This window comes from Equus asinus, chromosome 29 (genome assembly GCF_041296235.1).
Source record: "Equus asinus isolate D_3611 breed Donkey chromosome 29, EquAss-T2T_v2, whole genome shotgun sequence".
Classification (NCBI taxonomy): domain Eukaryota; kingdom Metazoa; phylum Chordata; class Mammalia; order Perissodactyla; family Equidae; genus Equus; species Equus asinus.
Window position 1 is genome coordinate 30,261,245 of NC_091818.1, and position 61,908 is coordinate 30,323,152.

Genomic DNA, 61,908 nt, shown 5'->3' on the forward strand with positions numbered 1-61,908 from the left:
TGCAAAATAAAATGGCTTCAGCTGTATGTATTTAATGGTTTTTTTCATTTATTATGTACTACATCCTTCTCTGTGGAGTATAAGTAGCTATTTTAAGTCCTATTGCTTCTAAGTAGTATATTGTTCTTTTTGTACATTTAATTCTATATATATTTTTTTTTCAGGAAGAGTGAAATGGGGCCCAAATAAGAAAAACAGGACTATAACTTTCACACATTTTAATTTCAAACATCAACTTTTAGAAAGAAAAGGCACTAAAAGGTCTATTAAAGGTATTAGAATTTTATTAAAAATTATTAGGTGTTACAATAATAGGGTGAACATAGGTGAACTCTTTTAAATGCATCTTTCCTACAGCGAACTTTATTGAGCCTGACATTACATGAAGACAATTATCAGTTGGGCTCCAAATTTTACTGGGAATAAAATACCACATAGCCTATACATATCCTGCCATTTTTTGCATGTATACTTTCATACAGCAGAAAAGGAAACTTTTTATAAGGACTCAAATGCTATCTGGGCCTTAGTACCAACAACCATTAGAAGCTACAAAAATTGCAATCTAATTTTAATACTACAACTTTCAATCACACAGTGTAGGGTCATCCATGTTTCATTAGCATAATTTGCTGCAATGCCTATTAAATATCATAGACTTGAACTTTATAAACATGTGTACATTCTTAAAATAAAATATTAAATTAAGCTAGGTGCTCAATAATTTTCCTCCTACATGTGATCTTTTGTACGTGCCTTCATTATTTGTATAAAGTGTTGTGACTTCCCAAATTATCAGGCACATCCATATAGATACAGAATACATTCTAAACACAAATAAGTAATACTTTTCTGTTTATCTGAGCACCGTTTACTTATAAAACCCAACATGAAGATAAATATAAATGTGTGTAAAATACTTTCCTATTGCAGAATATTACAAATCAACTACTTGGTGACACGTTTTTCTTAATAAAAAAAGATTATCATGGCATTATTTGAAAGAAATTATTTGTATTATAAGTTTTTTAGAGTTATAAGTATTGTAAATTCCTGCTGGATTGACAGATGAAGAGAAAGATGCATTGTTAAACAAGATATGCTCAGGCCTTCCTTTAAGGAGTGTAAAGATTAACAGGGAACTCAGGAAAGTAAATGCAGAATGAAAGTCTTCATAAAGTGCTATGATTAAGGATCTCTGAGAACTCACAGGGAGACATTTGAATCCCTGATAAATAAATACCTCAACTCTAATCGGTGTATTCATTAGACTGCTCACTTTTGAACATGATACTACTTAATGAAAAATTATAGTCTGAGGTCACCTTAAGAGTTTACATATTATTTTTCACCAATGCACGGTTTAAATGATTATTCCCAGAGGGTCAGCAGGGACACAGAAAAGAATAAAACAGGAACATTAAAACAATGCATTTAGCTACTTGTTTCTCTGGGACTTGGTGCAATTAAAAGACTTGGCATTTATCAAGTTATAATTGTTTGCCAGACAAAGGGATGAGAACACTGCCCATCTCATTAAATCCTCTCAACCGCATTAAAGTGCAATTTAACCCTATGAAAATACTACTACTCTGCTCATCTCCTGGATGTGGAAACAAAGAACGTGCCCCAAGTCATAAAGGCAGAAGTCAAGCTTTTAACAATGCAAGTAGAGCTTCTCTTACAGTGCGAGGAAAAGCCGTCAAGCACAGGGGTGAACGATGTGGGCCGATCTGTGGACCGCAGGGTGGTGGGAAAGTTGGGTTATCCATTCTTAAGCTATTTGTTCCTGCAGATCATTGAAGAGACTGACTATATAAAAACATTACTCTGCACCCAATAAGCCTCTTACAAACCTATCCAGCATCTGAAAAATTCATATTTTCATATGAAGCCCCTCGTATGAATATCCGAGAATGTCCCAGCATAGCAAAGGCAAATTACATAATTAGGTACCTAATTATTTAACATCAAGATATCCATTATACATTATCACGTAAGACACTAAGGTATATGCTGTTATATTTGTAAGTGTAACTTCTAACTTTAAACTGGTTTTAAAATGATTATTCTTATGATGGTTTCAAATTCCACAAATAAAATAATCTTTTACTTTGAAATGCACAATTTCAATTCATGGCTTCTTATTATAAAACTGTATGTTGGGGCGGGGGGGCCAGCCCAGGGCATAGTGCTTAAGTTCATGCACTCCACTTAGGAGGCCGGGGGTTCACAGGTTCAGATCCTGGGTGCAGACCTACACACCATTCATCAAGCTGTGCTGTGGTGGCATCCCACATACAAAGTGGAGGAGGATTGGCATAGATGTTAGCTCAGCAATAATCTTCATCAAGGAAAAAGAGAAAGATTGGCAACAGATGTTAGCTCAGGGCCAATCTTCACCACCAAAAAAACAAAAAAAAGAACCCACATCTTTATCTAGGTTTTACTAATGTACCTTGACTTCATTATATTAAACAATATTTATGTTAATACTTCAGTACTGGCAAAAGAACTAAACCTTAAACTGAGCCAAATATCTGTTAAACTGACTTGTTCTTTATACTGAAATCAGTCAATTACATAAAGGTCATTTGCAACAGCGGAATTAAAAATATAATTCCATGTTTGAAGGAAACTCTAAAACTACAATTCAAATTTCCAAAAAGTCTAATCTAAAAATTATTCAATAATTTCAGGTGTATTTCCTAATAATTAATTTTAACTAATTCTTGTAATGCTCTTTAATTTATATAAATGATAAAAATCTCATTCTTGGACTAACTTAATGGGAAAACACATTCTCATTTCTTTTAAAGGCTTTTTTGAAGTGTTTTCAGAAAAAGTGCAGTATACATAACTAACTAAAATTAACTACTAACATTTTCTAGAGATCCAGCGAAGCCAACTTGTAAGAATATAATTGCTTAGATTTAGCACCATTTGTATACATTAAAAAAAGTAATATGCTACTAAAAACAGTAATTCTCTACAATCTATTCTTCATTTCTTTATATAATGCAAAAACTTATGCCCTAGAAACAATTAAAACGTGCGCACATGCATAATAAAGAGGTTTGCCTGTCTTACATTTTCCTTTTAAAATGAAGATACTTCAAAGGTAGAGAAAACCCTGAATTTGGTTAAGTAATTGAAATAAACATAAGAGAGAGTCACTAGTATGTTTTTACAAAGGCCCAATACGGGGGTGACAGTGCCCAGGGCAATGATTAAACTAAGTCGAACAAAAATAAAGGGTAAATCCTGGAGCAAGACGCCCAAGAAACCGAGAAGAGGGTTCTGGGGGGTGAGTATAAGTCGCAGGAGAGAAATATAGCTGAATATGTAGACCGGGTACAGCCAGCGTGACTTGTAGACGGCGGGGTGACCGGCCACGCGCACCATTTCTATGGTGTCAGACCACAGCAGAAAGGCCCACAGGAAGATGTCGGCACGGACGTCCCTGCGGGCCAGCATTCCCAGGACTCCAGAGTGAAAGGAGGGCTCCTGGGGTCCCGCCAGCCCAGGAGCAGCGCTCTGTGTCTCGGCTCCTGGTGACCAGGACGCCTCGGTCCTCCCGGCTGGCTGCGGAGGCACGGGGCTGTCTTCATTTTGCCTCCCTTGGTCTGTCACAGTTCTTATCTGTTGCAGAGTGGTCTTATGGTTATGCCTATCTTCGTTACCTGCAATAAATCGATTTATTGAAATTTTTAAAATTTTACTTAAATTTTAAATTTTTATTTAATTTTTTTACTCAAGTTAGATTTTATTTAAATTTTTTGCTAAGTTTTTATTTAAATTTTACTCAAATAAAAAATTTTTTAATTTTATTTAAATTTAAAAATAAAATTGCAAGTGTTCTCTATTTGAGGTCTGTTTTACACGTGGAACTTCAATGGAAATCACACTGAAAAAAATACACAAGCAAAGGAGGCTCTTTATGTCTTTCTATTTTCCTGAATACAGATCCTAAGTCATTTTTACCATTTCATAGAAATAGCCGTTATTGGTTACTGAGCTAAGCACTGTCACACATTATTGCATTTAACCCTCAGAAACAAGCTGGGAGATAGGGGTGACTATTCTGCTTTATAAATATGGAAACTGGGGCCCAAAGAGTAAATGACACCCAAATTCAAAAACACAGTTAGTAATGGGCAGAGCTGGAATTGACATCCAGATTTGTTTGACCCTAATTGACAATCTCTTAACTTTATGGCTGCTATTACCTGTCTAGAGGCAATATAACGTGGTAATTATAAAACATAGGAATACCATAAAATTAAATCAATCCAAGAGGTCAATGGTCCAATCTTGTCATTTTATGAGAAGCAGAGGCCCACAGGGATCACTACAACCCAGACCCCTAAGACTGGAGTTTGGTGCTAAGAAGGAATCTTTTGACCATGAGAGAGTCTTGGTGAAGGGTGACACACTGAACCCAAGATCTTTAAAATGTTCTTTCCCCAAAGTTTTTGAACTGGTCAATGCAATTGGTTAGCATCTTCTTTGTGGCCACGAGGCTATGCTTGGTCAACACGCCAGTCATCGGAATGAGTAGGGCATTTTCTTATCAACATGTTGTGTGTGTTTGTGTGTGTGTGTGTGTGTATGAGAAAGAGAGAGTATATGTGTGTGCCTCTCCATGTACGTTTGGGTGTTGAAGTTGGAAATGAGGAAGGAACCCTCAAATATCATGACTTACTAACAGTATTGATGGTATGGTTTTTACACATGAGAGGTTTAGCACATTATTTTTCAAACATTTATCCACTTAAGCACCATTTTGGTTGCTAAGAATTTATCAGACCTTAACAAAGTTTATGCAGCAAATGTGCTGAGCTGCCATATTACTTGATAAGACAAAATTTAAAGAAAGTCATTAGACTAAATAGCTCTAAAGGTTAAAAGTCAATAAAAATTTGCTGAATTGTATTGAGCTGAAGTGAAAACATTTTAAAATAAATGTTATTGTGATTAATGACTAATAAAATGATTACTATAAATAGAAGTTATTAAAAGATAAATAAACCTTGGTTTTCTTTTTATACAATTAACTATTTCAAAATCTTAAGTGTGAATTGAGTATATTTAGAAACTAAAAAGATAATCTAATTCTTGATGAAATATTACTTGCTTCTGGTATAAATCATTCATGAATAATTGGTAGGACCCATAACCCTTAGAAACTTCTTTACCAACTTTACATGCCACAATGGCATGAATGAGTATCATTTTAATAAACAATACTCAACCCAGCTCTGATGGCCTAGTGGTGAAAATTTGGTGCACTCCACTTTGGTGGCCCAGGTTCAGTTCCCGGGCACGGACCTATACCACCTGTCTGTCAATGACCATCCCGTGGTGGCTCACATAGAAGAACGAGACGGACTTACAACTGGAATATACAACTACGTACTATGCGCTTTGGGGGTAAAAAAAAAAAGAGGAAGATTGGCAACAGATGTTAGCTCAGGGCGAACCTTTAGCAGAACAAAAACCAAACCCACAAAGCTTAATAAATATTTTTTAAAAAACAATACTCAAGTAAAAGAGAAAATTATATACTAATTGCTATTATTTTAATACTGACAAAATCACCTCTCTTAAACTCAGATGCTCACTGGGTCAATTATATCTCTCATTTTACAAACAAAAATTCAATATAGAAAATATGTTTCTTAGTGTATGTTATGTCCTAGAAAACTCTCCTTCACCTCTCTTAGTAGATAAAGCTGCTTGAATGAAAACTCAAATTCCTTTGTCAACATGAAGAACACAGTGCATAATTTGGGCTTTCGGAGACATTTGCAAATTCAGCATTGTTGCCACGCCAGGAAGTAACAATCTAAGAAGTGACACATTAACATTTTTAAACAGTCAGTAAGAATCTTAGTATCTGTGGATTCGCACTGTGGGATGAACAATGAATTCTTAGCCAGAGTTTATTTTTAATCAAATACTAAGGCCTCAATCCATGTGCATCTGGTGAAATCAGGGCTGGTAGCTTCCCATTTCTTCACAGCTCAATAAAGACGAGTTTAGACTTGGGGGTACAGCGACTCTGCTGTCCTCTTTCCAAGTAAGAAGCACTAGAACTCTTAGCCGGAAGCCTCTGCTGACCTCTCAGAGGGCGAGATGGAGTTGAAGCTGTTTAGAAGTCATTCGGTCATTAGACGGGACCCGCAGATTCATCTCTGAGCAACGTAAACATCATGGATTCAATACTATTCTCTTTGTCTCCATGATCACTTTCTCTCCAAATTTATTTTTTAAATTTCCACTTGCAGCTGGAACTCTTTTTTGTTGTTGTTGGTGTTAGTCGTTAGTGTTCTCTTTGGGTAGAACGATACTTATTTGTGCAAAATCCATAAAAGATAGAAGCATGAAGAAAGAGATCCACTCACTTCCTTAGAGGTTCACATTGTGCTGTAAAGAGTAAAAATAGCAGCCGTTCTGTGCGTTTCCCCACAGCTGACGCCCGTTGCTGAAACAATTTTTTCCCTTCACTGTGCAAGCTAAATAATTAAGGAAATGTAATTTCCATCGCAGATAAATGTTTAAGTAGGTAACTCATACCTATTTTACTTTATTATTTCTTTATATTGATGTATTTCTCTCTCTAACTTGTTCCCCAAAAGTTTTAGTCAGCTTACATAAATCAGTACTGAGGAATTTTCTAGAGTGAGCACATATTCCTCTTGCAGAGAGAAAAAGAAAGCACTAAAAGTTATTCAAATGAAAAGAGAAAAAGAAAGAAGAATCACAAACAAAAGCACCTAAAAACAAGACTGAGTTGACACTAAAAATTCACTACTTAGGGTCCCAACTGTCTGTTATGAGCAGGCAAATTTTAGAGTGCTGTATCAGGCTTAGTCTGGACATTGAGAATGGTGCGGCCAATAAGGGGGAAATGGTCCCTGCCTTCACCGCTCTGTCTCCCTGACCACATCAATAAATACAGAAGAATCAATTGTGGCAGGGCTTTAAAAGGAAGGTAAGTTCTGCGATAAGAAACTGTCACAGGGGGTCTAAATTCGATTCGGAGTCAATTCGGGTCATCTGCGAAGTGACAGTTAAGCAGAAACCTGAAGAATCAGTAGGAGTGAATTAGGCAAAGAATGGAGAAAGGAACTTTCCAGGTAGTAGGAAGAGCATGTGGAAAGCTCCTTTAAAAATAAAGAACACGGAACAAAAAGACACCTGTGGCTCTGTCCTGACCCATTGGTTCATTCTTTACTGGACTTCTTCCACGAGATTTTACAAATCCTTTACTGGCAATGGATCATCACAGTGAAAACAATAAAAAGCTACCATTTATTTAGTGCTTTCTTTATGCCAGGCACTTTGCACATATGTGACTAAATTCACTCAATGCAATATAAGTGAAAGTGATTTTTGCAACTTAGGAAGCATTGGTAAAGGAAGGGGATGTGCTCTTTCTCTTTGCTCCTTTCATTTGACTGGAATGTGGGTGTAATGGCTGGAGCTTGAGCAGCCATTTCAGTTAATAAGGAGAAAGCCTCTGTTCAGAAGGTCAGTGCAACGAGACAGAAAAGGTCTGAGTCCTTGATGTTCAGAGTCATCATATCATCCTGAGCCACCATCCTGGACTTTACATGAGAGTGAAATAAACTTCTTTGTTTAACCCCCCCCCCACAAAAAAAAAGAGATCTTCAGCTACAGTGAATTGAAAGAAGGAGAGTTTGGTGAGGGGATGGGGCATCAGAGAGGGAAGAATAGGAGAGAAGGTAATATTTATTAAGTGCTTTCTGTATAGGAGACCCTGTTCTAAGCCATTTCTATGCATTAATTCACTTAATCCTTAGAAAAACACTATGATGTAGATACTAGTATTTTCCCATTTTAAAGATGAGTAAACTGAGGTACGGGGAGATGAACAATTCTTTCAAAAGTGACACAGCTAGCAAGGAGAGAGACTAGAACTTGAACCTCAAAGACTTAACCATTAGACACACTGTCTGTGGCAGGGTCAGGCTATGTAGAACCTATGGGCCATGATAAAGGTTTTGGACTTTATTCTAAGTTCAGTGGAAAGCACTGAGGGTGAGGAGAATGGAAGGCAGAGGAGCCAGCGAGGATGCAGAGACTCCAGCAAAGAGGCTCCTGAGGCCACAGGGCGCTGATACAGAACGAGATTGCTCCTCGATTCACAGCAGCCAGAAGATCAAATTAAAGAATTATTCAGAAACCGTAGGACTAGTCTTGATTAGCTGTCCTTGAAATCTGTTTTTCCCGACAGGAAAATATTCTAGAGAAAGCAAAATGCTAACGATTTAGACAAAACATTCTCAAAGAAAATCTGGAAAAGAAGAAAACTCGCAGTCATGAAGATTTTTTTAAAACATGTTAAGCACATGAAGCACATTTAGTCATAATACTCTTAGAGAATAAGAGAAAAAATGTAACAAATTAAAATACACATCAGGGCACATTATAAACGTTATTACTTTGACACTATCTACTGAGTAAACTCACCTTACTATGTATAGTTTATTTGCTTTGAGCAGCAAATTTGGGGTGGGGAAGGTGAGTAAGGTGATTGCCAAGTAATAAATGACAAAACCCAGCACCCATCTGACAGGTGTTTATGATGTAGGAATGAGTCAATATTTGTAAAGCATTTAAAATGGTGCCTGACACATAGCAACAGCCATATGTGTGTAAAATAACTAAAAAGTGGCCATCGCTAAACAATTATTGTTTTAAATGAATTAGAATAGAAAAGAAAATATCAGCAGGCAGTAAGTAGTACTAAGGGATTACAGTTGGTTAAATTTTTATTATAATTCCTCTTGCCCAGTATCCTATATTATCAGGAGAGGTCACAAAGTTTGAGAAATAGCGTTAGACTACAGAGTCTTAAGGTCACGAGTTTAATTCTCATATTTGCCTGTTGATATCGCAAAGAAAAATGCCACCGCACAGATAAATCCTGTGCGGGCAGAGACAGCTTGCACCAGCTGACAAGAGCCTATCGTGTGCACCCCTTCCCAATGCCATGCCGCGTGTGCAGTGACATCAACTCGAAAGCTTGAAAATTGTCATGCTAGCAGTATTTACACCAATGCTACAAATCAGGGCTCCAAGCCCCCTGAGAGACAGCTGCCTAAACACTGACCCGCATACTATTGCCTGTGTCCAAAACAGGACGTAAGTTTCCACCAAATAATAATAGTCAATAATATTAATGAGTATAGGACAAATATTTGATTCATCATCAGTTCCAGAAAAGCCTGTGGGCATACCTCCCCAGCCGTGAGTTAGTTTTGCAACTTTATGAAAGGCATTATGTTTTCATCCATTAAATTCAAAAGCCTATCAGTTTCAGTTCCCCACCAGGCATTCCATAAATATGGCAATAAATAAGAGAATCATTTCTGGATCTTAGGCAACGTCAAATATCAAGACTATTCTTTTGTCTGACACAACTGGAAGGCTAGATAGTTTAAAAACCATCTTCCCCTCCTCGTTACTTCATAAAGTCATCTGACACTGGACAAGAATTGCTAAAAACTGATAACATTATCAATTATAAAATATTCCATTTTTGAATATTGAGAGAACTTTCTAATCTAAATTTTCTAACCTTCAGCTTTTCATTTGGGATATTCTGGCCCTTTTCCTTAGTTGAGATATATTTAGACTAGAGAATGTGATTTAATTTACAATGTATAAATAGAAAAATTGTTTTCTATATTTACATTATTTTATAGATATAACATACAATTGTATATAAAATATAATTTATATTATATTAATTATACTAATACTTAATTTACTAATACTGCAATGAATAATTATATATGTATTAACATATATGATAATTATATAGTATATATATATATAATGCAATAATATTGAATATATTTAAATAAAACATAAATAATAAGGGAAAATGTTGCAAAGCATACAGTTATCTTATTTCCAAATATTAATAATTCTAGACTTTGCAGTGGTTTAAAACACCTCTACTAATAAGCGCTTGGATACAGACCAGGGCTAGAAATGCCAGCATGAACCCAAGCTGGGTGACAGAAGTGGACACGTAGGAACGAGCCAGACTCATTGTCTGCAGAGCACCCACCTCAGCTTTCATTGTACACATTTGCTAGTGCCGTTTATTCACGTGCTATTTTGCCCACTAGACCTTGAGTTCAATGAAAGGGCCAGTCTGCCTGTTTTGACTCACCATTGCACCCCCAGCACCCAGCGGAGTGCCTGGAATGGAACAGATCCTACAAAAAGATCTGCTGAATAAAAGATGGCAGGAATTCCTGTTCTGGAGTCTATTAGCATGAGGCAGCGATGGGCATCCTGGGAGGAAAATCTGCACCAAGCAAGTCAGCCAAAGCATAGAACCAGGCCAAAGAACACCCACCCCTGCCAGCCGCCCCCTCCCCCATTCAACGGGAAGAAGGACTCTGGAGTCTACCACTCAGATGGCCGTCTGGCCCGGGGCCTAGAGAGAGCCCTTTAAGCAAGTCCATTGGACTGACTCTGCTAACAAGCCCTGCAAGATATTAAGAGCTCTTGCCTGCACAGGCTGGGGCCCTGCATAGCTCAACGGTAAGAGAAGACGTAACATGGCTTTGGGCCCAGCAGAGCCACCAGTGCAATGTGGCCCTTGCCTAGCCCAGCAGGACTTGGGCAGACGTCAACAGGATGGCACCCACAGCAGCAGCAGTGGTTCAAGGTATGTCAAAGGCTTCGCAGGCACAGCAGCATCAGGAGTCACCAGGCAGGGGACAAGAGCGCAGGTGTGTGATTCTGAGCTAGTTCATAGGGTACCACCCCCACCAAGAAATGGGGGGACTGGGGGTCTTGATAGCATGTGGAAGCAGAGTCTGGGCAAAATGGTGTTCCTATACAGAGGAGCCCACTACCACCAAAAATGACCAAGAATGGCTGCACGTTATGCAGGCCATCAGATCAACAACCTATTTCACTCTCTTCAATTCTAGACAAGGAAATCTAGTTATTGAGGGGCCGGCCCAGTGGCATAGTGCTTAAGTTCACACACTCAGCTTTGGTGGCCCAGGATTCATGGGCCAATCCCAGGCACCGACCTACACACCTCTCATCAAGCCATGCTGTGGCGGAGTCCCACATACAGAATAGAGGAAGATTGGCACAGCTGTTAGCTCAGGGACCATCTTCCTCAAGCAAAAAGAGGAAGATTGGCAACAGATGCTGGCTCAGGGCCAATCTTCCTCACCCCTCAAAAAAGTAAAGAAAATCTAGTTATTGAAAATCAATGACCTACACCTTTACATTCAACCTGGGGCCATAAACTTTTGCTGGTTAATAATGATATGGAGAACAAGGCTTGGTATTATAAAGTAACGCATCCTGAATTCTTTATGTTCCCTTATTCCTGTCAATCTCCCTGAAATATCTATTTTCAAAATATCTTGCAACTCTCAAGAATCTCTCTTTATATACTAAAATTGTCCAGAAATATTTTCCCCCTTGGAAAAAAATTAACCATTAAATGCCCAATTGTTGAAATCATGTAAAGCTGTCATAACGAAAGGGAGCCCTAACTCGAGATTTGATAGCACTTGATGTCCTGTCTTTTGGCACCAAGATCACTGCAATATAATTTCTGGCCCAACCCTCAGTGACCTATCCTGACAGCTGGTACTTCATTAGAAGGTATAAATCAGAAATTCTACCCCTCTCTTACACACACTGATAAATGGTTACTCATTTCTTGAGAAGGGGGAAAAATCCTATAACTGACATACTTTCCTGAAACTTCCTTCTTTTAAAAACCAAGAGGAGGGTATGAAAGGAAATGCTCCCCCACCCCCCCTTGGCATGGCCCCAAAAGTCATGTTCCTCTTATGTGCTCTCTAAATACATTGCAAAACACATTATGGAAACCCAGCTCGCACACAGCCTCATCTTGTATAATAAGCTGTTTCTTAAAAAGAAACAAAGGGGAACTCGAAATGCCATTCATTTTATTCTGAGGAAAGCAGCGTCCCTCTTTTTTTTTCCTTTACCTTCTGTGACATCGTTTCCACTCTATTTGGCTCAAGGGTGATGAGCTCCATCTCAAGGAAATCTGGAAGGCAGGTTCCTTTGGGAATTAGGACGTGGTCTCTCAAGCCTCTAACTTGCTATTGGTCTCAGTTCCTAATACTTCCTGTAATCAGAGGCTCTCAATCCGAGTGGGCATCAGAACGGCTTGTAGAACTTTAAAAATATTACAGAGGCCAGGCCTTAAAACCCTGCATACACTTTGAGCAGAAATGGCACATCCAGGCATTTAATCTAAAGAAATAATCCTCTATGCTGCTGGGGACCCTGCAGCACTTGGCCCAAGTCCCTGGGTATTAAAGAGACTGCACAGAAGGAACTGGACTAGGGCCACTGAGAGCAGATTTATTTGAAAACCTGATGCTGCCAACATCATACCTGGCACCTCTCACTGATATGCAGTGGAAATGACCTCCTCTGCAGAGCTCTGATGTTTTCCACTCAAATAGCCTGTTGATCTCTCTTCTAGCAAGTCGTCTCTGACTATGCAGATACCCCTCATATAGGCAAAGCATCTCACCACCCGCTTTGTACATTCCCTGTGACCTCTGCATTTGCCTGCGTGTGCAGCCCATCCATAACAGGCCCTTTCTTCTGGCAAGCAATGTTGCCAAGGAGGCTGGGCATGTGCAGATGCTCAGGGTCTTCTGAGGACACTCTGCAGTCATCATCCTGATATCATTCGGCTGTCATCCAGTGGCAGTTAACTCTCTCTGTCCCCAGCCTCTGCTTGGCTAGTCACCTCACTGAGAGGCTTCTGCCTCTTATACACAGCGCAGAGTTCCCCTAAACACGGACCACCTGCATCATCCACGTGCGTGCTCAAACCATGGCTTGTCTCCCCACCCAACTCAAACATGCATGGCCTTCCTCATTCTACCCACATCCTTGTCCTTTGCTTCACAACTCTTTTCACTTCTGAACAAGAGTCATAATGGCAGTGTTTATAGTGGTTAAAATCTAGGGGAAAAATCTAGTGGTCCAACAGCAGAGGGTTCGTTAATAAAACATGATTCATTAACATAATGGGATATTATTCAACCAATAAAAATGATGCAGGAGAAGAAGACGTAATAACAAGAATGATACCCATCATATGTTGGTAAGAAAAAGAAGTTACAAAATAGGTTTTATTTAGTGAAGAACAGCCATCAGGATGCTATCAGTTATAAATCTCTACTGTGTAGGATTATGCTTGATTTCCATTTTCTTTTTTGCTTCCGTCCATTTGATAACTTCTTGAAATAAACGTGTATTATTTTGGAAAAACAGAGACCAGTAGAAATAAAACAATTCAAAATGGAATGTTACAAATGTTATCTGGTTTTTATATGTGTTGGGCCTCAAACCTGTGTTTACTCTACGTGGATAGGCCTGCTCTACCCAAAGCTGAATTGTATTGTATTGTATTGTGTCGCATCCCATCCCATCGAATCCCATCCCATCCCATCCCATCCCATCCCATCCCATCCCATCCCATCGCATCCCATCCCATCGCATCCCATCCCATCCCATCCCATCCCATCCCATCCCATCGCATCCCATCCCATCCCATCACATCCCATCCCATCCCATCGCATCCCATCCCATCGCATCCCATCCCATCGCATCCCATCCCATCGCATCCCATCACATCCCATCCCATCCCATCGCATCCCGTCCCGTCCCATCCCATCGCATCCCATCCCATCCCATCCCATCGCATCCCATCCCATCCCATTGCATCCCATCCCACCGCATCCCATCACATCACATCGCATCTCATCCCATCCCATCCCATCCCATCCCATCGTATCCCATCCCATTGCATCCCATCGCATCCCATCGCATCCCATCACATTGCATCCCATCACATCCCATCGCATCCCAACCCATCCCATCACATCCGATCCCATCCCATCGCATCCCATCCCATCCCATCCCATCCTATCCCATCCCATTGCATCCCATCGCATCCCATCACACCCCATTGCATCCCATTGCATCCCATCGCATCCCATCACATCCCATCCCATCCCATCCCAACCCATCCTATCCCATCCCATCCCATCCCATCGCATCTCACCCCATCCCATCCCAGGGCAGCAGCCGTCATAAGACTTTGAGCACACTTTCTCTCTAGGTGGTGCAGTGCCATGATTCCTAGGGAGTCAGGGGCTGGAGAGGTTGAGAATTGGCCACCTGAGTTACAGCACTGCCCTGGAAATAGATATAGCCTACAATTCTAATCAAAGGCCTAGATTAATGATTTTCAGACATTTAGCAGAACCAGTTTTTCAAATGCAACCTTATATAAAATACTAAGTCCTAAGCAAACAAAAATTGTGTTGATCTGGTTGAAGTAGGAATTGGGGCATCCAGAGACTCCAATTCAGCCTCCCCTTTCCACCTTCCCCACCCTTGGAAGTTTTCACAGTAGCTCTTGAAGCAGCTTTGTAGGTTTCCAAATTGACTATTTGAAAAACAAACAGTAGTTGGTTTTAAGAAGGCAACTTCCATTCTGGCAATAGGTTTGTCCATTCTGGGTGTGAAATCCAACTGAAGTTATCTGGAATTCCCAAACATGCCCATTATTAAAAAACTCAATGAGTTAAAAGAGAATTCAGATAGACAACTCAATGAGTTCAGGAGCTACGTCACTAAAGAGCTTGACACTATAAAGAAGAACCAATTAGAAATACTGGAGATGAAGAACACAATGGAGGAGATTAAGAAAAATCTGGACTCTCTGAACAGTAGGGTTGATAATATGGAGGACAGAATTAGCAATTTGGAGGATAGGAATATAGAAATGCTGCAGAGGAGGAGAGAGAACTGACTAAAAAGAAATGAAGAAACTCTCTGAGAATTATACAACTCAATTAGGAGATGCAACATAAGGATTATAGGTATACCAGAGGGAGAAGAGAAGGAGAAGGGGGCAGAAGGCTTGCTCAAAGAAATAATAGCTGAGAACTTTCCAAACTTGGGAAGAGAGATGGAACTTCATGTGACATAAGCCAATAGATCTCCAAACTTTATTAATGCAAGAAGACCAATCCTAAGGCATATAGTAGTGAAACTAGCAAAAGCCAATGACAAAGAGAAAATACTAAGGGCAGCCAGGCAGAAGAAAATAACTTACAAAGGAAACTCCACAAGGCTATCAGCAGATTTATCAGGAGAGACCTTACAGGCTAGAAGAGATTGGAATGAAATATTCAAAACTCTGAAGGACAAAAACCTGCAGCCAAGAATACTCTACCCAGCAAAAATATCCTTCAAATATGATGGAGAAAGTAAAACTTTCCCAGATAAACAAAAGTTAAGGGAATTCATCGCCACAAAACCTCCTCTTCAAGAAATGCTCAGGAAGAACCTCATTCCTGAAAAATCAAAAAAAGGAAAGGGGTTACAAAATCCAGAACAAAGGAGATAAGCAGAAGGACAATAACACAAAGTAACAGCTCTCCATCAGGACAGGTTAGCAAAAGTTAAATAAAACATTAAAGATAAATGGAACGGAAACACCAAGAATAAATAAAACCTAGTCATTTTAACCACAAACTCACAACACAAAAAAGAAGAAGAGAAAAAAAATCTGACAATAACAACTTAGAAGGGGAAGAGAAAAGCGATGGAATGTTTTAATTTAAGGAAATAAGAGGCTATTGGAAAGAGGAGTATCTCATCTACGAAATGTGTTATACAAACCACCTGGTAACCACTAAACAAATACCAAGAAATAAAGAAACAAATTACAAATAAGAAGAAAGCCAATACAGAAATTTACCTACTTGAATTAGGAATCCAAAAATCATGTGACGAGAAACAAAGGAAATGCAAAAGAACCGGAAAACAAGCCATAAAATGGCAACAGTAGGCCCCCACGTTTCAATAATCACTCTAAATGTAAATGGATTGAACTCTCCAATCAAAAGGCACAGAGTGGCAGGATGGATCAAAGAACAAGATCCAACAATATGCTGCCTCCAGGAAACACAGCTCAGCCCCAAAGACAAACACAGACTCAGAGTGAAGGGATGGAAGACAATACTCCAAGCTAATAATGAACAAAAGAAAGCAGGTGTTGCCATACTTATATCAGACAAAGTAGACTTCAAAGCAAAACAGATAAAGAAAAACAAAGAGGGGCAGTATATAATGATAAAAGGGATGCTCCACCAAGATGACATAACACTTATAAATATATAGGCACCTAACACAGGATGCCCAAAATTCGTAAAGAAACTATTAACAAAACTAAAAGGAGACATCAACAGCAATACAATAATAGTAGGGGACCTCAACACCCCATTAACACCAATGGACAGATCATCCAGACAGAAAATCAACAAGGAAATTATAGAATTAAGTGAAAAATTAGATCAGATGGACCTAATAGATATATATAGGACACTTCATCCAAAAACAGCAGGTTACACATTCTTCTCAAGCATGCATGGAACATTCTCAAGGATAGACCATATCTTGGGAAACAAAGCAAGCATCAATAAGTTCAAGAGGGTTGAAATAATATCAAGCATCTTTTCTGATCATAATGCTATGAAACTAGAAATCAACTACAAGAATAAAGCTGGGAAAGGGGCAAAAATGTGGAGACAAAACAACATGCTACTGAACAACCAATGGATTATTGAAGAAATTAAAGAAGAAATCAAATATTATCTGGAGACAAATGAAAATGAAAACACACCATATTAACTTATCTGGGACACAGCAAAGGCAGTCCTAAGAGGGAAATTCATTGCAATACAGGCTCACCTCAATAAGCAAGAAAAATCTTACATAAACAACCTCAAACGACATCTAACGGAATTAGAAAAAGAAGAACAAACAAAGCCCAAAGTCAGTAGAAGGAGGGAAATAATAAAAATTAGAGCAGAAATAAATGATATTGAAACAAAAAAGACAGTAGAAAGGATCAATGAAACAAAGAGTTGGTTCTTTGAAAAAATTAACAAAACCGACAAACCCTTAGCCAGACTCACTAAAAAAAAAAGAGAGAAGTCTCAAATAAATAAAATTAGAAACAAGAGAGGAGAAATCACAACAGGTACCAAAATACAAAGGATTATAAGAGAATACTATGAAAAACTATATGCCAACAAATTGAACAACCTAGAAGAAATGGATAAATTCCTAGACTCATACAGCCTCCCCAAACTGAATCAGGAAGAAATAGAGAATCTGAATAGACCAATCACAAGCAAAGAAATAGAAACAGTAATCAAAAACCTCCCCAAAAATAAGAGTCCAGGACCAGACGGCTTCTCTGGAGAATTCTACCACACATTCAAAGAAGATTTAATACCTATCCTTCTCAAACTATTCCAGAAAATAGAGGAAGATGGAGCACTCCCTAATACATTCTATGAAGCCAACATCACCCTGATCCCCAAACCTGACAAGGACAGCACAAAGAAGGAAAACTACAGACTTAATATCACTGATGAACATAGATGCAAAAATCCTCAACAAAATTTTGGCAAACCGAATACAGCAATACATCAAAAAGATTATATGCCATGATCAAGTGGGATTTATACCAGAGACACAGGGATGGTAATAAAAAAAACACAAAAAAAATGGGAGAGAGAACAATATGGGAGAGGAAGAAAGATGGAGGTCAAGTCATTAATAGGTTGGGACTGAGCTAGCAAAATTCAGAAGAAAATGTTAATGTTTGCTCATCTGTACCCACACACTAGAAAGAGCTGGGCACACGCAGGCTCTTACAATAATAAGAATGCTACGATAATAAGAATATTGTACCCTTATATTATGCTCTCATGATGAGGGCTTGACGTTATTGGGCACCACGTATACCTGTGAGACTGCCATGCCTCAGAGATCTATGTACCAGAAAATATTCCCAAGTGAAACGATGCACTTAGATGTTCTGGCAGGGTAATCACTTGATAAGAAGGTATTTCAACTGTTAATAGGAAGTTAGCAGAAAAGATTCCTTGGTCTGGTGAAGATTGTTTTAGGCATAAGCATATGTCATATACAGAATAACTTTTATCTAAAAATTTAGAAAAGGAAAAGCTGCATAAAGATCAAACTTTGGTAGCTTGGCATTAGGATGGCAGGACAGTGCAAGAGTATTCATAAATCCAAGCACTGTGGATTTCCTTAGTTTCATCTAGTTTAAGGTCAAAACTGCTGCAAACAGACAGATGTATATGCATTTCAAACTATCTGGATAGAGCACAGAACAGAATATATTCTCTTTCCCAACATTGTTGAAATGGAATCAAATTATTCTAATATCTTGTTCATCATCCACCCCTACCTGAGCTCTTTGATTCTGCCATACCTCATGCAGTGAAACCATGCATACTTGCTTTATGTGTTAGGTTCCAGAGGATAAATGAGAATACCGCATGGATTTAAAATTCCCATAATTTATTTCATTAGTATAAATGTTGAAATGAGTATAGGAGACTATTTGAGTTCAAAGTTTGCGTAAAATTAACTGCACGTATAATTAATACTTACAAAGGCATTTTGAGTGAATGCCAGTTTTCTAAAGAGTGACTTTATTAAACAGTGGAGTTATTAAACCAGACATTAACCCTCCTAAGTTTGGGCAGAGAAGAACTCAAGAAAGAGGGTCTTCAACTAAGAAGCAGCAGTTGTACGAGATGTTCTAGATTCTTCCCCCGAGACTCACTTCTTCTTTGGGGTTGTTTCATTTTGATTCTCAATGTCATTATCACTTCTGGATACAGGGAAAATTCCTCTTTAAAAATCCAACTCATCTTTTAAAAACATAAGATGCCAATAACTTATTCCCAAAAATATATGTGTGCATTTTTTTAAAGAGGGAGCTTTCACTAAAAACTTGGACAGAAAGTTCACGTGAACATGGAAAATACAGATTCATTAAAGGAAGGCCAATTTCTAAATAGCTTTGTGTCATTAAGGTGTCTAGAGAAGTAGCAACTGGTTTGGCTCCTCAGTTTAAGACAAACACACTTGGCTCTAGACTGCAGAGGTTACTAACAGGGGAGTGCCTTTTCCTCAACAGATGGCCGCTGGCTGCCGTCATCTCTACCTTGTCACCTGTGTTATACTAAGAAGAACAGCTCCTCTCCCACCCAAGGACAGAGTGCAAACATGAAGCTCACAATCTCAGATTAACTGGTGGCTGCCAACTCAATTTTGCTTTTCGATTTGAGGAGCAAGGGTAACTGGAAGGGTGGTGGCTGATGGTCCATAAATGGTCCTCTGGTGTTTTCCTTCCTGCCGATAGTAGTCATCTCTGTGACTACAAGGCCCTCTCCTACGACACACTCAATATATGCCATCCCCTCCGTTAGGAAGTAACTAGACAAAACCTACTCATTTCATATGAAAAATCTTAGTAATACATACAATAATGATAGCATGCAAATGTTGCAAATTAAACACGGATACTCCCACACAAAATTAAATTTGAGGAAATTGATGACTGACCACATAAAATATTCAATTAACAAAATACTTTTTTTTAAGGCAAACCTATATTTAGTTTTGACTGATGCCTTTGAAGGAATGTGGCATACCTTGGTTTATCAGTGTGATCTTTAGCTTCTTGACAACTCACAATTAAAAACGCATCATTCACGAGGACATAACTGCAGTAGTCATATTAATTCCTGTAGCAAAGGTATCCAAACTAAACTATTTATTTATTTATCTAAACTTAAGGTTTTAAGAGGCCAAAACTACAAATCTAGAATAAATTACTTAGATAATTTTCTTGCTAATTAAACATTTAGTAAACATTAAAGTTTTTGGTATTAAATATTTGGTAACTTCATTCATTTATCAGTGCTATCAAAATGCAAATAAGAAATAAGAACAACTGTCTAGCTATCAAAGTAGGTTTAAAAAATAACTATATTTAGATATCTTCATTTGTGACCTTCTATCTCTAATGTTAGCTCTAAGAAAAGGTATCGTTAAACATATCAACAGACAACACGGTGGCAGAAAGGTGAAAAATATGTCAAACTTTAAAAAATATTTATATTTAAAAGAATACTTACTCTTTTGCTTGCCTCTAAGAGGATATATCCTGAGTTTTTCAATAATATCAACCACGATCAAGGAAGTCACAACCAGAGAGACTGCCAGGTCAGGTAATGTATCAGGTAAAACATCAGCGGAACCATTAATACTCTTTTGAACCTGTTTTCAGAAAGCCATTCAGAAGCATTACATTTTTGTGGTTTCTTGTTCAAAATTCTTTTAATAGTCTGAAAGTGGCACTAAATTAATTATCAATACATTTGCTAAAAGACTAGAAGCTTGGTTTTCAGTCTCTCAGGTGTTCATCCCCACAAGGTTTTGAACTATTTCTAAAGAAGTAATAAAGATTCATACGAATGTAAGAGCTTTCATTTGAAATAGAGCTTGGTAAATGCATGTAAAATATAACAGTAGGCTCCTGGAATGATGGGATGGGGAATTCCTTCCAACCCCGCTGCTAAGCAGAACCTCTGAGAGTCCCAGCTCAAAGAGGTAGGGGGACAAATATTGGAGTTTAGGATCTTTGAAGAAGGGAGAGCCTGGGTAAAGCCAGCTAAGCTTTGGAGTACTTCCTTCATCTAATTAAGGTATCTACAAAGAAATCTATGGAAAGCATCGTGTAAATGGTGATACGTTGAGAATTTCCTTCTGAGATCAGGAACAAGACAAAGGTGCCACCATGACCATTTCTATTCAACATTGTACTAGAGATCCTAGCCAGTGTAATAAGGCAAGAAAAAAACAGTACATGTATTAGAAGAAAGAGAAACAAAATATCATTATTCATAGACAATATGATTGCATGTGGATAAAATTCAATACGTTATTTCTACATATGAACAACAAAAAGAAAATGAGATTTTAAAAAAGATATCTTTCAATTAAACCTCAATCAGAATTCCAAGTTTTTGTGGAAAATGACAAGCTGATTCTAAAATGTATATAGAAATATAAAGGTCAAGACATTACAGAAGAAAAACAAAAAAATATGAAGATTTACTCTTCCACATGTAAAAAGCTATTATAAGACTACAAGAATTATCATAGTGTGGTGTCAGCACAGGAACAGAAAAGTAGACAATAGGATAGAACAGAACTCAGAAAGAGACCACACATATACACACCTGATTTATAACAAGGGCAGCACTGCAGAGAAATGTGGGAAAACAGACTTTTTAATAAATGGTGCTCAGTCCATTGGATCTTATTTGGGGAAAAAAATAAATAAAACTTGACTCCTTCCTGCACAACATACACAAAAATTAGTTCCAGATGGACTGTGAATCTAAAAGAGAAGGGTAAAACAATATCGGCTGCAAATCATAATATAGGAGAATATCTTCAAGACTTTGAGGTCAGGTTCACAATATATAACATCTTCTCAAGCAAGTTACCAAAAGAACTATCCATAAAGGACAGAAATTGATAAATTGGACTATTTTTAAATTAAGAACTTCTCTTCATGAGAAGAAACCAGAGTATTAAATCACAGAGAGAAGATGTCTGTAATGCATATAATTTACAAAGGGCTTGAAATTTGAATATATAAATGTCTTCCCAAATCAATTTTTCCAAAAAAAAGCAACACAATTTACAAAAATGAGCAAGATGAAAAAATGCTCCATCTCAATTATTAGAAAAATGTAATTTAAAGCTACAGTGAAATTCAAGACTATACACACCAAGATGGCTAAAATAAAAAGACGTACAATGCAAGCGCTGGTTAGGATGTGAAGCAGCAGGAATGTTCATTCTCTGCTAGTGGAAGTCTAAATGAGTCTATTCTCTTTGGAAAACTGGCATTTTCTATTAAAAGTGAACATCTGAATATGTTATGACCCGTAAATTCCACTCCTGCATATTTAACCAACTAAGATGCTTGCACGTGTGCCCCAAGAGATATATTCAAGGATTCAGCAGCATTACTTGTAATAGTAAAAATTGGAAACAACTGAAATGGCCATCAAAGGGAGAGCTGATAAATAAATTGTGATATATTCATAAAATGAAATACCCTACCAGAATGAAAATGAAGGGAATGCAGTTGTCACAAAAAACATGAATGAACCACACTTTTGAATAAAAGAAGTCAGACACAAACTAGACAGACAGGTAGAGACATATTATATATCATTTCATTTCCCTTTACAAAAGGTTCAAAAACAGATGAACCAATCTGTGGTCCTAGAAGACAAGGGAGAAGTTACCTTTGGGAAGGAAGGAAAGGCAGTCATTGCACAGAGTATGAGGACGGCTTTTAGGGAGCTGGCAAAGTTCTGTTCTTTGACCTGAAGTGTTAACATAGGGATTTGCTCAGTGGTCTTCCATTCATATTGTATATTTTATGTTTTGTGTACTTCTCTGTTTCTGTGTTATACTTCAGCAAAAAATTAAACTAAATTAAATTTTAAAAATATGCAACAGAGGGTGAGACATAATGGAAAAGAACCAAAAAGGGCGATCAAACTACAGATACACCAATATTTTATGAGTAGTCTTCCTTAAAGGTTGTAAACTGAATTTTTAAGGCTCTTGGGAACCTCCAAGAACTTTATAAGGTATTTGTGGAGAGGGAAGAGAAAATGATACATCTAGATGAAAATATTCATGTACTGCCGCTTGATACAAAGCACACATGTGTGGCCTTCTGAGCTTATGCTATGTCTTCATATATTGTCCTAATGTAGCATCTAGGATGTATTCTAACAATTACGTCGTTTCTTTCTTTTTTTTCTTTGGCGAGGAAGATTGGCCCTGAGCTAACACCCATGCCAATCTTCCTCTATTTTGTATGTTGGATACTGTCACAGCATGGCTTGATAAGCAGGGTGTAGGGCCGTGCCTGGGATCCAAACCCACGAACCCTTGGTTGCCAAAGTGGAGTGCATGAACTTAACCACTACGCCACCAAGGCGGCCCCTGACAATTAGGTAATTTCTAGTGATATCTTATATTATCTCACACTCACCTCTCTCACAACACTTATCATACTTGTTCTAAATGACTGTTTATTTTTCTGTCTACTGTCAATAAATAACTACTGAAGGCCCTAAATTTCCTGAGCACTCTATCCCCAGTACCTGCTCCCTATCCACGGTACCTAGCATATAACATGATCTTAGTGAATAGCTCCTCAACACAGAAAAGAAATATCACAAAGTAACTCAAGTTGTGCACTTGGGAGAAGTGAAAATTACATCTTTCACAGGATCTTGCAAATTAATAAGATTAGTAGGGCATTCTTCTTTGAACTTCTTGGATAATAAAGTTTTTACAGCCTGAAAGTTCTGCCTATATTATTCCTGTCCTTCGGATGTCCACCCACCAGAGTCCTTTTGAAGCTACAGTTACTTGAAACATAAATTCAAAGTTATTTTCAAATAAATACCATGTGCAAATTATTTGTCAAAGGATATGTTATCAAAGGTCTTAAAGTGGAATGGTTGCTCCCTAGGATATTGTTCTATTCCATTTAGAACTAAGGACACTCATGAATAACATCAGGATAGAAGAAACAAATGTGGATCTACATTCAAATTCCTTGCTTTTTTATTATTTTGAAATAACATTCTCGTCTCTCACATACAAACATATAAGCAATTTTTTTAAAATCGGCTGCTGGACTTTCCTCCACAATCACAGAGGGAATAACGATTTAGTACTTTAAATATATATACTGCAACACGGAAGAAGACCGGACAAAATAAACTTTAAGATATTTGTTTGGCATACTGCTCTATCAAACCCCAATAACAGAGGAAATTTTAAAATCTCAAAATCTTGCAGACGAAATTAAAATTCCATACCTCAGTTACTGCTATAGAAAAGCTGAAGCTGGGAAGCGTTGTGAGTACTACACACATCATTGTAACAGGTCTCCTAGCAAAGGAGAAAAAATAAGCAAAAGCAATAATGTACCAGATCAACAGTTCCTGTTATTTTGCTAATTTTGCAGTTCCTCTTCCATTCATCTATAGTTTTTCTAAGAAGCTACTGCTTCCCTATTTCCATTTCCCAAATGTTCGAGTATGGCAAAGGGCAACACGCGCAAAACCCAGAGTCCTTTTCTGGAACAAAAGGAGGAGAGATTTCCAAATAGTTAACAAACCATAGATAACTAAAAGCATCACAGTGCACAGTGCAAGACATTCAACATTTTCACGACTCATTCATCAGAATCCTGCCAAACAGGTTGGGATCTGAGGACCAAGTGGAAGAACAGCGGGACTTTCTCAAGTTCTATTATGCCCCATGTTATAAAATGAATTTTTCAAAAAATACATTTAGAAGTGATATATTAATAGGTACTTTAGGATGACAAAGTGAAAACATTTGGATATTTTTGACTTGAAGGAAAAAAATCATATGTACATAAAAATCAGGTAATTTTTTAAAATTTGGTTTGGGGCTACTTCTTAAACCTTGCATGATCAATTAATCACATAGTTATTGAGACATAATGTGTATATAATATTCTACCTTACGACAGAGAGAATTAAAATGTATGTTCAGCATCATCAATTTAATGGGAAGACAAAATATACTCAAAGGTTTTCAGTAATGAAATATTTACCTCCTCTCCTTAATTGAATACATATTATATGAATTACATTTATGGGATAGTTTGTGTCTAAGTACAAAGAGTGTTGGAGTCTCTCAAATAGAATTTCTCCGTGGTCCTGCCATGCCTCCCTGCATCCCGGCCCCTTCTTAGATGTTCTAGGTACAGGTACAGACATAAGATAGGGGGTGGGATAGCTACTCTCACAGCCAGACCCTCTATGACCTGCTAAAACCAGAGGTATCATGGGATTTAGAATGGGTAGCTCTGCCTCCTTTTCTGAGCCCAGATCCAGGTACCTACAGCAGTTGGCTCTGTAAGATGGCTAGAGCGTCCAGAATCCTCTTCTCACCTTGACCTCGAAAAGATGACAGTAGAGTGCCCTTGCACCTCTTCGTCATCTATAGTATAGTATCTCCCTTGATTATCTCGGCCAATCCCATGTCTTTAAATACCACCCACTTGCCCATGACTTCCAAATATATCATTATATATAGTATATATATATGTTATATATATATAATGGCCTCTATCTTGAGCTCTAGACTTGTACACCCAGCTGTCTATTTGACATCTCCACTTGGATATCTAGCACACAATTCAGACTTAACATCCCTGAAAAAGAACCCACATCCTTCTCCATACCTGTTCCAATCATCATCAATCCTGCCTGATTTACTGCCAAAATACATTTCGAATCCTTCCCCTGCTAACACCATGGTTCATCCACTATCGTCTCTCGTCTGAGGTTGTTCCTGACCGGTTTCCTCTTAGTGTTTCTATTCTTGCCTAGCAGCATTTTCTCCCATGAACAAACCATCATATTTTTTAAATGTAAAACACATCTGGTCACACCCTGCTCAAAAATCCTCAATGCTGGGAGGAATGGGGAACAGGGGGTTATTGTTTAATGGGTACAGAGTTTAAGTCTTGCAAGATGAAAAGGGTTCTGTGGAAGGAGGGTGGTGCTGGACGCACACTGATGTGAATGTACTTAATGCCAGGGATCTGGACGCTTCAAAACAGTTAAGATGGTCAATTTCGTGTTATTTGTATTTTACCACAAAATACATGTATTTGTGTATTTTAGGGATTTGTAAAACGCTCTAATGGTTGACTAATTGAAAGCTATTACCCTAGCCTATGTGCTCTACATGATGTGGTTTTTTTCATTTCTCCTACTGTCCTAACTTAGAATGACCTTCCTCCCCCCCACCATCCACTTAACTCCAGCCATACTGGCCTTCTGGTTATTTCATGATCACACCAAGCTTGCCCCACCTTTAAGTCGTACACTGGCTATTGCTTTTGCCAGGGGCTCTCTACTCCTGGATCTTCCATGTCTGGCTCCGGTTGTCATCCAAATACACATGTACATATATATTCTTTTTTTTTTTTTTTTTTTGCAGTCCAATGACTACCTGAAATTCTGCTGCTGATTTCTTTACTTGCTGTTTGTCGCATCCCTCTTTGCCCATCCCCAAGGTAAGTTCCATGGAAGCAGGGACCTTATTGGAGTTGTTCCCTGTTTAATCTCCAGCATTCAGAACAATGTTTCTGACCCTTTTTTGTGCAATAAACATTCTGGGGATCTGGTAAATCCTATAGACACTTCTCAGAATAGAATTTTTAAATGCATAAAATACTTAGACTCAAAAAAACCAAAGCAATTATGTTGAAATACAGCTAATTCTTTTAAAATTGTGATATAGAAATATATATGCCTATCTAAGAATACATTGCCTTCTTATTTCCTTTAGAGTATTCAAGATCTAGTGGAAACTGTAATCATTCATAATTTCAAAGTATTGAAGATTATAAACCATATTCTGAAGTATCTGCAACAATTACAATGTGACATAAAAAGATCTGTGATATGCAATATGAAAAATCTATGTAATAAATTTACCGGTCCTGCTTATACTAGTGTGGTTTGTTACCAACATTCATAATGGGAAGAAATGTTAGCTCAGTTAGAGGTTAGTGAAAATAGAGATGTAACTTGTTTCTCATCCATTCAAGTTCAAGAACCCCATAACACTAGAGAATGTCTGGCACACAGTAGGAATTCAATAAATACTAAATGAAGGGATAGAATAGTTAATAAATGAACACTAATCTAAGCCTGCATTTTATTTAACCAGAAATGATAACCTGCATTTGAAAATCTTGACTTATTGCTAACATATGCTTGTAATTAATGAGTGTCGTGGGTTGAATTGTGTCCCCCCAAAAAGATATGTTGGAGTCCCAACCCCCGGTGCCTGAGAAAGTAACCTTATTTAGAAATATGGTCTTTACTGAGGTAATAAGTTAAAATGAGGTCATTAGGGTGGGCTCTGATCCAATAAGACTGGTGTCCTCACAGAAAGGGGTAATTTGAGGCAGATTTGTATAGAAGGAAGATTATGTGAAAGACACAGGAAGATGCCATGTGAAGATGAAGGCAGAGGTCCAGGTAATGCATCTACAAGACAAGGAATGCCAAAGAGCGCCAGCAAACTGCCAAAAGCTAGCAAGGAGACCTGGAACAGATTCTCCCTCACATCCCTCAGAAGGAACCAACTCCACCATGACCTTGCCCTTGGACTTCTAGCCTCCAGAATTATGAGACAATAAATTTCTGTTGCTTAAGCCACTCAGTTAGAAGGACTTTATTGTAACAGTTCTAGGAAACTAATACAGAATTTGCAACGGGGAAGTGGGGGTACTGTTGTAACAAATACCTAAAAATGTGGAAGTGGTTCTGGAATTGGGTAATGGATAGAGTCTGAAGACACACGATGGAAAAGGTTAGATTGCCTAGATTGTCAGTGGAAATATGGACATTAAAGGAGTTTCTGGTGAGAGCTCAGAAAGAAAAGGAAGAGCAGAAGAGAAAGCCTCTCTCACCCTAGAGAATACATATATTGTCGTGAACAGAATGTTGCTAGAAATATGAATGGGAAAGGTGCTTCTGATGAGGTTTCAGACATAAACGAAACTGGAGGAAAGGTGATCCTTTCTATAAAGTGGCAGAGAACTTGTTTGAATCGTGTCCTGCTGGGTAGAAAGGAGAACTTGTAAGTGATGAACTCAGATATTTAGCTGAGGAGATTTCTAAGGAAAGTATTGAAGGCACTGCCTCATTTCTCCTTGCTGATTAAATTAAAATGTAAGAGGAGAGAGACAAATTGAAGAAGGGACTGTTAAGCAAGAAGGAGCCAGAACTTGAAGATTTGGAAAATTCTCAGCCAATCTCCATTGCAAAAAAATGAGAGAGCATGTTCTAGAAAGAACCCTAAGGGTGTGGCTTGCGAATCCAATCAACCATCTCAGCAGAAACACTGACAGCTTGCAGTGAAGGGGAACAGAGATGGGACAAAATGAGGGAAGGCTGCCAGACTTCTGGGATACAATAGGCAGGAAACAGGCTGATAGAACTCTTTGCTGCAAATACGTATTATCCTTCTAGAAAAGGGAAGAATGACTTTGACAGTGCTACAGAGGCCAGGGAGGCTGCCACTGCTACCGCAGGCCCAGAGGTTTCCTCTTCAGATCCAGAGGGCAAGGCTGCTGCCAATCGCCAAGAGGGTGGAGCTCTCATTCTGCTGAGCCCAGAGGACACAGTATCCAGACACAGAGGATTATTCTGAAGCCTTAAAATTTAATGAAATTTGCCCTGATGGGTTTCAGACTTTCTTGGAACTCATGACCTTTCATCCTTCCAATTTCTCCCTTTTGGAATGGGAGTGTCTATCCTGTGACAGCCCCACCATTCTATGTTGGAAGCAAATAACTTGTTGCCTGGTTTCACAGGTTTACAGATAGAGAGAAATTTTGCTCCAAAATGAATTGTACCCCAACTCTCACCCATAACTGAATTGGATGGTTTAGTGATGAGTTTGGGGACTTTGAGTTAACGATGTTTAGATGATATTTTGAGCTTAGAGTTGATGCTGGAATGATTAAAACTTTTGGAGATGTTGGGATGCAGTGACTCTATTTTTCACGTAGGAAGAATGTGAATTTTGAGGGCCAGAGGGCAGACTGTTAGAGTTGAATTACATCTCCCAAGAGACATGTTGAAGTCCAAACCCCCAGTACCTCAAATGTGGCTGTATTTGGAAATAAGGTCTTTCCAGAGGTAATAAGTTAAATTGAGGTCATTAGGGTGGGCCCTGATCCAACACGACTGGCGCCCTATAAAGAGAGGAAATTTGAAGAACCTGCCAGTCTTTCAAGGCTCCCCATAACCTGGCCTTAACTCTCCAACATGTTACAATAACACCCCTACTCTACGCTAACCCTCGTGAGCTCCCACCACACGCTAAGCACTGTAGGAAGGCATTTCACAGATGTTACACAAACCGCACAACGACCCTCTGAGGTGGGTATCATCCCTATTTTACAGATGAAGAAACTCACAATGAAGGTTGAATTAATTTGCCCAAGATCCCACAGCTAGAAGGAGAAAGGTGAGTTTTAATCCAGGTCTTTCTGACTCCAAAACTCAAGATCCTATCCATTCTGCAATACTGCCCGCCCGATTTCTCTCTACTCTCTCCTTTCTCAGGAAGTTGGTCTGCTCCTGCTCCTTGAAGAAGCCGTGCTTATTCCTAACCTCAGCTCATTGCTCGTACTCATCACCCCCTCTGGAATGTCTTCCCACGCTCATCCTTCCACGCTTGGCTTAACTCCATCTTTCCTTGGGAGACTTTCTCTGACTACTCCAAGCACAGGACTCTCCTGATAGACCTGAGTCCACAAACCCCATGTATTGAACAACTGCTGAGTACAGGCCTTTGTGGTGGGCTGATGGGGTGAGATGGGGGGTAGCGAGGATGAATCAAAAAGGGCACCTTCCCTACTGTCAGTACTAAGCTTTGATGACTCTCTTCTCTGGGCTAACAAAGGACTTGTGGTGGGTCACATACTATTTACTGATTTAGTGTATACTGTTTTATATTACTTTCTAATTTTTTCATGTATAACTGTGCAGTCTCCACAGCTCCCTGGCAAAGGAGACAAAGCCTAATGTAGGCAGATATTCTCCTACAGTAGCCTGTGAATAACGCTGGTTAGAATGAAGCATCTGTGTACGGAGGAAATTTGGAAAAGTAAATAGCAGTCATAGAGTGGACGGTCTTTAATGAGTCCTAAGATGTGGTAACTAGTATAACTGACGTCCACATGTGGATAGGTCTGCCACGCAGTCAACAGCTACTCAATAAATGTTTATTAAAAGAGTGACCAAGTGAATGAGAAATGGGAACTGGAAGGGAATTCAAATAGGTAAAGTCATAGCTATTCTAACAAACCCTGGGAGTGAACTAGTGGAGCGCTGTTAACCTGGAGGATTTCTAGTAAAACTGCACCATCTAACACATTTACTAGTACCTCCAGGGGAGACAGGAAAGATATGCTTACCTTATTTGCAGATGACACAAAATCAAGTGGGACAGCTAGCACTTTGAATGACACAATCAGGATTCAGAAGATTACAACTGATTAGAAATCTGACTAAAACCAATATAATGATATTTAATAGGGATAAGAGCAAATTACTGAATTCAGGTTTAAAAAAATTGTTCAAGTATTCCTCCATCCACCCATTCATCTAAACTGTTGTTAAATGTGTGTACTATACTCTGTTCTGAGGCTAGAAAGGCACATAAGACACAGTCTGACTTTAAGGCACTTACAAGCTCACAGGAGTTGCCTAAGCGCAAGAGGAGGAAGCCCTGCACTGAAAGCAAGTCTTTTCCAGGAGTTTTACTCAATTGCACCCTCAGTTGTGAAACAAGTGACATAAGTTGCAATTGAAGACAATAGCATCACATCAATAGCTGAAGTCAATAGCTGCATCACTGGGAAATCAGGGTACCAATGAGATCACATCTAGACATTAATGGGCCAGGCAGCATCTCAAGGAGAAGTCCAAAAGAGTAAAAGGTACACAAAGCACAGGACAAGAACGACTGATGAAACCTGGACACTGGAGAAGAGAAAACTTAGCAGACTGGGATGGGACGTGGGTGAGATGACAGAGTGACATGGATCTCTTCAAACATATGAAAAGCTTTCATGTAGATACAGTGATCTCAGAGAAGTCTCGCTTGGAGACACAATTTTGGGAGATGTCATCACACTAGTGACATTTTATATTATGAGAACAAAGAGAATGCTTGAAAAGCAATAAAAAGAGGAAATTGGAGGCATTGGGTAGAGCTCCTGGCCATGGCCAAATTCACTGGCATATAAGGGAGGACTGGGGAGGTGAGTCTACAAAGAAGATGGGGAAGAAGTTAAACAGTGGCAGCTTTTATTTCGATATAAGGAAATAAGGAAGACTAATAATTAACGAAACAAAAAGCAGTGAATTTCCCTTAATATCAGAGGCAGACTATCTATCCATATTGTGAGAAATAGTGTAGTAGATGACCTCTAAGGTGCCGTCCAGCTTTAGGATTCTGTGGTACCGTCACCACTGAATCCTACAAGTAAAGGGAGGAGTAGATTTTTAGGAGATGGAAATGGCATGCAGAAAACTTTTTTCAATAAGCTTATTACTCTGTCAATGAGGACTGGGAGGGAATGAGGGGGACAGAAGAAGCAAAGGGCAAGACACCAGTTGGTGAAGGTGTTCAGAGCCCCAAGTGTTAGTTAATAAAATGTTCTTCATGTTTCCTTGAACACAAACAACCAGGACAAATGGTCTGATGCTGGATTTGAATATATGAAAATTTGGGGAATCATGCCAGAAACTCAAGTGTATGGTGGCCCTGGAAATGAGTGAGGAAAACAGTCGTGGAGAACAAGGAGCTGATGCAAAAAAAGATGACAAAGGAAGAATTAATGGAATCTGGTGACTTATGGCATATGATGGGAAAGAAAAGCAAAAGGAAGTACACTCTTGCTGATTTACTGGTATGGAGGGGTACAGAAGAGAAAGTCTGCAGTGAAGGATGACAAAATTATTGCTACTGAGTGTTTAAGAAGATGACAGACCCACTGAGAGAAGCAGGAGTGTTCTGGATACAAGTAACTGTTAGGCATCAGTGTTTAGTTCATGGTAACTTGCCAATGACCTTCTCAGAGGCTCAGAAAAGAGCGAGCTCTCTTTCCTCTTGGTTAGCCAATCTGCACAGTGGTGCCCAGATGTTACTGGTCATGTGTGCTGCTGGGGCACAGTGAGGTGTGCAAGAAACCAGGATCTGGAGACACATACCTTGGGGTCCGTGTTGGCTCCATTGCTCACTGGCTGTGTGGACCTTTAACCTCTATGCCTCAATTTCCTCACTCGTCAAATAGGCACTATAGGTGTTCTGATATTTAAAGGTTAGAGAATTAACTAAACTAACACAGCAATGTGTGTACAACTATGCTTGGGTGGGTAGTAACTGTTCAAAAAACATGTGCTCTTATTTTCCTACAACTATGACTACAATCGCTATCACTAACCACTCCCTTAAACTAATCAACAGCAAAGTCTTGTTGACTATGTCAAGGATTTAAGCAAGGGGTGATGTAGTGCAAAATACTGGCGTCCTTCAAACGTGCCACCGCCCAGGATTCCTGACATGTCATGGTCTAAAGTGATTGTCCTCTGAAGGACCTGAGAGAATTCCTGGAACATGCCTGGGTCCATGGCAGTCTGGGAACCCCCACAAGTCCTCCAGAATTACCCTGCCCCAGGGTCCCCTCTCCATGGAGATCTGCTCCGGTTTCAGGCCAGCCTTGTCGCTCAAGGATTTCACACATTCACTGATATCCCAGGAAAGGATTTCTCTTATTTACTGGGATATACAATTTGGTGTGTATATAAATAGCTTTTCTTCATTCCTCAAGCCACCTCCCCAGTCTATTATGAATTATGACCGACATTCCTAAAAAGGAACGATCATTCTAAAGGAAAGAGGAAGTGTTTAACAAGAGTGAAGGAAAGAGCACTGGATTAAAGTTCAGACTTCACTGTTGATTTAATGTGTATGTCTTAAGCTCCCTGACATGGTCTCCTCCCTTATAAGATGGGAATTATAGCCACATGGTCAACTCCACGACACTGGTGTGCAGGCCAAGTGAGAAAATGAAACAAAAGCACTGTGTGTATGCAAAACGGAAGACATTCATGACATCACTCTGTTGGCCTCCATTCTTCTCAAAGAATAAGAGACAAATGAGATTCTTCAAACTCAAAGAGTATCACTTACAGCATCTAATTTTCTTCAGTTTTATCATCTCTTCCACTCGTTCTGAGAGTCATTCTGAGAATTAAACAAGACCATGTTTTAAATGGAAATACTAAATTCAGCCTGAGGTCGTAACTCATCGAGGCCTCACTATGTGCCAGGCACTATGCTGGGAACTTAACGCACATAATCTCAAGCGGGTTCTCAAGACAACACTCCAGTGAAGAAACTAGGTCGTCCCTGTTTTGCTTAGGGGAAAACTAAAATTCAAGCAATTTAAAGAACTCACACAAGGTCTCACAGTCAGTGTCGAAGCTGGGACGTGAACTCAGGTCTGTAGCTCTCAACTGTGTTGCCAGGGCACACCCTTTACTACCTGGGTGACTCACTTTCTCCTGGAGACCACCCCCATAGGACTCATGACGCCATTGTGGACCTACAGGGAGGTTCTCAAATAAACTCATCAACTATATATCTGACACTAAAAGAGTTGCATTTTTCTTGAAACACTTGGCATTCAAAGTCAGAAAGAATAAAAGAAAAATTGCACAAGAGAGAGGAAATAGCACAGAATCAGACAAATCTGGCCTCACAAATTCCAGCTCCACCAGTTTTTTTTTTTTACAAGCTTTATCACAGCTCGTAAGATTGACAAAGTGAATCGTGTCTTTCAGTTTCCATTTCTTCATCTATAAAACGAGAACATTAGCACCCACCTCACTGGATTGTTGTAAAGTTGAAATTTAATGGTACAGAATGTGTAAAGTTCTCAGAATAGCGCTCAGTAATGATTTCTCCTCTTCTATACCAGTAAGATAACGATATGATAGTGCTCATGAATGAGGCCATGAAGAAATAGTTTTAGTTTCACTGAAATTACTGATAACCTGTCCTATATCTAAAACCATTTAGAACACTGTGGCCAGCCACACCCCAAACAGAAATGAAAGACCCAAAGGGTATTTCCCAAAAGAAATGCCTAAAAGATATATTGGTGTGACAGCCCAAGATACCTTAGGACAAGGGAAGTACCTGGACCAGATGTACAAAAGGAAACATGTGCCCTGGGGAGTAGAAATGAAAGACTGCTCTCTTCCTTATTCTTGATTACCCCAGGAGATGGGGACCTCATCCTTCAAAGAGGCAGTTTAGGGTAGTGGTGGAAAGTACCAATTATGGAGTCAGATGGACACAGGTCCAAAGTCTGGCCCTTCCAGACTTTCATTAGTTAACTGACTGGGAAAGTTGCTTAGCCCCTGTAATCATCAGTTTCCTCTTAGAACTAATGATAAATTCATGAAAATACCTACTTCACAAGATGGTATAGAATGAAATGAAATTCATACATAAATCTCAGAGCACATAATAAGTGATCAGCAAAGAAGCAATTATAGCTTAATAACAATAAATATTAATAATAATAATAAGTGGCATGCAAAGGTTTGCTGCCTGAATGATATTCAGAACCTAGGGTCCTAGGGATTTGAGCCAACATTAAAACAAATCAAAGAGTGCCTTCCTGGGTTGGCATGGGCCAGCTTCCCATCGGTTTATGCCTGTGGTCATTTGGACCTCTCACCGTTCCCTCAAAACGTCCCAGCCCGGTCAGGAGTCTTGGACAGTCAAAGCAACGCCCAGGCAGTATGAGGGGTGGAGCACCCAGCTCAGCTCCAAAACCACCCCTTTGGTGATCCTGAGGCTTTGGGTCAAGGTTTAGAAAACCCCAAAACCTCACAAAACGTAGTGCCAACCAAATGGGTTATTTCCCAAAACCCCTCAAGAGCTCTGACTGTGGGAAACTAACAGTTCCCTGGTAAGGTTCACGGGGCCACATCCCGTACCAGTACCTACAGAGTGCTTCCTGAACGCCACACTTCAGCTCTCCCCTACTGCACCCTCCCAACAGTATTTCTAGCTACATCTATTTTTTTACATTTCTGTCCTCGCTTGTGTTAAAATTCCCAGCTCCTTCCTTTTCGAATGTGCTCTGGGTTGTTCGACTTTAAAATGAAAGCCCAGTGTAAAAGAAAATTTAACGCATCAAAGAAAACAAAGAAATCCCAGATGTGTAAGAATCAGACCAAAATAAATTAGCATCTGGGATTATTCGTTCTCAGTGCCTTTACATGGATCAACACAGTCACTAGGTAAACTGTTAGCCAAATCAACATTAAATCTTATTTAAAATATTTCTCTGTTATTATTGAAGTATTTCCACACCATATCAGGGTAACAGAACCAACATAGTAACCCACATAGTAAAGTTTTACTATGTTTTTACCAACACAGTAAAGTATTATTTTTTAAAATCTAAATAAAGGAATCAGTTGCTTAAAAATCTCGGTTGGATGATGGTCAAAGGATACACTTGACCTGAGAAACAATACAGTGCAAACATTGAAGAACAGCATTTTCAGTTTTGCACAAAAGTAAAATTCTATACTATAATCTTGCAATTACAATTCTGTAAATTAACTGTGATAACCTTAGGCAGTTTTGTGCATGGAGGAATTCGGTCCAACATTTGCTACTCAGGGTATGACAGACTCATGCTAACTCCAACCTAATGAACACATGTAATTTGTTATAATCAGTAGTAAAAATGACGCCATAAAAATATAGAAGATACCATGATATCAATACATCTATAGAAATGGTGTTGATTACTTCTCAATAATCTCGCGTTACGTACATTTGCACTGTTCTAATATCCTTCCACATAGTACATGAGAAAGTATCTCTGAAAGCATCACAGGGATTCCCTGCTAAAGAATTCTTTTACTTACCATCCTTTAATTTTTTGGTAAAGATGATGCTTCTTGTATAGGAGAACTTTGACAGGAATCCAAACCAATAGAGTGACTAAAGCCACGTAGGCAATCGAACAGGAAACGATCAGCCAATAATGAGTTCTCCAAGCTATGTTCGAGGTCCTTTGATAGGCAGTGGCAAACTGTTCCATAACCACGAGCGTGGGAACGGAGAAAGCAGCAAACTCTAGGAGCTCAAACACCAGGAGCTTGACTAGTTTTCCAGAAGCCATCCCGAGGAAGGACGAGCTGCTGAGGATCAAACGCTCCCCCTCGGATGGCGAGCAGCATATGGACCCAGATACTGACCTAGGATCAAGTTCCTTGTACTCGAATCACTAAGCAGTGACTTTTTATTCTTTTATTGACCCTCCTATGGTTCAGTGATCTTCCAACTTAACAACCGAGGCCTCTTAAAGAGACAGAGCAGTTGTGGAAGTGATCACTTAATGTGTTTGCACATCCGTAATTAAAATCAAACGAACTTCGGGATACACTTTGGAGCACTGGTAAAAGCAGGTCTTTTAATGTAGCTTTTATTGCTAAGTTGAGCACAAAAAAAAAAAATTATGTAATATTTAACACTTGTTAAACAGAACCGTTAGCATAACAAAGTTTTACAGTTGAAAGAGGAGGAACAGATGTAATCCACTCCCCTCTTTTTATTTCTAAGCAAATTCAGGAGAAGAGAGAGATCCAAACCCTGAGTCTTCATCTTAGAGAACTACCTCTCATTTTTCTTCAAAGTGCTTGAAAAGGGGTTTGGATTCACTTTGCCAACTTCCTAACCAGACTTCTTCCTGGTACTTGAAATATTTATTTGTTCTTGCACATTGATTGCTATGTAACTCAGATTAATGTTATTTTTATTTTACTGTTCAGGAGACTAACACGGTGATATTAGAAACCTGTTATCAAGATTAACACATTAGGAGCTATCTATATCTAGTCGAAAAGCATATCAAATATTTAAAAGACAATTGTCTCCATGGATATCCTTCTTTGAAAACCACTTTTTAAGCACCTGCGATGAGCACTTTGCTAGGTGATGGGGTGTGAAGATGAATGAGCGACAGAAGGTTCTTGCCTGAAAATGCTCACAGTGAACGGAGGAAACAAAACTATGAACAACAACCACCACAATAACTGAGGTCAGAAGCATAACCTAAGTGCTATGGTAACAGAGAGAGCTTCCTCTTTGGGTTGGGGGATGGGGAGGGAAAGGACGATGAGGACAGATGCGAGGTTGGGGTGTCAGTGACAGTTAAGGCAGAAAAGAGCAACAAGGAAGCTGGAATGGTTTAGGAGACCATGGTGTGGCACGGCAGGAAAGAGGGGAAGGTGATGTTGGAAAAATCAACTGGAGTCGGAACATAAATGCCCCGTGAAGGAGTGGGGGCGGGCAATGAGAAAGCAACATTTTTTGAACAGAGGAGTCACTCGGCCATTTGAAAGAAGAGTGAGTGCTGCCGTGGAGGAAGGACAGTAGCGTTAACCTGGAGGCAGGGAGGCCAGCTGGGAGCCACAGAGGAGCCTGAGCAGGAGGTGAGAGCCTTGGCTACAACAAGGGGAGCGGGAGTGATGAGGAGAGCACTGATCAACAGACACTGAGTCTCATCCCTGCGACACGCTTGCTTCTTTAGACGGCTGCCCCCGTGCCCGCTGCAGACGGATGCAAGCCCATCTCTCTCTAGGCTCCTCTCTCCCAAAGCCCTTTGCAGAAGGGGCCCTGTGGCTGCCTGGCTCTCAGACGCACCCATGATTCTCGCTGTGCCTCTGAGGATTCACGCCTCCTGTCCTCCCACCGCGGGATAACTAGTCAATTTTTGTCAATTTTCCCTGACAAAAATTTCTATTTAAAAGATACAAATTATATTCTTACCTCCTAACCCTCTGTCTTGAGTCATCAGCACTATGTTGTATTATCATTTCTTCTATGAATTTTGTGTATTAATAGGAATTGTGACCTGAGCATTTAAAGACAGTTGTTGAATAAAAATAGCCTGGCTCCCGGGAAAGCGTCTCTTGCCCATGTCAATAATTCCCTGTTAAATGCTCGATTTTTATTTCTACATATGGGAATTTAAAACTGACACTCGCTTCATATTTCTCACCTATAGTTTTCCTCTGGTTCCGAATCTCTCTTCACCTTTACCTGCAAAGACAACACTGAGAGCACTGTCATTCACGTGATGTGCCCTGCGGTTCTGGAATGTGTGATAACTAGCTGTGCTTTCTCTGAGCAGGAGGGAGGTTGTGATTCTCGCCCTCTGCCCACAGCAAGCCCAGCTCCTTGTGAAGGAAAGATGAATAGTGTCAACATTGTTCACTGAACACCTACAGTGTGCAGATCATAGTAGGGACACAGTTCTTACTGACTTCCACCCTGGTTGGGGAGATGACACAAACGCACAGGTGAGACCCAAGAACGTTCCTGGAAGGAGGTGGACAGGTTAGGGCTGTGAAGGGCCATTCTGCCCACAGTCCCCCAGCCCCCTTCTCCAGCCACATCTGTCTGGAAGAAAAGGCGCTGGGCCACGGAATGTCCAGCCACCTAGGTATGTCTTGGCATAACCTGAGGCAATCACTTTCTCACCGTTAGGAACTTGAACTAAGAAACATGGGGAGAATTTGATAAGTGCAGTTAAAAGAGGCTATGATTTTGAGTCAAGATGAGAGCAACCCAAACTGTATGTGCTAGAACCACCCCTGGCATGTTGTTAACACCCAGATTTGCTGGATGAATGAATGAATGAATGGAAGCCAAATGGTGGAGGAACAGAAGTGTCAGTAGAGTGAGGAGGCCAACCCAGAGAGTGAGAAGACTGGAACAGACCAAAGGGAGATGCAAGCACACCAAGAAAGACCAGTCCCTCGGTTGTCGAACTTTCCAGTTCACGTGTACTCTTACAAAACGGGGTCTTTGTTCTTTGCAACCAAAAGGGTTTGAGTATAAGACCAAGGAATATGTTTATGAGCAGGGGCCAAATATTATACAGAAACAATATGTAAAACCTCTGGATGATTTCAAGGAGAGGATTGAAAAGAATCACAGGAGAGTTGATCAGAGAAGACTTCTCGGAGGAGGTTCCTTTTGGCCTGTATTCATTTTTCTATTGACTCAAAGCAGTATCCGTATATTGCTACAGTAATCTTCTCTGTATCACATAATGACATTTTCTTTGAAAAACAGTTCTAACAATGTTCATGTCGTAGTGAGTTGAGGAGGGGGTGGGAGAGAGAAGCCAGTTGCAGATGCTGTGTACAACAATATGGATGGCACAGTTTCATTTTCGATTTAAAATATTGCAGGTGTAGATTTAAATGCAAATTAAAAATCCAGAAATATACTCATCAAACTATTAACAGTACTGTTCCCGGGGAATGGGTGAGGTGCAAGGGAGGGGATTTTCATTTTTTGTTGATTAGTATTTACAAGCATATTGTAAGCCTGTAATAGTTCACAAGCATATAAGTTAGAAAATAATTGGGGTCAGCCTGTTGGTGCAGTGGCTAAGTTCACATGTTCCACTTCGGCAGCCCAGCGTTCTCCGGTTTGGATCCCGGGTGTGGACCTACGCACTGCTTGTCAAGCCATGCTGTGGCAGGCGTCCCACATAGAAACTAAAGGAAGATGAGCACAGATGTTAGCTCAGGGCTAACCTTCCTCAAAAAAAAAAAAGAAAGTTAGAAAATAATTTTAGACTAACAAAAGTCAACTAAACAAAGCAATTCTAGCTTAATAAAAAGTCTGTCTGGGGGCCGGCCCCATGGCCGAGTGGTTAAGTTCGTGCTCTCTGCTTCGGTGGCCCAGGGTTTTGCCAGTTTGAATCCTGGATGTGGACATGGCGCCACTCATCTAGGCCATGCTGAGGCGGCATCCCACATGCCACAACTAGAGGGACCCACAACTAAAAATACACAACTATGTACAGGGGGGCTTTGGGGAGTAAAAGGAAAAATAAAATCTTTAAAAAAAAAAAAAGTTTGTGCTCTATTTTTTTAATCTTTCTTCCACCAATTTGTTTTCCCTCTTTTCTCAGCAGAAGCAAAATAATTCCACTTACCCTTTAATGGTAGTACCAAACAGCAGTGAAATAGCCAGTAGGCGAGCAGAGACAGGGGAAAGCCTTGGGTAGCTGTGTCTTGACTGGGCATTTGGGGTTGCATTTCATCACATTCTCCTGATCTCACAGGAGGATAGGAAAAAGTGCAGCCTTCATCTTTCTGCACCCAGATTAAGGGTTTTCTCCTCCACGAAACCCTTCCTTACTCTCCTTCTCCAAGCAGAAGTGGGCATTTTCTCCTTTGTGTCAAAACCCCTGTTGAACACCTTTACTGCAGCACTTCTGTCCCTACGTGGTTTGCACACTGGGTCCCCTACAAAACCTAAGCTCCTTGAAGGCAGAGAACATCTGCTTTCATCTTTGTCTCATCCTTTCTCAGCACAGTGCCCAGCACATAATAGGCCCTTCACACATATTTGTGGAAGAAATGAGGGAGCGGAGGAGGCATAAGAGAAGTGGTGGGCAGCAGGGGAAATGCACAAGGCTTTGATAATGGCTAACTCGTCTTTCATTCCAAGGTTATGTGTTCCCTCACACCGACCTTTCAGAAGGAGAAATCATGTACTACCTTTCCCAAAATAATCAGTTCACTCAGCCCACGAGCTTCGATTTCCTTGCTCAGTCGCCATTATAGCCACCGGGTCCCCTTCCTCCACAGCCCTGGCTCCTTAGAGGCTCTAAGTAAGAGAGAAAAGACAAAACCTCTTGGGGTCACAGAGTTTCCTAATCTCAGGATGCTTGTTAGGAAAAGACTATGGCCCTTTGCAAGCATTCAAAAAGACTTTATAGGTCCCAGCGTCACAATATCTTTCCCAACTTTTTCTAACCCATGAGCCCTCAAAAACATATAATCCGTAATGGATTCGAACCCTTAAGGAAGAAGGTTGGAGAGGATTGTCTGGTATTTGGCCCAAGGCATAGCCTTCAATTATTTCAGTCCTCAGCCCTTCTAAAGTGTCATTTGTCTAAATTTTCCATAACAGACTGGGAAGCAGGCGAGGTTCTTTCATGAGGGATAAAGCAACTAGCCAGCTTGGCAAAGAAAAAGAATGCCATTATGCCATGATGCCAACATTATGCTCCTGGGAGGAGATAATGCCAGACCCCTGACTTGGAGACGAAGACAAAGGGAGATGACAGAGGGTTTAAAATCACCTCCCTTCAGCTGGGGCCAGTTAACGCCAATCCTGCTCCTTTCCCTTCCAAGTCCCCTGACGAGTCTGAGGTGCAATTGCACTGCCAGTAACTGGAAGGACACAGAGGGGGACATTTTCAAACCACCTAAACTCTTTTCTTGGATTCATCCAAGACTGATTCGAAGAACTCTGCCCCTGAGTCTGCTCTTTACTGCTGGGTTTAACAACTTCCTGGTAGGAAACAGATTTGGTTTTCTGAAGTTGGGTCTGTGGTGGAAAGACTGAGTCTTGTGGTTAGAACTCACTTCCACGGAGGAGTGTTGATGCAGTGTTTTTTATTTTAGTAAGCAGAAGATATCATGCTGTCCAGGGTAACACCTGTTCTCCGCACTTCCAACTGTCATTTCCTTCCTGCAGGCAGGAAGTCAAAAACTGAAAGTCTCTTAAATTGTTAGTAAGATCATTCATAATCTCAAGGTTTGTTCATTGTTTTCAGTGTAGGGTCTGTGAAACAAAATGTACAAACTGCCAGGAATGTTCTGGCATATCCGTGCTTCGTTTCCTGTGATCCTGTCATGTTGATGTGCAAAAAGGCAGGAGCTGGTGCTGGTGAAACTGCTTTCGGGATCAAGCTGGATCTACGGAGAGCCTAGGGGAGGGGGAAAGCGTGTCCCTGATTTACTGATTATTTACAATTTCCAAAGAGTATTTCCAAAATACACTACTGATCCTCATAAGCAGGTGTCACCAAATAAATCACTCGAAGTGAATTTAGTAAGATTATGTTGCCATCTGCCATGTGCCCCTGTACCAGTGTTATGCTATTACAGTCCAGACTACACTAAGTATTTCTATTACAGGAAGAAGTATAATTTCATCTCTCTGGCTATTAAATAAGTAACTTCGCAAGAGCAAAGAAGATAGCATATTCACTTTTGTAACCCTTTTAATATCCAGTATTTACCTAGTGGCTCTATTCTTGAAACTAATAAAATATACAGAATGTCCTTACTTTTTTAAAATAATGATGCCTTCTTGTAATATGCTTTTTTATTATGATTGCCCAGATCTCAAAAAAAACAAAAGAAAAAAAGATTAATTAAGACCTCCCACACCACTATGTAACCATCACAGAATTTGTGTGTATAAGTGAGAGCTAAGATTTAGAAATAGAATAATACAGCAGGAAGTCATTTCATTCTTTACACAATTCTCAGATTTTATTTTTCAAGGGACCAAAATAATCTAGTTGGCCTTTCAGTATTCCAAAGTAACAAACTTAAGCAAAGAAATAAAATCTATGTAAATGTAGATGTAGCCCTAGTTAATTAGTTAATTAATTCATCCCAAAGTTCACATGAATTTTTCAACCTAAATTTCCCAAATCTTCACTGTTGAGGATTTGTAAGTTTGAAGCTCTCTAATTTTTCCTCACTTAAGATAAAATAGCTTGAAAACAATGCTAATAGACATGCCCATATCCTCACAAAGTACACAAAAATGACAAATATCCAGTTATTTTGGTTAACGTAGATATAATTTCCCGTTTGCCTGCATGCAGTGCTCCCTAGCTCCACTGGGTGGCGCAAGTTTACTGTTTTGCTTTAATCACAGTTTTTAAGAGGATTTTTTTTTTTAAGATTGGTTCAGAGCTAACATCTGTTGCCAATCGTCTTTTTTATTTTTATTTTTTCTTCTTCTCCCCAAAGCCCCCCAGTACATAGTTGTATATTCTAGTTGTATGTCTTTCTAGTTGTGGCATGTGGGATGCCACCTCAGCATGGCTTGATGAGTGGTGCCATGTTCCCACCCAGGATGCGAACCAGGGAAACCGTGGGCCACCGAAGCAGAGCACGTGAATGTAAGCTAAATGGATATTTTTTAAGTGGATATTTGTCCTCCTCAATATTCTTCAAACACTTCAGGCATGAAGGATTCACCCTGGTGTTGGCCATTGCTGCTCCGTCCCCGAGATCCATCCAAAAAGCCAACGGCCTCACTTTCTTTAGGTCTTTACATAGACGACACTTTCTCAGTGAGACTGCTTATCCAGATTTCAACACATCCCCCCTTTTCATCCTTCTATTCTTCTCCTTGCTTTATTTTTCTTCTTATTACTTAACAATGACATACTGTTTATTTGACTTATTTATTATATTAACTGTCTGCTCCCCCAACTAGAAGGCAAGTTTCTTTAGGGCAGGAATTTTTACCAGTTTTGATCTCTGTTATATACTCATACTACACTAGTCCTTTCCACACAGGGACAGCTCAATAAATATTTGTTGAATGACTGAGTGACTGAATGAATTTACAAATGCACTGGGTGGACTCTCCATGCTGGCTACTGTGCTAATGCTGGGGTACAAAGACGATCAAGGCATCACGCTGCCCTCACAGGCTTACCGTCTGGTTGAAGAGACAGACATATCCAGGAGTAATTTCAATAGAAGAGCAATGACAGATGTGTGCCCATTATGGGAACAAAAAGGAGAGACACGGTCAACCTAGAACCTCAAGTAAATTCTCCTGAACAAAATCAGGCTCATTCTCTAGCTCAAGAACTAGTCTAGCTAGAGAAATGCAATACTCTTTCAAAGATCTTAATGGAAAATACTTTTAAATTTGCTCCAAGGTGTGACATCAGCCAGATGATGGAATAGGAGGTCCCCAGCCCTAGTCCTTAAACAGAAACACCAATTTAGCAACAATCCATGGACAGTAATGCCTTCGTGAGAATTCCAGAACCCAGGAAAGATGTCACAGCTGGGAAGTAGAGTAGGAAAACTGAGAAAAATCACATCAAAAAGGATGGGAAGAGGGGGCCAGCCTGGTTACACAGTGGTTAAGTTTGCATGCTCCACCTAGGCGGCCCGGGGTTCACCAGTTTGGATCCTGGGAGCAGACATATGCACCACATGTCAAGCCATGCTGTGGCAGGCGTCCCAGATATAAAGTAGAGGAAGATGAGCACGGATATTAGCTCAGGGCCAGTCTTCCTCAGCAAAAAGAGGAGGATTGGCAGCAGATGTTAGCTCAGGGCTAATCTTCCTCAAAAAAAAAAAAAAAGGATAAGAATAGTTTCAGTTTGTCAACATTGCCCCCTCCCCCAAGCCGGCATAGCACAGCGCTGAGAAGGATCCCCTTGGCCCATGATTTTTTCAGTGGAGGAAAGGGAGACTGAGGCAGACATCCAACTTCCCTAGTGTTTTAGGGCACTGCTCAAGAGGTCCACTTTGTATTGCCTCATGCAGAAAACTGAGCAAACTGGCAAAGCTAGACCATCTGGGGACAATTAAGGACAAAAAAGGGTGAGGGGTTTCACAGTGCTTAGTGCACACACACTGCACACAGATCACAGAGATAGCCCTGCAGCTCCCGCCAACAACCCCACCTGAACACAGATGTCCACCAGCCAGCCCAACCCAACAACAGACCATACCAGCCGGTCCTGCCCAATTGTGAACCCCACAGGCTGTCAGGCCACAGACCCCAAGGGCCCTGGCAGTGGACCCTGCCTGCCTGTGGATGCCACCGGAATCCAGAATCCCAGGAGCCTAGGCCAGGCTAACTGATGAGGGTCTTTCCCTGCAGAGGTCAGCCTGTTGAGACTGTAAGAGATGACCACTTCTTGAAATGCACAGATGCCAATACAAGGATACAAAGATCCCAAAGAATCAGGAAAACGCAACACCACCAAAGGATACTAACAAAGTTCTCGTAAGTGACCCTAAAGTTATGGAGATTTACAAACTGCCTGACAACAAATTCAAAATAATCACCATCTTAAAGGAACTCAGTGGACATGAGAACACAGATAAACAACTAAAACAAATCAGGAAAACAACACATGAACAAAATGAGGAGGAACGTCAGCAAGATGGCAGCGTAGGAATTTCCAGTGCCCATCTTTTTGCAGAAATATCAATTTGAACAACTATCCACACATAAAAATATCTTCACAAAAGCTAAGGGTTCCAGTTGAGAGATTACAGCACTTGGGTGGAACACAGAAATAAGAAAAGAGGCATTGAAGAGGGTGGGAAAAATAACTTCAAAAATTATGCCCCCTGACCCTCCTTTAAACCCAGGCAGCCCAGCGCTGAAAGAGATACCCTCCTTGTGGGAGAAGAAGAGTGAGGTGAGCACCCAACATCACAGCAGACCGTAGCAGGCCTGCCCCAGCACCAGACCAATGCCCACAGCCCCGGGGTCCCAGTGGGATCCTGCAAACAAAGGCCTCAGCTCACCCCAGCACCTGCCAGCTCTCACAGCCCCAGGTGGCTCCTGTGGTACCAGGCTCCTGGCCCATCCCAGTGCTGCTGGCTCCCACAGAGCCAGGCACCAAACTGGCCACCACGAACGCAGGCTCCAGGTATGTTCCTGTGAATCCAGGCTCCCAGCCCTGTACCAGATCAGCCCTTATGGCCCCAGGTACTGGGCCCAGCCAAGGTGCCCAGCACCTGGTCAGCCCCATGAAACCAGGATCCAGGTCTGTCCAGACAGACCCAGATCCCAGGCTCCCAGACTTGAGAAACAGGCCTACCTCAATGAACCCAGGCTCCAGCCCCAAACCTGTGGACTCAGGCACCAACTGGTCCCCCTGAACCCAAGCACCAAGCCTGTCCATCTGCTGACCTAGACACTAGACCCACCAACCCAAGGACTCCAACAGCAAGACTGACCATAAACACCAACAGACAGCCCACCCAGAATGGCTGGACAGGCTGACTGGTGAAGGGCTTTCCCTGCTGAATCTAATCTGTAAATATTAGAAGAGGTGCCTAATTCCTCAAATGCACAGGAGCCAACACAAAGCCACAAGGATCCTTAATAATTATGAAAACATGACAAGCTCCAATGACTGATCCTAAAAAAATGGAGATCTATGAACTGTCTGACAAAGAATTCAGAATAATCCTCTTGAAGAAATCCAGTAAATTACAAGAAAACACAGACAACTAAATGACATCAGGAAAACAAAGCATGAACAATATTGAGAAGTTCAACAAAGAAATAGAAAGCATTTAAAAAATTCCTAGAGTTGAAAAATACAATGACTGAACCGAAGAATTCAATAGAGAACTTCCATAACAAACTCAACTACACAGAAGAAAGAATTCATGAACTAGAATATAGGTTATTTGAAATCCTTCAGTCATAGGAGCAAAAAAAGAAAAGAGGAATGAAAAAGAGTTAACAAGGCCCCCACAAACTAGGGGATAGCATTAAGAGAAACAATCTATGTATTATTAGAGTCTCAGAAGGAGAAGGAAGAGAGAAAGGAGCAGAAAGCTTATTAAAGAAAAAATGGCTGAGAACTCCTCAAATCCAGAGAGAAATTTGGACATCCGGGTTCATGAAGCTAATAGGTCACCCTAAGATTTCAATCCAAAAAGATCTTCCCCAAGACACATTATAATAATCTAAAATCAAAGACAAAGAGATAATTTTAAAAGCAGCAAGAAAAAAAAAGTCCTCACATACAAGAGAACCCACATAAGGCAATCAGCAGGTCTCTCAACAGAAACTTTGCCAGCCAAGAGAGTGGGGTGGTATATTCAAAGCATTGAAAGAAAAAAATTGCCAAACTAGAATACTTTACCCAATGACGATGTCTTTCAGAAATGAAGGAGAGATAAAAACTTTCCCCCAAAATCAAAACCTGAGGGAGTTCATCACCACCAGACCTGCCTTACAAGAAATACTGAAAGTAGTTATTCAAGTTTCCTTTATCAAGAAAAGGATGCTAATTAGTAACATGAAAATGTAAAAAATACTGGTAAAAATAAGTATATAGTCAAATTCTAGATGCTCTAATATTGTTATGGTGGTGTATTATTATTCACTTTGTTGTTAGTGGCATCAAGTTGATTCCAAATCCTAGCACCTTGTGTATGGCAAGGCAGAGCCCTGTTCAGTCTTTTTGCACCATCCTCTCACCTTCTGGCACTATGTCAGAGAATGCTCTGCTGCTATTCATAGCACTTTGGTGGCCAGCTTTTGTGGAAGTGGTGGCCAGGTCCTTCTCCTTAGTCTGTCTCAGTCTAGAAGCTCTGCTGAAACCTGTCCACCATGGGTGCCCCTGCTGGTATTTGAAATACCCATGGTAGAGGTTTCAGCATCACAGCAACTTGCAGCCGCCATAGTAAGACAATGACGGACAGGTGGTGTGCTTCCCTGTCCAGGAAATGAACTCAGGCTGCCGAAGCAAGACCATCAAATCTTAACCACTAGACCACCAGTTAATCACTTAGGCTAGTATAAAGGTTAAAGGGCAAGAGTATTAAAAATAACTATAGCTATAATAATTTGTTAATGTGTAAACTATATAAAAAGAGGCGAATTGTAACATCAAAAATATAAAATGGGAGGGAGTAAAAAGGTAGAATTTCTGTAAGTGAACAAAGGTAAGCTGTTGTCAGCTTAAAATAGCTTGTTATATCTTTAAGATGTTTTACACAAGCATCAAGATAACCACAAAACAAAATCCTACAGTAGCTACACAAAAGATAAAGAAGAGAGAATCAAATCATACCACTATGGAAAATCACCAATTCACAAAAATATATAGCAAGAGAAGAAGAAAGGAACAAGAGACCTACAAAACAGGAAGAAATCAATTAATAAGATGGCATTAATAAGTCCTTACTTGACATAATTAAATGTCAATGGCTTAATTTTCCAATCAAAAGGCATAGACTGGCTGAATAGACAAAAAACAAGACCCAACTATATGCTATCTATAAGAGACTCACTTTAGCTTTAAGAACACACATGGGTTCAAAGTAAAGGGACAGGAAAAGATATTCCATGCAAATAGAAACTAAAAGAGAGCAGGGGTAGCTATATTCATATCAAACAAAATAGACTTTAAGTCAAAAACTATAACAAGAGATAAAGAAGGTCACTGCATAATGATAAAGGTTTCACTCAACAAGAAAATATAACAATGGAAACTATATATGCACCTAACATCAAAACCACAGTGAGATATCACCTCACACTTATTAGAATGCCTACTATCAAAGAGATAAGAGACAAATGCCAGCAAGGAAGTGGAGAAAAAGGAATTTTTGTGCACTATTGATGGGAATATAAATTGGTACAGTCACTACACAAAACAGTATGGAATTTCCTCAACAAATTAAAAATAGAACTACCATATGACCCAGCAATCCCATTTCTGCATATATATCCAGAGGAAATGAAATCATTATCTCTGGAATGATTATTCTCTGGAATCTAAAAAAGCCTAACATAGAAACAGAGAATATGATGGTAGTTTCCAGAGGCTGAGGGTTGGGAGAGATGGGCAGATGTTGATCAAAGGGTACAAACTTCCACTTAAAAGATGAATTAGCTCTGGAGATCTAAAGGAAAGCACGGTGACTATGTAAACAATACCACATTGCATATTTGAAAGTTGCTAAGAGAGTAGAACTTCCATGTTATCACCACAACAAATACTGTAATAATGTGAGGTGATGGAGGTGTTAACTAAACTTATTGTGGCAATTGTTCATTTAGCAACATATACATATCAAATCATCACACTGTATACCTTAAACTTATACAATGTTATATTGTAACTCAATAAAGTTGGAAAAAATGTATCTCAATTGTATTCCAACAAAGCTGGAAAAAGATCAAAATAAAATTCACAAAGAAATTGATGAAATAAAAGATAGAAAAATGATACAAAAAAAGACAAAACTAAGAGTCAGTTTTTTGAAAAAACACAATTGACAAACTTTTAGCCAGACTAACTGAAAAAAAGAGAGAAAACTCAAATAAATAAAATCAGAAATGAAAGAGAAGACATTACAACTGACGTTACAGAAATAAAAAGATCATAAGGGACTATTACAAACAATCATACATCAACAAACTGGACAGCTTAGAAGAAAAATAAAACCTACCAAGACTGAAATAAAAAGAAATAGAAAGACTGAACAGATCAATAATAAATAATGAGATTGAATCAATAATGAAGAACATCCCAACAAAGAAAAGCTCAGGACCAGATGGCTTCATAGCAAATCCTCTCAAATATTTAAGAAGAATTAATACCAATCCTTCTTAAACTCTTCCAAAAATTAGAAGAAGGAGCACTTTCAAAATCTTTTTATTAGGCCAGTGTCACCCTGATATCAGAGTCAGACAAAAACACCACAAGAAAAGAAAACTTCAGGCCAATATCCCTGATGAACATGGATGTAAAAATCCTCAAGAAAATATTAGCAGACAATTCAACAGCACATTAAAAGGACCATACACCCTGACTAAGTCGGATCTATCCATGGGATGTAACGATGATTCAACATATGACAATCAATCAATGTGACACATCACATTAACAGAATGAAGGACAAAAATTCCATGATCACTTCAACAAATGCAGAAAAAAGCATTTGACAAAATTCAACAACTTTTCACAATACTCTATAAAAAAAGTATAGAAGGAATTTACTTCAACACAATAAAGGCCATATGTGAAAAGCCCACAGCTAACACCATACTCAATGGTGAAACGTTGAAATCTTTTCTTCTAAAATCTGGAACAAGGCAACACCTGTTGGAATAGCTATTATCAAAGAAAAAAAAGATAAATGTTGGTGATGATGGATATGGAGAAATGGGAACATTTGTTGTATACTGTTGATGGGAATGTAAAATGGTGCAGCCTCTGTGGAAAACAGTATTGAGTTTCCTCAAAATATTAAAAATAGAACTACCATACAGCCCAGCAACCCCACTTCATTTGGTATACATCCAAATGAACTGAAATCAGGATCTTGAAGATATCTGCATTCCCATGTTCACCACAGCATTATTCACAACAGCCAAGATACGAAAATAACCCAGGTATCTGTTAACAGATGAATGGATATGGAAATTGTGGTACACACATTCAATGGAATATTATTCACCCTTAAAAAGGAAGAAATCCTACTCTTTCCAACAACACGGGTGGATCTGGAAGCTATGCTAAGTGAAGTAGGTCAGTCATGGAAGGACAAACACTGCATGATTCCTCTTATATGAGGCATGCAAAATGGTCAAACATACAGCAGCAGATAACAGAATGGTGGTTACCAGGGGGCTGAGGGAGATACGGGGAGTTGTTGTTCAATGGGTATAAAGTTACAGTTACACGAATGAGTAAGTTCCAGAGATCTGCTGTACAAGATCGCACCAATAGTTAACAATAATGTATTGTGCACTTAAAAGTTTGTTAAGAGGGTAGATCTCATGTTACGTTCATACCACAAAAACAAAACAAAGCAAGACACAGGGACACGGGGAAACTTTTGGAGGTAATGGATATATTGATTCCCTTGATTGTGGTGATGGTAACACAAATGTATACATATGTCCAAACTCACAAAGTGGTATACATTATGTGCAATTTTTTGTATACCAATTATTACCTCAATAAAGCTGAGGAAAAGAAATTTTGTTTCAAAGCATTAAAATGACTAAAGCCTGTATCTAACTTCCCAGTTGCAACATTAGCCCCTCTCTTCTTGTGGTACTTAATGCATTACTCAACTCTACCTTGTGCTGTCGTTTTAAGTGTACGTTTCACTTCCTTACACATTTATGACCTCCTCAAAGGCAGTGAGCGTATCTTACTGTGCTGCAGGGACCCTGATACCACTCCACTTCAAGGACCCACTAGGAGGACTCACACAGCTGAGCCCACTGTACTCAAGGCTATGATTTGTTACATCGAAAGGATTCGAAGCAAAAACCAGCAAAGGGAGAATGTACACGGGGTGAAGTCCAGGGAAAACCAGGTACAAGCTTCCCAGAATCCTCTCCCCATAGAATCACACAGAACGAGTTGAATCCCCCCAGCAAAAAGTTGTGACAACACGTGTGAAATGTTGCCAGCCAGGAGCGCTCATTAGACTCAGTGCCTGGAGCTTTTATTAGGGGCTGATCGCGTAGGCACTCTCTGCCCGGCACGTACTCAAATTCCAGACTCCCAGAAGGAAAGCAGGTGTTCAGCATAAACCATATCGTTTGTGCAAATAGTTTGGGCAAACTGAGCCACTCTTACCCATTCCGGGAATGGCGGGAGCACTCCCAAAATCCGAGTTCCCAAATGCCATCCCAGGGCCAGCCTTGTAAACAGGACTTTCAAAGACAGCAGTCGGGTCTGCTGTGCTAACTTTCTCCTGCCACTGAGTCATCATGAGATCCCACTAGGGCTGCAACATGTGCTGAATTCTCTTTCCAACTTTACACTCTTGCTAAACTGAGACAATGGGAATTAAAGAAATGAAAATTTCATACATACAAAGAATTATGTTTGCATTTTAAAAATGCCTGCTTGCGTTTTTCAAAACTGTCTTGCCACTTTATATGAGCTATATTTTTTTTCCTATATTACTTAAGCTTGGATAAACCAATTTCATGTAAACAGCTAGCTAACCATTATAATAAATACAGAAGTTAACAAAACGTAGTGGTTAAATCCCCACCACAGAGGTAATGGCCCAGACATGATTTCTAGTTCTAACATCTACTTGGGCTGTAACCTAAGGCATTTAAATTGAGCTAAATGACCTCCCTCTGAAAGATAATAATACTTTGAACTTACATTACAGTCAGTATCAGATTGCTCATAAATTGATTCAGACTAGTAACAAACCTATTAGTCTCAATAATTAAAAAACTGTGAGTGACTTGACAATTCTAACTGCTGGTAGGATCCAGGCCTGGTGATGCTATAGGATGTTTTGGTAAAAGATTGAAGAAGTCTGCTGTGGGCCCTCATGCTTCACCATTGTGCTGCCAGAACAATTTTTGCTGTGGTATACTACGGTTCTGAAATCACGCTCTTAACAAGAAGCTGGTCTTTGAGAAGCGAAGAAAGTGGCTTGACAGATCAGCACAATCTCCTTCATCATTTTTTTTTTCCTGGAAGATGCCAATGACTGCAAATATGAAGTCCTGCCTAGAGTATTTCTTTAATAGGCTCTATTCTGTATTTTGAAGAACTCATATAGGCCTTAAGGAAACCATATAGGTTTCTTTGATTTTAATTTTTCCATGTGTTCAGGAATATAATCTGTAGAATCTGTTCATCTTCACAGCTCTTGACTATGATGGGAATTCCAGATGGGCCAAGATTATGGGAAGCCTTGAAATCTAAGGCTGGGGAGTTTTAAACGATTCTGTAGGATAGAGGTTCACAAGACACAAGATAGGCTACGGAGATGGACTCGAAGAGGCAAGGGAGCACCTGAAATTCTATGTAAAACTCTGGGTAGGAGCATTTTTACTGGGGAGAGGGGTCCATAGCTTTCTTCAACTTTTCAAAGGTGACTGTGACCCCAGAATGTTTGTGAAGCTTCAGGCCAAGGATGTAAGGAAACTTAGGTCAAAAGGACAAGGCTGCATAGTATCTGTTTCCTAAATTAGTGCAACCACGAGGATCACCTGGGGCACTTGTCAAATTGAAGATTTCCAGCCCCGCCCCAGATCGGCTAACACAGAAGCGCCAGGAAAATGGCCTGGGAATCTGTATTTTATCAAGTGTCTTCATGACGTACTTTGGGAAAGACTTTAGCATCTTTAAAATCCATGCCAAGCTAGACATTTTCAACTCCATGATTGCTATGAGTCTATTCCTATTGGTAAAGGCCTGTAGTACCCTGTTTCCTGAAGGATGAAAGGAAAGTGGTACCTCAGGGGTTCACCAAATCATTGCTCATATTTGTCTCATGAGATGAGGCTGTCAGAAGATAAAGCTGTGAAGTCGCTTCCATGTAATTCTCCTCTCCAGGAAATTCAAATTGAATCACTTTTTAAATCTTGGTATACACTATGATTCATTGTTTACATCTCCAAAAGTAAATTAGAACAAGACAAAATTACTCTCTCAGTACAGCATGTGAGAAAATTACCAATAATATATGTTCCAGAACATGCTCATCCTTCAGATTCTGTAGAGATACATCCACTGCTGCTCCTTTGATTATTGAGTAAATCCAGAATATTCCACATATTTATGCAAACCAAATTTTGAAAATCAATGCTTTACAGATGTCATGAAAAACAACGAATCAGAAATTGACTGCCCTGTAACATTCCTTCCCAAATCAGCTGTCTGAATCCTAGACAATCTTCAGTTAAATGTCTGCTTCAGATTTTTCAAGATTCAATTTCAGCAGCACTACCTACTGATAATTCAAATTCAGTATTTTATTGAAATCCGTAGCAATATGAATATTAAACAGTTGGAGAACACCCAGAACATGCTTGGCTTTTCATAAAATATGTGTGATAATACAATTGATAGAGGAAATATTTAATATTTTCGCAAGTGGTGAATCAAACTGCATTAAATGACAATGCATGTCTCAATTATGCTATAGGCTGACCGTCCACGTCCGCCCCAATGCCTATGTTGAAATCCTAAGCTCTAGTGTGATGGTATTTGGAGCGGGGACTTTGGCAGGTGATTAGGACACGAGGGCAGAGCTCTCAGGAATGGGATTAGTGCCCTTATAAAAGAGCCCCCAGAGGGCTGCCTACCCACTTCCTTCCGCCATGTGAGGATACACTGAGAAGACCTTCTTCTGTGAACCAGGAAGTGGCCCTCACAACTGAATCTGCCAGCCTCTTAACTTTGGAGTCCCCAGCCTCCACAACCGGGGGAAATAAATTTCTGCTGTTTATAAGCCACCCAGTCTACGACATTCTGTTATACCAACCTGAACGGACTAAGACAAATCCAGATACGTTTCTAGTATGTTGGCTGTTCTCCATTTGTCCCCCTCCCCAAGATATATCCCCATCATTCTGTACTCCAGTTGGCTTCAATGAGAGGACTGGAAGGAGATCAGAGGGCAGCAGGAGACGCTAGGGTATTTATTTCCCTTGTCCCTCTTCCCTGCCTGCTGTGCCAGTCACAGCTCTGTCAGCCTGTCCCGCCTCTGTAAGTCCAGCTCTCAATGGGCTCCACGCAGTTGCTGTGTAACACTTGACCCTTTGGGCCTAGGAGTCGTAACAATAGAGGATATCTCAGCATCTGTTTGTTCCCTTAGTCTTCAGTAAGTAGTTCTTTCATGAAAGCCTGTTCAGTTGACCTCCTGAGTGTAATTCTACTTCCTGCCAGGGCCCTGACAGATACACAGAGCTCTCTGGAGAATCATCATCTTGTACACTGTAAAATTGAATTGATCACTTACCCAACACTTAAGAGATTACAGTGACAAAATATTGTTCTAGGTACAATACAGCCAACCCTGGTGGTCCAGTGGATAAGATTCAGTGCTCTCACCTCTGAGGCCTGGGTTCTTCTCCCACACAAGGAACCCCACCACCCATCTGTCGGTTGTCACACTGTGGTGGCTGAGAGTTGCTGGGATGGTGAAAGTTCTGCCACTGGTATTTCCAATGCCAGTAGGGTCACCCATGGTGGACAGGTTTCAGTGGAGCTCCAAAACTAAGGCAGACTAGGAAGAAGGATGTGGCCACCCACTTCCGAAAAAATCGGCCATGAAAACCCTGTGTGCAGCAGAGCATGTCTGATAGAGCGGTGGAAGGTGAGAGGATGGCGCAGAAAGACCAGGCAGGGTTCTGCTCTGCTGGCCACAGGGTGCTAGGGGTCAGAATTGACTTAACAGCACTAACAAGAACAAGGTCCAATATAGACAAAAAGATGAAAAAGACTGCATCATTATCCTCAAGAAGTTCATATCAACATAAATAAAGGGGATTTGGGGTGACTAAAAACTTTTAAGGAAAAGAATTCAACATAACTATTTTAGTTTCTACACTTAATTTTATTATTCTTAGGTATAGAATAACTAGGCCTTTTGGCCAATTATGTCTTCACGGTTCCCTGCAAGAGTCTCATCTAGTTTACCACCATCTAGTTAGCACCCTGAGGTTTATATCGACAATCTTAAATAAGCCAGTTAAAAACCTGGAACAAATTACTTAACCTAAAAATGTATACTTTTACATTCTAATGAGGTGTTATCACATACAAATGCTTACCTTGGAGTTCTGTGGGATACACACACACACACACACACACACACACACACACACGAATACAAAATTCTCCCTTAGTGTGAAGATTCTGGAGAGCAAGGACCTGCCTCATTCTCCCCTGTGGCTTCCAGAGTTCTCACGCGTTAGAGAGTGAATCAGTTTTTCAATGACGAGCGGGGAGCAGCTCAGCGTGGTGGATAACAGTACAAACTTTATCTAGGTTTGAACCCAGCTATGCCACCTTCTAGCTGGATGATCTTGAGCAAATTACCAAACTCTCTGCCTCAGTTTCCTCATCTAAACATCACTCCAGTTTAAATGTTATTTAAAAAGCACTTAGAGTGGTACCTGTCCCATAGTAAGAATAATGTGAGTGCTTGCTAAATAAATAAAATTAAAGCGACACTGCTTTTGACATCACCTGGAGGTACTGTAGGTGGAAGGGACCTTAAGAGAGATAATCCTCTCATTTTACAGATGATAAAACTGAGGCCCAGGAAAAGTTAATGCAATAAGCTAGTGTAGAAGATGTGACCATCCCAGGTAACCTCACTCCTAGGAAGATCTGCTCATTAATACAGCATGCTTTAGAAATAAATGGAGTTATTTTATCCAAAACAAAAAATTTTTTTCCAGAGAGTAGAAAAACATAGGGGTACCCAATCCATGCTGAAAAAGGTTTAGTCATGAGTGGATTAATTTCTGTTCCACGAGAAATATCTTGATTTTATTATTCTTATCCAACAACTGTCAAGACCGATGAAGGCTCTGAAGTTTTACCTTACTTCCCAGCTAAGAGGTTAGCCTGCATCATTTCATGAATGCTGACAGAAGACACAAGATGCATGGGTCCGAGTCAAAGGACTGTATTATTCACAGCAGTAGCAGTAGCCAGATATCAGCATTTTCTTGTGCCAGTTCCCTGATCACAGGGAGATAAGAAGAGGGTCAGGGGACACCTGTGCATGCAGCGAGTTGCAGAACAAAAGATGAACTCATGGGTTTAGGGAACTCCATCCTTTATAATGGTAAGCCTGTCTACCCATTGCTCCAAAGGGAGATGCTAACTCTATTTCCAAGGCTGTAAGGAAACCTGCTCTCTGCTCTAAAGGGAGATACCGTCTTTCTCTTCCAAGACTATTCGCTATACAAACATCCTTGAAAAGACAGTCTAGAAAAAGCAAAGTCAGTGCCTCTGCTTGCAAGATATGCAGAAACATGAAACAACTATGGAGAATTATCTCCCCAAAATTTCTACTCCTTGTTTCCACACCATCTTAGTTTTTTGGCAAATTTTCATGAATACGCCATTCCATCAATCACTCTGATTCATCTGTCTGACAGAGGCTGGGATCAAAGCTGTTTAATTTGTCTCAAACAGCATTTAATTAAAACAATGGCCAACGGGACTCCAAGCAGTAGGATGAGGCCAATTTCAATCACGACCCAGGAGCCTGGACGCATCTGGTTAAACAAATCCCATAAACCACCACAGTTCACCTGGGAAAGTCAGATGGACCTGAACCTCCTCTCCCTGAAGCGGACCTACAAAGGAAGCATGGAATAATCATCAAGCTGTTGTGTGAGCATGAAACCAAAACAGGGGCAGTTAGGCCAAGCAGCACCAAAGCCTTAGGTGTGACCACCTGGAGAGCAGCTTTCAAGGGGCAGGGACACCCAAAACTGAAGATTCACTGACGATTCACTCTCCCCAGTAGATCCCCTTTCGCTAGATTTCCATAGTTCTATGCTGCACACACAACCCCCCACCCTCTGCCTTTTCCCCAGGTTCTATGGTTTCTATTGATGAAAATCAACTTACCACACATTTAAGTGGCTTAAGACAACACACATTTACTATCTCACAGTTTCTGTGGGTCAGGAGCCCGGGCAAGGCTTAGCTGGGTTCTCTTTAAAGCTGCAGACAAGATAGTGACTAGGGCTGGGTTCTCATCTGGAGACTCGACTTGGGAAAGGTCTGGCTCCAAGCTCAGTCTGCTAGCAAGATGGAGCCTAACCTAACAGAGCATCACTGGAGCCGTATCCTATTACCTCTGCCATAGTCTATTGGTTATTAGCAAGTCACGGTCCTGCTCACACTCAAAAGGACGGGATTAAACAAAGGCATGAACGTCATGAGGAAGGAACCATGGGGGCTGCACCCTACGGTCTACCTGCCACATCACGCCAGACACATTCTTGAGGATTACACAATCAGGTCCTAGAAGCCTTAGATCAGCTCTGCCCAATAGAAACAGAATGTGAGCCACGTATGTAATGGTTTCTAGTAGCTACATTTGAAAAAAAAACAGTACATGAACATACTACAACAACACTACTTTCTGTGATGCAATGGTTACGGTGAAATACAGTCCTACTAATACGATAAAGTTAGGTTTAAAGGGAAAAATGTTTTACACTGCTACAGTCTTTAAATTTAAAGTAATTCAAATTAAGTTAGATTTAATATTCAGTTCCTCAATTGCACTAGCCCATTACAAGTGCTCGACAGTCTAATTGGACAGTTATGGCCTTAGCTCCACTGTCTCTTTAAAGCATGAATCAAAGCCTGAAATGTCTCCAGGGGTCAGGCAAACAATGAGAGAAGTGGTGACAAGACCTCTTCTTGAACGAACTTTAATCAGGCTCCTCTAGCCTTCTTCTCCACTAGGCCCTGGTCCTTGCCAGGTGTGCACAGTCCAGTTTTAGCAAGAACCCTGCTCAGTCAGTTGAGAGCATCCACCCCGCCCTCCTTGGTATCAGATCACCGTGGCCTGCCCCCAGCAGGAACCCCCTCTGCCCGTGATGTCTCCTCGTAGCAATTTTCCATCTACCCTCCCTACTCTGCTTCTTGGCTATAAATCCCCAGTTCTTTACCGTATTTGGAATTGCAATAATTTCTGATTGATTGCATTAACCAGTGTCTGGCTCTGCTTCTCTTTGACAGTGGGAGGGTGAAAAAATATAAGAAATGGAGAGCTCAGTGGTAAACTGGAGATGGCATGGCCAGCTGTGGGAATGCAGGAGTCACATTGTTCGATCACCTGATTTTTTTTTCTGAATGCCAAAAATCTATATTTTCCATGGGAAATCACCTAGTCATAAAATAACATCTATTTTTAAAAAAATTTTTAACTCTATGCCAGCTAAATAAAACACATCACACTGCAGATGGCTGAGCCACCAGTTTTTTTTTGTTTTTTTTTTGAGGAGGATTAGCCCTGAGCTAACATCTGCTGCTAATCCTTCTCTTTTTGCTGAGGAATACTGGCCCTGAGCTAACATCCGTGCCCATCTTCCTCTACTTTATATGTGGGACACCTGCCACAGCCTGGCTCGACAAGCGGTACGTAAGTCCGCACCTGGGATTCGAACCAGTGAACCCCGTGACGCCAAAGCAGAACCGGCGAACTTAACTGCTTCGCCACCAGGCTGGCCCCCATGAGCCACCAGTTTTTAGCTTTCACTTTAAGGTAGCCATCTTTCTACTGTGGTTTATTCTGTATTTTCCGTTTTAATCACAAGGGATAATCTTACCTCCTTTACTTCCAAAGTCTTAGGGAGCCACATCACTGTAGTCTCTAAGAACTGACCACATACAGGGATAACCACCCAGGATAAAAGGCTTCTTTTGCACTGTAGGAATCTCTCCTCCCCAGCCTTCCCTTTGCGATCCCAGCCCACACCTGCTTATTGTCTCCCTAAAGGATGGTCTGAGAGGGAAGCAAGGAAGATCTCTTTTTTCATCACACTCTCTTCCCCCAACTCTTAAAAGTCAAGATGACAAATAGTATGTTTTTGTGATTACTTTTACTTCATTCTTCTGTACATCTGCCATTTTCCCCAAATACAAATGAAAGGCAAGAAAGGGAAAGATGGGAACTAGTTTACTTTGGTGCTTCCAGGAGCTGAATTAACATGTAACATGTCTAAAATTTCTGGAATCATAAATAAATGAAAACATGGTATTCAACTTGAGACCCTCAGAGAGGGTATCATGGGGAGATTGGTTGGTAAGGTGCTTGGGTGGGGGGAGGAGAAAGCCACCCCCTTCCACTCCTCTGCTCCCCGGCCAAACACCATTCTCCAACAATACATGGTTCTAAGGACGGGGGCAGGGTTTGGGATTCCCTGGATGAGTAGACAATTTGCAGTCTCTCTACGAAATAAAGATAAAAAAAATTTAAGGATTACCATGTTGAACAGACATCATGGGGCCTCTATTTCAGTTCGTCCTTGGTGCTTCCAACCGTAGCTGGAAAACCACAAAAAGTTGCTTTGGGGAGAGAAAGGGAGGAGCTGTGAGCTGTCTTTAGTCTTCCAATGGGCCAGGAAAAGAGAAAATGTGGTAACAAGCTCAAGTTGTGAAAGTGGGAAAGAAGACAAAGCAGATTTATCCCTGGAACTCTGAAAAAGGACAGGACAGCAACCTGGCCTTGATTGGGTATTCTGAGGGCTGAAACGGGGTAAGCCCCACTGCTTATGGGTAGATGGAAGAGTCTCAGAACTCACTGCTCAGCACTAGGAGACATGCTCCTGGCAACCTAAGTTTGGACTCTCGAGTGTCTTCCTGTAAAAGCACCCGTGGCATTATAAACTCCATTAACACAACGCTACACTTCGGTACATCATGGACTAAACTGGGTCTAGATCCCAGCCCCGCATCCTAATCAGCAGGTTCGACACCGTTCCTCAAACGCTTCCCAGGAGTAAGTTACAAATAAGTCCAGGGAATGACGTGTGTAAAAGACCTCAGAACATACCATGGAACGATTAAATTTTGACACTAGAGTAGATCCATTACTATGTTTATTGTTTTTTAGTAAGTTTACCTGTTGATATCAAAATGAACTTGTAAATAATCTACATTCATATTTTCTGATTTGTAAAGGTATTTAAATATTTAAATATCTACCATATTCAGTTATGAAATGTAAAAATTTAGAAAGCAGTTAGTAAACCTTGAAAACCTGGTACACACTCAAAAGTCAACCAAATAAAGGACAAATCAATAGTTTATAAGCAAAAATCAATGAAAATAATGACATAATGGCTATGCCCACTTAACTCAGAAAATGATAGTTATCCTTCATTTTCCTCTTTTCTTTCCCTTTTTTTGGGGGGAGAGAGCAGGATTGTAGGGCATATAATTTCTCATAGACTATATTTAAGCAAAACACATAGTTCTTTGAATCTGAATGTGCTCCCATATTCAATTGGGATACTTTCTGATCTTGTAAGGGAGAAGAAAGTTTTGTATCCTGGGCATCCGTAATTCTTATCAATCATTTAAGAGTACAAAAGGCATTCTTCTATAAAAAGGTATTTTTTTCTATAAGAGGTATTTCTGAAGTCAGAAATAAATGGTGACTAGCCACTCATTCTCCATCTCTACGTGACCTTTAGATTCAGTTTTGAAACAATGATTGGAACACACAGACCTGTTGCAGGAGATTGATATGCCTAGGGAAGAATACGAGCAAAATGGAAATTTCAGGTTGGTTATGCGTGATTTCACCCAGGAGAAACGTTAGGTGAAGGCAGACAACTACACCCAATGACTCACGAGCTACAGCCCTTCCGACACCCACTTCCACGGGCACACTTCAGGTCTTTTTCAAGGTAAAGTGCCATACTGATTGTAATATTCACGTATTTATTAATCATTTAACATGCATAAAGCTGCGCTACTGTTTTTATTAGGTTCCATCTTTATTCCTAAGTGTGTCATTGCTGAAGTTTGGGAGTGTTGTGCCTCTAATCCTGTTTTCCCCATAAACCCTAAGGCTTTTTTATTGTGCAATTATGCACAGCACCGTGAATTTCAGAATACATACGTGCAGTATAGCAGAATTCACTGGATTCTGTTATGAGCTCCAGTTCATCAGAATTACAACAAAGTCCAATATACAACAGTTATCTGCTAGAAACCACACCCATTCGGGTTTCTCTTAAGTTGATTTTAAGCATTCTGTATAGAAATTTACACTTCTCAAACAACAGCTCTTGGAATAAATAGGAAAAAATGAGCTGCAAACAGTATTTGATTAGTAAGCCATGAATTACTAGATAAAAAGAATATTTAGAAACACAACTTTCAAAAGATATTAAACATAGTAATTATATCATGCTACTCAATTTTAACTTAGTGATGCTTACCTCTTGGACAAAAACGGAAAACAGCACATCAAAGTTTTTAATCTCAGAATGTTTACTTTTGACAAAATTGCTAAAACATATTACCTAAACTCAGCTCCTTTAGCTATTAATCTATCCTCTTTTGCTTAATTTTTGAAAACAATTTCCCTAACCATTTTGAACTATACATAAAACAAACATTTAGTATAAGCTGGACACTTACTCATTTTTAACATTCCTCACTGAAAGAACAGACGCAACCATGTTCCAATGAGTATTTCTCAGCAAAAAAAAAAAAATTGGGGAGTATTTTTTGCCTTTCAAATATACAAGTCAGTATAGTTAAACATATACAAACGATGGATGAAAGTTAAAACAAAAACAGAATTTTGCTCCTGTCATGCTAAAAAACTTAAGGAAATGATTCTCTTTCAAATACATGCAAGGCATGCAGAGAAGAAATACTCCTTAGTTTAATGGAGTAAGCAAAAGCACAACAATTAACTTGCAGCCTAATGTGATTCCACTCCAGTTACTGGAAGTCTTCCTATTTCAAACGCACATCTAACTTAAGCTTCAGAGAATCCATTGGCCTCCCTGCCTCCCTATGTAAATGAATATTTGGCAATCACGTGAATGAAATGAAATTGTCTGATGTTTTGATATGAAAAATTTCACTAAGACCAATTAGAATCTAAGTAATCTTTTAAAAAGAAAAAAACCCACATTAACTGTATAAACCAAAATTAGTCTTTACTGTGACATACCAGAAAGAACTATTTTTTTGGTAAAAACCCAACCAGTATTCACCCCTGGGACTATTCTTGAAAACATCAGCATGAGAGAGCAAAAAAGATTCCAAAAAGGAAGTGACTATTCCCGCCTACAAAGGGAGAATATGACACAATGAGTGCT

At 40.0% G+C, this 61,908-nt stretch overlaps 1 protein-coding gene and 1 long non-coding RNA gene across 3 annotated transcripts; one reads left to right on the top strand and one right to left on the bottom strand.

Moving 5' to 3' along the window:
- Positions 1-250: 250 nt before the first annotated feature.
- Positions 251-35,981, bottom strand: TMEM236 (transmembrane protein 236). Of its 2 annotated transcripts, XM_070500988.1 has the most exons (5): positions 35,610-35,981; positions 23,898-23,970; positions 22,299-22,379; positions 20,109-20,250; positions 251-3,683 (listed from the first exon to the last, which is right to left on the bottom strand). In XM_070500988.1, exons 1-5 carry the CDS (start codon positions 35,864-35,866, stop codon positions 3,100-3,102), a joined length of 1,137 nt encoding a protein of 378 aa, XP_070357089.1. In that variant the 5' UTR covers positions 35,867-35,981; the 3' UTR covers positions 251-3,099. The 2 variants fall into 2 exon arrangements, with proteins under 2 accessions (XP_070357089.1, XP_014701519.1); XM_014846033.3 differs by lacking the exon at positions 22,299-22,379 and having other exon boundaries at positions 35,610-35,978.
- LOC139042491 (uncharacterized) lies at positions 10,222-28,619 on the top strand. Its single transcript, XR_011499249.1, has 3 exons — positions 10,222-10,717; positions 26,062-26,137; positions 26,413-28,619. It is a non-coding gene; the product is annotated as an uncharacterized lncRNA (long non-coding RNA).
- Positions 35,982-61,908: the final 25,927 nt, after the last annotated feature.

Bases quoted from the DNA above. Each gene is read 5' to 3' on its own strand.
- TMEM236 (XM_070500988.1), bottom strand. From the start codon at position 35,866: ATGGCTTCTGGAAAACTAGTCAAGCTCCTGGTGTTTGAGCTCCTAGAG. The intron at 20,251-22,298 runs GTAACTTCTCCC...TTCTGAAAACAG, and splicing joins CCTTTCCTTCCTTCCCAAAG to GTTCAAAAGAGTATTAATGG. The intron at 3,684-20,108 runs GTAAGTATTCTT...GATTTATTGCAG, and splicing joins TCTTAGAGGCAAGCAAAAGA to GTAACGAAGATAGGCATAAC.